The 72,089-nt window shown below is 39.3% G+C and overlaps 6 protein-coding genes across 7 annotated transcripts in view; 3 read left to right on the top strand and 3 right to left on the bottom strand.

The window, feature by feature from the left end:
- The window catches only part of LOC145498226 (uncharacterized), a 12,301-nt gene extending 10,908 nt beyond the window's left edge, over nucleotides 1–1,393 (bottom strand). Inside the window, exon 1 of the mRNA XM_081478122.1 lies at nucleotides 838–1,393. The gene's annotated coding sequence lies outside the window, so the exon portion shown is untranslated. The remainder of the gene's footprint in view (nucleotides 1–837) is intronic.
- Nucleotides 1,394–22,175: 20,782 nt separating this feature from the next.
- LOC145497271 (uncharacterized) lies at nucleotides 22,176–25,303 on the top strand. Its single transcript, XM_081477095.1, has 2 exons — nucleotides 22,176–22,309; nucleotides 24,087–25,303. The coding sequence occupies exons 1-2, from the start codon at nucleotides 22,247–22,249 to the stop codon at nucleotides 25,236–25,238; spliced, it is 1,215 nt and encodes a 404-aa protein (XP_081333221.1). The 5' UTR covers nucleotides 22,176–22,246; the 3' UTR covers nucleotides 25,239–25,303.
- An 8,368-nt stretch (nucleotides 25,304–33,671) lies between these two features.
- LOC145497652 (uncharacterized) lies at nucleotides 33,672–36,205 on the top strand. Its single transcript, XM_081477473.1, has one exon. The coding sequence runs from the start codon at nucleotides 33,677–33,679 to the stop codon at nucleotides 34,775–34,777; it is 1,101 nt and encodes a 366-aa protein (XP_081333599.1). The 5' UTR covers nucleotides 33,672–33,676; the 3' UTR covers nucleotides 34,778–36,205.
- Nucleotides 36,206–38,000: 1,795 nt separating this feature from the next.
- Nucleotides 38,001–40,560, bottom strand: LOC145497457 (uncharacterized). Its single transcript, XM_081477261.1, has one exon. The coding sequence runs from the start codon at nucleotides 40,514–40,516 to the stop codon at nucleotides 39,446–39,448; it is 1,071 nt and encodes a 356-aa protein (XP_081333387.1). The 5' UTR covers nucleotides 40,517–40,560; the 3' UTR covers nucleotides 38,001–39,445.
- LOC145497456 (uncharacterized) lies at nucleotides 40,529–50,373 on the bottom strand. 2 transcript variants are annotated; one of them, XM_081477259.1, is made up of 2 exons: nucleotides 47,142–49,658; nucleotides 40,529–40,572 (listed from the first exon to the last, which is right to left on the bottom strand). In XM_081477259.1, exon 1 carries the CDS (start codon nucleotides 48,370–48,372, stop codon nucleotides 47,155–47,157), a length of 1,218 nt encoding a protein of 405 aa, XP_081333385.1. In that variant the 5' UTR covers nucleotides 48,373–49,658; the 3' UTR covers nucleotides 40,529–40,572; nucleotides 47,142–47,154. The 2 variants fall into 2 exon arrangements, with proteins under 2 accessions (XP_081333385.1, XP_081333384.1); XM_081477258.1 differs by lacking the exon at nucleotides 40,529–40,572 and adding an exon at nucleotides 50,284–50,373 and having other exon boundaries at nucleotides 45,024–48,372.
- Nucleotides 50,374–55,888: 5,515 nt separating this feature from the next.
- LOC145497481 (uncharacterized) lies at nucleotides 55,889–58,736 on the top strand. The gene is made up of 2 exons (XM_081477285.1): nucleotides 55,889–56,005; nucleotides 58,220–58,736. The coding sequence occupies exons 1-2, from the start codon at nucleotides 55,924–55,926 to the stop codon at nucleotides 58,474–58,476; spliced, it is 339 nt and encodes a 112-aa protein (XP_081333411.1). The 5' UTR covers nucleotides 55,889–55,923; the 3' UTR covers nucleotides 58,477–58,736.
- The last annotated feature ends 13,353 nt before the right edge of the window (nucleotides 58,737–72,089 follow it).

Below are 72,089 nucleotides of genomic sequence, written 5' to 3'. Positions count from 1 at the left end.
GTCAGCCTTACAACTCAGGTATGCATCAGTGAAAGACAACTTTGATACACTCTCTGCTGTCTTTGTTAAACTTCCGGTGGCTTGTAATTGCGCAATTTAGGACAAACAAGTTTTAGCACTTAACTCACCAAAAATACACTTTCAGTGTCATTAAATATTGGTAAAGTTTAGTCGTTCTTAATATAGCACCTCTATTTTATTAGCGTATTTTATTTCTGATTAAAACTGATGCTTTGTATCTTGGTCAGTGAAGTCTAACCTGATATGAATTTAAGTTTTCGCTTCGTATTCGTCCATAAGGCATTGAATATGTCAACATGTGAAGTCATTCTTAAGTGACGTAGGTATATAAATTTTTGTCACGTGGTATTGAATCGCTTCAGGTGAACGAAAAATATAAAGTGGAAACGTAGCTTATAGACTGAAACAGTTATGAAGCCCGACAAAGTCCTTTGGTGATTGTTTTTGTTTACATTTTCGGCCTTGACCATGACCGTGCATAAAACACGATTCAGTTGTTATCTAAAGACTGAAGAACTAACCAATAGAAACGTTTTGGCGAGGTAACTCATGCACGGTCGTGGACATTCCAACATAAATTTTGATATTTTGATGTTTGCGGCGGGCGTCATAACCATCCCCCTCTTCAAACTATGGTGGAAAAAATGAAGAATTATGCCAGACTGCGTACCGTAATGTAAAGCTGGTTTTTTTTTTTGTTCAATTTGTATTTTATTTTGTATTTCGCATTTAAGTGCACACACGGCACACGTAACTAATAGCAAGGCAATGGTTAAGCCCTATCTTAACATACAATGGAAATGAGTAAATATATACCTGATTTCTTCTTCCCAGATATTTAAAATCCCTAGTTTTGTTGCACTGCCAAACACCAAGCTTCTATATAGCGTCTCCAATGCTTGCATTAACTCTGAATTGTTTCGATGTAGCGCGCTGACCCGCTATATATATATGTATAGCGCTAGCGATAATATCTTACCATGGAACATTCGGGAAGATGATGGCCACTTCGGCGGTTCCGACCGATTCCGAACAAAGCTCTATTAATTCGGGTTCGAGAATGAACGATACAATTATCATGTAACATGTTATTGTTACATAACTATACCCTGAAAAATTTTAAACACTTGTTTCCGGCGCTGGTGTCGCCTGTATTAAAGAACAAAATACCCGTTCGAGATCTGTTCGAAAGATCTATTCAACATCACAGCCAGTTACTGTAATTGTTAAAGTAATTTTCGTTGTATTTGGTGGTTTTAACATAACGAGATTAAAGGCGTGAGCTTCCAGAGTCAACATTTCGAGCTAATCTGTCTCCGTTTAGATTTAATGCCAATGCAGGGCTCGGGCAGGTCAAGCCGGAAATGGAAATGTGAATAACAATTAGGTAAGGCTGATACAATGAGCGAAAGCCTGTGAATATAATAAGGGCGAACCATAGCATCTATTTACTAAGAAAGTGAAGTATCGCAAATAGTTTACATCCCTTTGGATGTTTCTGTGAAAAGCTTTTTTTGAGAGGTACAAAAACAACATGTACGTTGTAATGTGCGTGGGTTTGATCGGCTACTTGATGATGACGTGCGAAGTCACCAAACTGCACCTTTGTTTTTTCTTCCTGTTTGGCTCCTGACCTTCAGCCGTCACGCAATCAGTAACGAGTTCCTCAAACCCAAGGCCCACTCTGCCCTAAGCGTCATCTTCGGAGGACTCACCTAGAAGATTGACGTGGCTGCTAATCGAAATCGTTCGGATTTGGTACGTCTTAGGCTGTTCCTTTGGGTTTTCAGCAGCTTTCGCGGTACCTTTTAGGGTATTGAGCCGAAAAAAAGTCAGTTTCAGTTAATAAAAAATGAGGCCACGCCCATAAAACGGAGTCTTGGTACCTTTTTTTTTTTAAATTTCCAACGAGCACCCCCGTCCTTTTTATATTGGACCTCCCCCGAGACGGTATCACGATGGCTGCGTGAAGTGTTACACGTTGCTTAACAAAGGATCCCTGAGGCTTTAAGTACTTTGACTGAACGCATCCTGAGATTTCGAAGGGATTGTTCCAGATGCTTTAATTCATTTCCTGCCGTCATAATTGTTTCGCTCCTCAAGGGTCAAGTAAAGAGCTCTCTATTTATAACCTGACGTAACTGTTCGAACTGTTTTCGCATTCGATAATCGGACAAACTTAATCGACTTAAACGAACGAGTGATTGAATTCGGTAATCGAACAAAATCGAACCAAAAATTTGTGTGAGAGTTCGATAGAATTCCCGAATCGAACCCAATGGAACTTCATCGAGCGCTCTGAGCTATCACTCGAAATTGACAAGATTGTTGAAAAGTCTCTCTTGGGCATGGACTTCACGGTTGAGTGAAAATAACAATAGAAGCAATTGAACAAAGCAAACAGAGGCCGAGTGACACTCCATGAATACTCATTTTCTCTTGACACTTCACACTGTTTTGCATTTATTTTTAAAATTGTGGTCACTATTTAGAGAATGCATGTGAAGACTCTAATATAATGTTATTTTTCAGTATAAAGACGTTAAACACGGTGCGGTAGTTAACATGAAGAGCCTTTATTTCATAGTCAATAAAATGTACAAAAAATGTCGAGTGTTCACAGTTTGAGCACGGTCCTCACTGTAACATCCCAGCAAGGAATCTGCCACAGGTCTGTTAACGGCCTCTTTTGGCGATAACCGAGTTGCAATACATTGTTTCTTTTTAAGGTTACTCGAAACCTTCGCGGGCTACTTTTGCCAAATTTTCTTTTTGAGAGTTCATTACTTAAGGAAACATTTTCTTTTCCAAAAATTGAAAATAAAATATTAAAACGCGCGCCAGTTATTGGGAAAAAGAGATTTTGTTAATAAAAGTTAATAAACCGTCAAGGTGTCATAACCCCAAAAGGCATGGACTCCTCAGCGATCTTTTCGTGGCAAACGGCTTAAAGGAGCTCAGTCACGGTATTTTGAGTTAGTTTGGCCACATACAAAATTAACTTTAAATGGTAGGGAACCTGAAAATAATAGTTTAATACGATAGAAAAACACCAAACAGATAATGATAAACCATAAATGATAAAGCTACAAGAGCAACCTTCATTGACTTGTCTAAAGCGTTTTGATACCATCAGCCATTCCGTTTTGTCAGAAAAACTGTTTCGCTATGGCATACAGGATAATGAACTGAACTGGTTTACGGACTATTTATTCCTCCGAAAGCAGATCGTTCAATTTAAGGGAGTATTGTCAGAACCTAACCCTGTTTTCACAGGTGTTCCCCAAGGAAGTATTCTCGGGCCGTTATTGTTCTTAATTCATTTTAATGATGTCCACAAAGCTCTCCGTTATTCTAAGATTATCACGTACGCAGATGACTCAGTAATTTTCACATCCTCGAAAGATTTGGATGCTATCCAACACAACCTCAGCGAAGACATCAATAGCCTCGCCTTGTGGTTTCGAGATAACGAACTTATCATTAATCTCAAAAAGGGAAAAACTGAAGAAATGCTATTTGGAACAGCAAAAAGATTAAGCAGTTTCGATGGCAAAGAACTAATCCTCTCAGTAAATGGATCTCGTATCGACATGACTACAAATTACAAGTATCTAGGTGTCCATCTGGACCCTACATTGAATCTTGATATGCACTTTTACAAATCATACAAGAAAGCTGCAGGAAGAGTGAATTTATTACGACGAATCCGTTCTAACACTGACACCTTAAGTGCTGAACGAATCTATAGAGTAATGATAATACCCATCTTCACTTACTGCGGCCAAATTACGGCGCTTGGTTGGTCAGAGACACGTAGGTGCCAAATAAGAAACTTGGAACAACGAAGTCACAGGATTATTCTGCAAAACTCCAAATGTCTAAACTGTGAACTACGCCTATCCACAATGAAAGAAAAAGGCTTGTTTATTTGTTTTTGATTGCCTAAAAGGCAATGTTTGTAGTCCTTTTAAAAATTATTTTAATTTTTTAACCCACGATTTTAATACGAGGAACAGCGGGACCACCATTGCTCTGCCGAAGGTGAAACTTGACTTTGCTCGAAAAAGTTTTTACTTTTTAAACGCTTCAGCTTTTAATTCTTTACTTTTAAAAATCAAGCAAATTAGCAGTAGGGTACTATTCAGGGAGTCTTTAGATCAATTTTATGTATAGTGTAGTTAATAATTTAAGAAGTCATTCTTAACTTATTTTAGTTTTTATCCTTATATTATGTTATTTCGACAGGACCCGTTTGATAATAGTACTCTTGCATTGAAGGGCTATCCTGTATAAATATTCGTTATTATTATTATTATTTATTATTCATAAAGGAACAAGGATGGCTAAGGATGGAGAAGATTAACACGGATTACAAACGACGAATTTGAAAAATTGAGGCTTAACTTTTCAATGTGCGCAAACCGTCACGTACTTCTTTAAGGTGATTCCCCAGAATTGCATTGCGCATCCCTACTGCGCAATGCAACTGTATTTTATTAGATTCCGTGCGAGAGTTTAACTCTTCGCAGATTTTCCTCCATGCTGCATGTTCTTGACTCTCCGTTCTACAGCAAAGATAATTGCACGAGCAGATTTTGCTCGGCTCGCGTTTGTGTTGTTGCTTACGCCACTTGCGATCGAATAAGATTGTCTCGCTGAAACCATCTCTTCAAATTGCTGCCAGTAACCGGATCCAGGGTACAAGTCATAAGAATTGGAATAAAAACGCCGCTCATATTCCTCGTTTGCATTGAAATAACTGTAGAAAGCGTTAGATGGCCTGCCATCGCACGCGACAAAAACTGGACCAGCCGTACGCCGTCAAAATTATTTTCTCGGCGTAATTTTATCCAGACATGTTTTAAAAAATATGACAGTTAAATGGTTAAAAAACAAAATTGTTTGCTTTCCCAAAATTTGGAAACCTCCGAGGCAGCACTTCGGCTTCTTTGAAGAATGGCGAAATTTTGGCTATCCGCAAAATTTGGCAAGGCCGGGTCGCACTAGAGCGAATTCAAGCCAATTCTGTTTTTATAAGTAATAAATCTGTCAACATGTACAAGTAGCGTAGTAGCGCCACTTATTTTACGCTACCTGTTGACAGATTTATTACTCATACAAACAAAATTGGCGCCGTCAAATTCCTGTTATTACAAACACCAAATAGTTTACTTTATAATTGAGCACCTCAAATCTTTTACTACCCAAGAAAATAAGGCTGGGACTGTTATCGTAACAGAAAGTCTAGTTTGTGTTGAGCTGTTACTCTTCTCCAGTTGTCAATCGCGTGCAGGTATGCGCAAGAAGAGCATCAGTTGGCCAAGCTGGGGTTTCAATTTTCAGCTGAATGTGAACGCGAACACTAACATAAACAATGAGCGTTTAAAGTTTCGGTTCTTAAGGAAAGTTTGGTGGTGCTTTATACTATCTAAAAGTGAGTCGGTCGCAAGTCACTAGGCTTTGCCACAACAAACGGATCTGAGTTGAACTGTGAAACTCTTCATAGCATATGGACGAGAGATCGAGTGAAAACTACTAGATTTTTTTTCTCTGGAATCTCCTGCCGCGTCCTGATTGATAGCCTCACAACAAAAGATACCGCATTTTCAATGTCTGCGGAAAAATTTACATGTCAATTTGGCCATTGTCAAACTTCCCATGCATTCAAACTAAATGAGTCACTCTGCAGATATAGCTGAAACAATCGTCCTCTGTATTACCAACTCAGAGATTCAACTCATTTGATTAGTTTTCGGAAAAGTTATTAGTATAACTTGTGGTATAAATATTATCGGGAGAGATGGAATTGTAGCTAACGAAACTGTCAACCGAAGAACACGCTCGTTTTCTGTGTGAAAATACGTTTTAGAAACCACTCAAGCACTCAAGACCGCAAGAGGTCAGCCATCGAGGCATGGACAGAGCAAACATACACGGCAAGATTTTGTAACTAAGGTAGCTATGTATAAGGCGTATTACTACTGGGTTTGACCTGGTTTCTGTGTTTCTGTTTCTACTGATATGTACGTTAAAAACTAAGGTATATTAAACACTGACTAAACTCGCCGGAAGGCGCATAAATTTTGCATTTCACTTACATGTTACATCAACGTGGTTGTGGACGTGTGGTTTAGGTCAGTTTATATTTTGACCGTAGAGACTGAGGCTAGAATTCATTCAAGTTTGAAAAGAAAAAGTTTTGTAAAGTGGCGGACGTATATACATGTTTTTCGTTGTAAGGTTCTTTGAATTATCTACTTTCTCGCCTAAAAATAGGTCCGCACTGCGTACTTGTTTGTGCGTAGCGTCCTTTTTAACCGCGCGGCCATGGGCCGAGCGCGGTTCTAGGTTTACCCGTGGTTTATTTTTTTATTTATTTTTTTTTTTGTGGGTGACCAGACGCAGACCTCCGCTCGGCCAAACTTTGAGTCACGCAACGTGTGATGTTTTTCCGCCAGAAGCTGTTAAAACATAAACACACGAACAATTTTACGGATATTGTTTTCTTTTTTGTGGGTAAAATATATTTTCTTTTCGCTTTATCAAAGCGTTGGATTTAAAGGGAATAATAAATACGCTGAAAAAAGGTATTACGTCAGCCATGGAATGCGCTGACGTTGCAGTTTTCACTTTCGCTACGTGACAAATAAGATCGTGTTTACTTTGCAAGTTTATTTCGGCAGAAGCGACGGTCATTAATTTATTTGTAATTTTGCGAGTATTTCTTGCGGTTTTAGGCAAATGAAGTAAATCCTTTGACTGTTTCATCGTAGCGAGTTCATAGATCGGAAAGAAAATTAAATATTTGCAAGCCAAGCAAAGAACGTGTCAGAACGTGCAAAGATTACGTCATTGATAGGGAAATAACCACCGTACTAAAGATAGCCGTAGATAACGCAATTCTTGAATTATGTGACTCGTGTGACTTCTTTGCTAACCCTTAACTCAAGGGAAAAAACAATTAAATTTAATCGTGACTTTAAAGAAAGAAAGCGGTTTGTAATAGTGTTCGTATCTTCATGCCCATACATATCCCGAAGAAACTTCCAGATTAAGACTATTACGTCATCGGAGATGTCACAACGGCTACGACTGATGGTGCGATAATAGAGTTTATGTTGATCAAGTGCTGTGATGTCTACAGTAATCAATGAATCATCAAAGATTGCTTTGGAATATGCACTGCGTTGCGACTGTAGTACTAAGAAAACAGTTAAATTTTAAAAGCGCGGTTATAAGATCTAACAGATCTTCTTGTTTACTTCTTTGAATTTTACAGGTTGAAGAAATTAAACTGGGCTGTTTATTGGAAAGGGGCTGCTTTATCGGGATAGGGTGCTGTTCCTTCCCTTTCTTCCTCGCGTTTTTTGCCACCCGCTCCTTACCCCTTCCCCGTTTACGCATGCAACACAGGCTATATTTGTTAGTGTGTTTAGACTATAGGTGGTCTGCTTACGCAGTCCGTTAACACCGCTATTACACTCTGTTACGTGGTCGCAGTGTTGCGTCGTTTTTTGACGAGAAATATGTTCAGTTGTGAAAGACCGTTTGAGGAAGGGAGCTTCTTTTACATCAATGAAGGTCTTCGGTTTATTATATAAAATGAAAATTACGTGCTACATAAAATCCCTGGGTACCGATTTTATCCGAGTAGTTCTATAAAGAACATGAATATTAATGTGCTATAAATTAGGAGACGTTTTGAAGGAAAGTGTGAACCCACGATGCTTATTTATTACCTGTTTTACCCAAGCGAGCGTGAGATAAGAGAGAGGGGATATTCATTGATTAAATTTGCAGGAGAAGGGGTTGGCAGGATCTAGGAGAAAGGCTGAATCTTACAAAGAATAATACGCATTTGACCTGGAAATTATCAGATGATATTGTAAAAATTTTGCGTTTTGATTGTCACGGTAGGGTTTTGAGTGAGATGCTGTCAGCTGTTTCTGTTTTCCTCTTTGTGTTGCTCTGAAGTTGATGAGATCTTGTAAAGAAAACCAGATGCTGAAAGCACAAACCTGAGAGGCATGAACTGACCCTTGTCGACCTTATTATAGCACTTATCCTTGTCAACTCTATTAAACACTTTTCAAAGGCAAGTTCATTTTAAAACACAATCACAATTGGAGTAATTTGAGAGATTTTTTAAATTAGAAGACAGTATTTTAGTTATTTTGGGTAGTATTCTAATCTTAAACTTTAATAATCCTCTACAAGTATTTGTTTTGATATCCAATGTGTTGTGGCAAGTGTTTTACTTCGAAGTTTGTTGAAACAAACAAGCAAGTTATTCTGGAAGCCACTCGCAAGTAATTTTAGATAGTGTTTACAGTCTTTACGTTTAGAGCGTTTACGTTTAGTTAGGGTGCGTATCCATTTCATGCATGCTCTAATTCGCAGAAAATGACTGTTAGATTTTCCTCCACATCATTCGTTTGCCTTATAAGTAATGGAATATACACAGCACATCATTTGTGTCAACCAAAGCATCGCTTCATTCCACGTTTTGTATTCTTGAACAACTTGCTTCAATTTTGGCATGATAATTTCAATTAACGTCTCGGCTCCGAGAATTGTAGCAAATTTTCCACAATACGATATCGTTGTCCGTAATTGGCGCCACGCGATAAGGCATCCTTTGCATTCACGAAATGGTTCTGAAAGCCGACCCTTGACCGGTTTCGTTCAACCGAAATTCACATACTACCTTTTGATCTTGAAAAAGCAGCAACAGGGTGACGGCAAACACTGTTCAAGTGTATTTCTAACAATTCAAGTACAGGTGTACAATGCAAGTGCGAGGCAGTCTTTTTCAGTTTCTGAGAGTTTCTGACAATCTCTGACAATATGTCTCACTTAGAAGTACTGCCTACATCGATCTAAATGTTGGCCAGTGAGATATTGGCTTGCAAAGTACAATGACTCCTTTCGCTGTATAGGGCAACCCGCGCCGAACATTCAGGCCGATAAGTTTTAGCTTGCGAAAGCGTACTAGCCCCTGCGCAACCTGCACTAACCCTTGTTTGAGCAAAGTAACTCCCGATATGGACACCTGAACGAATGGTGAAAGAAAGCCATCAATAAACAATACAACGGCAAGTAACATTTTCAAAGCCCACACGAAATTAGCAAGCTGGATTTTCAATGAAAAGAGACACGCAATTAAGCATAAGCTAAAATACAAAATTACAAAAGATACCTACCTAGGCAACTGAAAGTTGGGAAAATAAAAATGAAATATGTTAAAAACGATAAATGGTACACATAAGTGAAGAGGCCAACACGAAGGAGGCAGAAAATCTACTCGCACAAGCCAACTAGCACCCAATCTTCTCATCTGTAGGATCTAAACTAGTGCCCAATCATCTTAGTAGAGTTCCTTTCGATCACGTGACTCTCGTAAACAGACAAACTTCTGGCTGCCAATTTAGTGTGACCTTCGCACACACAAAAACGGTTCTTGTAATGTAGCCAGGCATCTCCAAGCATGACTTTGTAACTTCGTCAAAACGTCTCGGCGTCTAGCATTAACTTTTTGTTTTCTTTTCTAAATATATATCGTTAATCTATGTTTTAATATACAATTTGTTTATTGCTTACCCCATTTCGCTTACACGGGTAAGATAACACATTTTACGTACATTACAATTTTTGCTAGTAATAGAAAAGGACAATATTTTGGGGAACGGTACCTTTGGAACAAGTGTGAAGGGTGATATCAAGGCAAAAATGTTTGTTTCAAATTCTTTCATGAGAAAAGTCTAAGATCAATAGTGAAAGTATTGTTTGTTCCTACTTTTCACTCTAGTTTACTTTTTGGAGTTTGCATAGATCCAGATCCAATTATGATCGAACCAATTTATTGAATGTGATAAAGCTAACATCTACGAAATGGCTCACAATGTTTGAACAATGTGATTGGCTAATGTTAGGTTTTGCCCTTTAACTGCTGAAGTAGTGAAATGATATTAGAGACTAGATCCGTTGTTTCCTTTTTTTTTTAAGTTTTTATCATTAGGCATGCACTAATTCTAGATGTTGCCTCATGGGTAAAATGAAATCACTGTAACGTACATGTAGGGATTGCGACTAACCTCGGTGTTCTCACTGACTTGGTTCAGAAGTCATTACCATTGCAACATAAAAACACTTGTATATAGCTATGCTTCAATCCTGTCAGAGTTTAAGATTGTTTTGTTTTATACATGCCTTGATGATATGGTTGCGTTACAGTTGAATATTTTATCTAGTCATGTATAGCTAATTTCATTTAGTATTTCATTGCAACAGTACTTTGATTAATGACAATATCTACACATGTAAGTTTTTGTTTGAACATTGTAAAAGCAAAATCAGAAATAGCATTAAATAAGAAATGCAAAGCCTCTATATTATTAGTACCAGAAACTTTAGACAATATACTACAAAATTTTAATTCCAGGAATATTTATTTGAAAATGTTTTGTTTGTTATAGAATAATTCTGAGGTTGATGCCAAAGGATAGGTGGAGGCGACAATAGCACCTTGTCTTTTTTCAACCGGGGTTGGGGGAGGGGGGGGGGGCGGCAGATTATTGTGATGACATCCAGTCATTAGTGCTGGCGGCGGAAGGACTGGTCGTTTGCAACGTCAAAGAAATTGATATTGCTAAGGTCATTTAACCTTAATAAGCTGCTAACACAATTGGTGTTCAAACAGTAGTCTTGCAGCTAAGGCATTCGAGATGCATTATACATTATCTTAATGCTGCATTACAAGCATTAATTTTCTGAGGATAAGCATTTATCCAATTATATTCTTCTAGTTAAGAACACTGTATTATTTTTAAAACATAGTTATTAAAGAAAGATGCAACGAAAACTAGATGTGAATATGATTTATTTTAAGTTGTTATTTCAACTAATTAAAAACAGTAATTATAACTGATACATTTGGGGTTAAAATAACAAATTTGTTTAACTCATTCTTTTTAGTAAATAAATTTTGACAAGAAGTAACTAAAAAATGGGTTCTCTCAGATGCATTTGGCAACAATTTTAGTTGATTATTTTAACTAGTCAGTTTTTACGATGCATATACAAAATGGCTTTCTCTAAACGCCTTGGCTTGAGAGAGACAAATCATTGTTTTTTTCCTGGGAAACAAGTACCGGGACCTAACGATTTTTTATTTAGTTTGAATGCAGAGATCACCTTCTTTCTATACAGTGAATATGACCAATTTCTACTGCAGGGTAAAAAATTATCAAGGAAAATGAGAGCATATAGCTGGCACTCGTAAAGAATAGTATGTAGCCCCAGAACACTACGCGCTTGGAACATATTGAGTCCCTGTCAACTAAATATGAGTGCCTTTATCATGAAACGTACATCAAATTGCTCCTTAACATTGATGCAATACATCCATTGTTGTATTTCTCGCTTAACGTTCTCCCTATTATTCTGCTCTCTTAAAGCGTAAGGTGAATGATTCAAATATGATCAATCATGTCTTCAAAGTCTAAGGAGTTAAGAATAAAAGAAATTAATCAAATTAGATTTAAGAAGTATTTGCCTTACGTTATGTATTGACATCCATAATGTATATTGCCATCCAATCAAAGCTAACCTGGAAGTGTGCACAATTATGTCTACTATTAATTTAGGAGTTTGTCTGGAAGACTTCGAACTTGTATTAATCAGTAGCATCGGTAGAATCAGTAGTTTGAGCCAGTATCAGTGATCAGGTCAGAAGAATCTGCAGTACCAGTATGTTGTACAAGAAGGAGTTGTTGCAAAAGGCAGTGCCTCCAAAGAACTAGACGCTCTAAGAGCGTCTGCTCGGGCCTCGTACCCCAATATCAAATTTAAAAAACGTATTGAACACAATAAACAGAGTAATGAAAATAGGTACACAATGAGTACATGTGTATTAGCTTACTCGAATTCAAGATAAGATTGGGAAAGAAATCTTTCCTTGCAGGCTGACAAACTCATCAGTTCCCTCTACGGCCCCTTCCCTGCGCTGGAAATGCTGCCAGATCTTTACAACCCCGACGGTTACTGTTGTTTACAGTTGAGCATTTATTGAAGAAAACATTTGCTGAGGTCAAGTTAAGAAACTTTGGTACATTGATGCGGTGATTATATTATAATAACCCAAGTTAATCTATCAACACTCGCGCTGCCTGACAAACAAATTCTTGTATGTCCGTTATGGTTTTTGGTGATCTCTACCGTTTTATTAATCTTAAGTGTAAAATGTTCATATTTCGGGATACTTAGCGTTGTAAATAGATCATATTTCGTTTCCCATACAATTCCTTATAAAGCGTTCAAATTCTCACCCCGTCAGTTTAGACTCACTAGGGCTCTTTCTCCCCTGGACTCACACAACACATGACGCTTTCATGTGTGAATACGTATGTGTCCGAGAATTAATTTTTCGCTTTTCTCAAGACGCGAGCTTGGGACGCCTGTGGTTGAAATGCAAAGTGATTAATCAGACTTAGAGGTCGGCCAATTGCAAACTTCAACATGGCTCCTCAGGCAAACTCTGAGGTATGAGACATCTTGAATGAATCATGTTGACTGCAAGGTTAACCTGTTCCAGGCTCTCAGTTGGTGGAGGTGAATGGAAGGGGAGGAAGGCGAACCTATTACACGTGGCTCTCTACTAACTGAATTTCTGGCACAGTGAGGCCAAAATTGGTGTTGAAACGTTCCACCTTAGGGTTATATTAGGCTATCAAATGCACTTTATTTCTTTTCATCCTACTGAACCAGATTGTATTTTCCCTGCAATTATTGCGTTGAAAAGATAGCTTACGCCGGAGAGTTATTAAATGACAGTTGTGCTGTTTAAAAACAAAGTTCATTAAAGAGATCGTTAAAATGCAACAAACGCCTCGATTGATGGTTAAGCAGTTGTATAACGTCACATACTGAACAGAAACATCTAGAGCCCATTCTTGAATGCGACTACCGTTTTTGGAATGTCCAAAGGTGGTCCTTCGACTGTATATGAAACAATTTTTGTTCTGGAGTTCTCGAAAGTTTGCTGGATGCGACAAATTTGCACTGTCAAAATCATTGAGACACAATGTCCTTCGTAGACATATATATTACATGGTGATGGAAATCTTTGCATTGCAATCATTCCAGTTGGAAATATATATCGCGCTCGCGGGTACTCCGCGCGCGTTTGTGCTCCATCGTGAGCCTGTTCGCAGGCTAGCCTGGGCAGGGTGCGTGGAAAAAATGTCGCGAAGGGAAGGCGTTGGGAAGGGTTATGAGACCCAACTCTGCAGATTTCGTGGCGTCATATAAAATTTATACTTTCTTTCAGAGGTCTAGTTGTTTCAAGTCTCAATAAAGTAAATTTGTTTACCTTCAATTAGATGGCTTTTAAAATCGATATTAATTTGGAATGGTTTTTTACAATGTCAAAACCGAAGAAACTATGATAAATCTGATCAATGCTGACAACAGAATGAGACCATGTTATTGCATTAAATTTATTCTTCTTATAAAATGAGTCCATAAAAATTGCCCACCAATCTGCTTTTACCGTTACCTACTATTTCAGACTACATATCGTTTAGCTGTCTTGCTGGGAACAGCTCCATTGAATTTCTTATGAATAAAACTACCGATCGAATTGTCAAAATCAATTCTTGGTAAAATTAGGCTTGATATCACCGCTTCTTAGGGTGAGAAATCCTTTCTTTCTTTTTTTGCTGTATATCGTAACCAAACAGACTTTTTGGACTGACTTAATCACGACTGTTAAGAATCCGTTGAATGCTGCTTTTTCCAGAGGCAAAAAAATAACTCATGCACGCCTTGCGTGCCTATGTTTCAAAACTGTTGGAATGAAGTTAATCAACGCTTATAACGGGAGAACATCAAGCATTCCCGGAAAAAAATGTTAACCAAGCATTGTTTGATCAGTTCACGCTGTGATGGGAATAAAGATGCTCCGATTTCCCTACCCTTTCAATTTGTGAAATCCCCTCCTTTTTATGTGCCTAAAACTTGAGAAAGGTACGCTTTACAGGAGAGCCTCACATTAAAGGTCACTATGGGAAGTAATCTCCCCCCCCCCCCCCTGGGGGTTAAAGCTCGGAAAAATTGTCAACTAAAGCAAAATGATTTGAGGTTTGAATAACTCTTTTGGTGAAACATGTGTGAAAACATTTACACTGCAGGCTGTTGAGGTTACTGTAATTTTCTGGTGAGAAAGAGTAACGTTTCACAAAGGGAAAGTGCGTGCAGTCGCTTCTCCTAGTTTTACCAGTAAATAGAGTTTGTTTACCTGCTATTTGGTTAGTGCTGCTTCATAGAACTGATTTCTATCGATTCGAGGTTATTTACTTTTAAATGTCCCTGCGTTTTAAACTACCTTATAAGCCAATTGTTTACAGTATTCAACAATTTCGGGACCTTGATAACTGGCCACTTAATAAGGGATTGTAGAGGTTCGACGGCATTGTTCATATATCTGACCTTATTCCCTTAGAACTCGAGACAGGCTTAGGGCCCCAAGTGCCTTGACCACACCCCTGACTAGGAGATTGACCCGTCAAGGAGTCTCTCCAGCAGGCTCCCCTCTAAACACAGACCCCTAGAGCATTGCTCAAAAATTGAGAAAAGTGCTCAGCTACACAGTCAAAATTCACGTTATTTTAGCGCTGAACCTCAAGTCTAGCTAAGTGAAGGTCTCACTAAAAGACACCCGTCCGGCCCTGCTTTTGACGGCTGGCCGCCAGCAAATTAAACCACCAATAAATAGGTGCCGAGCCTGGCCTTGATGGAGCTCCCCCCTTACCACTTATAAGTTTGGAGGAGCCGGCTAGACTTCGACCAGGCGAGTACCTAGCGGGCATGTCAGGTAGCGAAATCGCTATGAAAAAGGTGTCAAAACTTGTGGGAAACGTTTTCTTCTGACCGTGGGCGATAGCTTACAGTCAGGACTCTTTGGCGCTTTAAAAACCGGGGAAGGGGTAACTTCAAGATGGGATGTGTCAGAGTTACCAGGGTCCTGGCTGCCGGCTGCTACCAAGCTGTGCCCAAGCCAGACCCAAAAAGCCTCTGTATTTCCTGGAAAAGTTGCAGGCTCCGCGTTGGCGTGGTTTACATACATTCAGACACTTTCATTTATTTATTTATTACATTATTTAGTATTATATTTAAATGTAATTATGTTATTGTTATTTTATTTATGAGCTTTCCCAATATTTACCAGGAACAACACAGACATTTTCCAGTCTGACTGAAGATGTAAGTAGGTGTTAGTAAGTTATGGCTCAACTTTAGTGGTGTATTATTCATTTCTACATGTACAAATCGTCCCGTTCTGTTTGCAAAGTTTTCTTTAAGGAAATAAGTTAAACCAAGGGGAAAGATAACAAATAACAAATAAATGGTCCTCTAGAAACAGCCCAATTTAAATGACGATTTTTTTTTCTCAAAGATTACCGACGAAAGCCGACTTCGGATCTGTTTCAAATCCTCAACTGATGATATAGACCGTCCGCTTTCGTGTTTTCATGCATAGGCGAACCCGAAAACGACCGAACTTTTCCGAGAAATTTCAAACACTGCGCTGATCAACTATGACGACCAAATTGTTTTGTTATTCCTTACGTAAGAGAAAATATTACAAACCGAACAAGTACCGAGCTTTTCCGAACAATTGCGAGCACTTGCTGACTAGCTGTGACGGAATTGTTTTGATATTCATTACGTAAGCGAATCTATTACAGATAGCTGACAATTAGCAAGTATTTCCGAATAATTCCGAACACTTCGCCGATCATCTGTGACAGAGTGAAGTGTTTTGCTAAGGGTTCTTTGCGTGAGCGAATACATCACAGAAACCGGACAATGACCAAACTTTTCCGAACAATTCCGAGTACTTGCTGACCAGCTGTGGCAGAATTGTTTTGCTATTCCTTACGCAAGCGACTGTATTACAGAAACAGGGCAATGACCGAACTTTTCCGAACAATTCCGAGCACTTGCCGGACCAGATGTGCAGAATTGTTTTGTTATCCCTTACGTGAGAGAATATATTACAAACCGTCAGGTACCGAGTTTTTCCGAACAATTGCGAGCGCTTGCTGACTAGCTGTGACGGAATTGTCTTGCTATTTCTTACGTAAGCGAATCTGTTACAGATAGCTGACAATTAGCGAGTATTTCCGAATAATTCCGAACACTTCACCGATCATCTGTGACATAGTGAATTGTTCTGCTAAGTGTTCTTTGCGTAAACAAATACATCGCGGAAACCGGACAATGACTGAACTTTTCCGAACAATTCCGAGCACTTGCTGACCAGCTGTGGCAAAATTGTTTTGTTATTCCTAACGTAAGCGAATGTATTCCAGCAACCAGACAATGACCGAGCTTTTCAGAACAATTCTGAGCACTTGCCTGACAAGCTGTAGCAGAATTGTTTCGTTGTTCCTTACGTAAACGAATATCTTACAGATAACGAGCGCTTATTTCCGAACAACACCGAACCGGCCCGACCGGTCAGCTGTGACAGCATTGGATTCGTTATTGACGTCACGGAAGTCATTACGGATAACGGACAATGACTGCGCACTTTCCAACAATTCAAAACACTTAACTGACCAGCTGGAACAGAATAGCCTTGCTTTTCCTTACGCAGGTAAACCTTTTAGAGTACCGAAAATGGCCGAGCACGTCCGAATATTCCCGAACAGTACCGATAGACTCCCTCATGCATGGTCAGCTGTTTTGAACCCCATTAGTAGTCAAATCTCGAACAAGTAAACGACTGGATTTAATACTTGTTAACACCTGCTTTGCAGCCGGGGGTACAGTTTTTTGCAGTTCTTAGCAACTTTATGTTTAACGAATATTTCTCCACAAACTATTTCTAAAACCACGTCCCAGAAATGGAAACCAACAGACTTGAAACTTGTTCTCGAAGAGACGGCAGCCGACAACTTCCGATCTGATCCGAGCCCTTAACTGATCAGTGAGCTGTGAAGGAGTTTAGCGTTCTTACACCCACTCCAGCATTTTGCTTCTACTCACGCCAGATACAGGAACAAGTTTTTCACTAAAATGAAATCAGCCACTGAGGCATCTGACTTTTCAGGATTGGACTCAGTTTTTTTTTTCACTTGATTCAACGATTAAGAGAGTTAAACGTTTGGCAAAAGTAATGCGTGCTGGTAAGTGATATTGTGAAGCCAACATTCAAACTCGTTAAAGTACCGGACATAAAATATGATTAGCATGAAGACTCGGGGGTTTTGGATGAACAGATAGACAGCAGAGGCGGTCTTGTAGTTTTTCAAAGTGGGTCCGATTCAATATTATTGGACAAGAGAGCCAAGAGAGCAGGTAGAAAGAAAAAGCAGGAGAAATTTGTCTTGATGTGTCTTCAAATTCTCGGAATTTCTGATACCACGTAATAAAAGTTATTGCAGTCGATATGAGTATTAAAAATTGAGCTTCACATTAAGTGCGTAGCTCACAGTGTCTACTGTAACATTCCTGTCTATGGTTTGGTTAAAGCAAGAGAGCTGGCGCGCCTGCGTTATCACGTTGTAGGAAAGCGCTACTGAAGCAATTGAAACCCACCAATAGAACAACTGAACATTTTTAAACAAAAATAGATCTGTGCGCGACCTTTAACTTCGGACCGTCAATTGGCCACTTGGAAATTTGAATAAGAAACCTCTGCTCAGAGTTAGGCGTAAAGTAGACACGCACTGAAATAAAAACATTTTGATTAATTATGACTGACTTAAGCGGGCTCGTGGCCGATTGAACTGACAGTGGGCGAAAGAACAAAACTCCCTCCAGGAATATCGATTTGTTTGTCTTTTTCATTCACAAGCCGACACATCCAAATCAGGGATCTTTAGTTCTTGTTTTGATGAGTTAGTCAGTGAATCGTGAAGTTCACGTACATTAATTCCGAGTTATTAAGTGGCTTGGATACCGCAAAGTAGTGGTACAATGGCACGTAACAACCGATATGAGTGGGCGTCGTATGACATGGCAACTAACAATCAGTGTAGGCCAAGCACAGGTGTTGTGATGACTGTGCATATGAACGGCTGAATTTTTAAATTGTAAACTGACTTTGTTTTTCCAGTTTCTAAACATCACCTTCAACTGGCTAGCAATTTATCCACCTAAGTAAGACACTTAATTTTTATCGCTCGTGGGTGTTTCCTGTTGACAATATTGTGTATGACTCCTATTGATCGTCAGCTAGATCTTTGTAGATTGAAAGCTTAATCGATTGCTCTACCAAAGAGAAAGACAGCGGAAATCCAGATTGTTTTGCACCTGTTCGACTCATACTGCCTTGCACCCTTAAAACACGTCAGTAAACACTTGTTGCTTTCTGTCCCCATCAAGCCAGTAAATAACTGAAGTGCTAACCAGTAACAAAGCTCTCCAGCCGCACGCATTCAGCGTCTTTGCTCTCACGTTGAAACAATTATTTTTTCAATGATATATTTCTTTTATTCAAACAAGTCATTTCGAGATAAAAATTACTACCAAAGTACCTAAAAGCGTCATAACGTCGCATACAATGGAAGGGAAATCGTCTAGGCGCGACGTTTCTACAAACATGCCCCAGAACTCCTTTGGAAAGGAAAAAGCTCCGCTCCTGTCGATTCTCGCTCTTCCGGTAGCCGAGAATTAACTTGAAAACTGTCCTCCTATGTGTTCCCTGATATTCTTATGTTGCATATCAAACATCCATCAAGAACGAAAGAAAGAAAGAAGGTGTCTCCCAGTTTCCTGAGAAAGCACTGATAAAGGGTATTAGGGGCCACTTTAGGCTCTATTCCCCTTAAATGCGGCGAGCGTAAAGGTCCAGCACTGACCACCGAATGAAAGCACTAATCGCAGAGTGAGGACCATCCAGTACGTTTCACATCGGTTGAATTGGTAGAAAACATTGAGGTGCATGAGTATTGGAAGTTGCAGTTCATTGTTAAAGAAATGTGGGAGGTCAACAAGTGTCATATCAAGTAAAGTAGATTCACTTCCTTAGACAGCAAATATAATTTGCCATTAGGATATTTTTGTCTCAACTCGGAAATAACGGACAAAACACTCGAGCTCAGGTTTACAAGCTCTAGGATGTGCGTCATTTAAATTTCACGCGCCATTGTTTTAGATTGAAACAGTGCCTTAAGCGCGGAAACACTTAACAGTAAACTCGGAAACAGTTATAACCATGCAACAAATATGATGGCACAATGTTTCAAATTAAACCAAGCGAGGTTTCTGGGTGCGGTCAAGGCCCTTATAGAGATGGTAACACCGTCATGGGCCTCGAACATTCGCTATTGATAACTAATAACAAGCAGTTTATATATATAAAGATTGTCAAAAAGCTGATCAAACGAAGATATAGCCGGGTGTTCGGAGCCACGGTTGGAGAGATCTACATCATATTTTAGCCTGAACTTACGCACGTGACCTCAGGTTGGTCAGAAGTTTCACTTTTCTATATAAATAATATCGATTTTAGTTAGTGTACTATCTTCGCTATAAATTGTAATTGTGTAGGCAAGCTGTTTTTAGAAATTTGTTCCTAAAACTAAACCGAGAGTCGTTTATTCTCTCATCCTACTTGCGGCGAATTCTTTGTACCTTTAGATGGAAAATAAGAGAGCAAAAACTTTAATCTAGAATTTTGGAGGACAACTATACAAGTAATAAAATAATGGCCGGTAAACAGTACAGTTTAAGAAAATGAAATCTGCAGTATACCAGTTTACTCTTAAGTGTGGTTTTGGAGGATGAGGATAAATTTAGAATAAGACACTTTTTTGAAAATAACATCACCAAAAGCCGGCAATAAAATGCTTAAGTTTCCATTCAACATTTCTATAAAGTTAACATTAATTTGCCCGCACAATCTACTCATCCGCGTGACAAACTGACGCTTGAAATTATTACCTGTTCACTTTGGAGGAAACAGTTCGTCATTTCACCAGATAACACTGAATCTAGTGCTGATGATTTTCGATTTAAAATAGTGATGTTTACATGGTGATGTTCTGTAAGGTTTCCGAAGACACGATTTCAGTGAAAATGTAACAACAACTTAGCCATCTCAGCAAGCTCAGAATATAAGCTTAAATTGAAGGATTTGTAATGCAGGAAGACTACCAAACTGAACTGTATTTGCTACACATGTGGCAGATTTATACACTGTAATCTCTAAATGATCTGAAATACTGTGATACTAGCCTTGGTGCATAGCTAACTGATGATAATGCTAAATGCATCTTCCAGAAAACATGTTATCTAATATGAAAGAGAGGTTTTATAAGGTTAATTAAGCAGCTGAACTTTGTCATAATCACGATTTTATTTGTGAGGGGAAGCCAGTGAAAGCCACTGAAGTGCGAAAGCGGTTTCCGTTGGGAATTCTATGCTGATCATGCTTGTTTCAGTGCAAGCAAAAATCAAGTATTTTGGACTGCTTTTTAGCGCTGCCATCTTCAACGTTTTAAAACCATTTAGGCGAGAAACGGTATGGGCAAAATTGCGATGACTTTCACCGAAAGAGCATAACTTTCGAAACTGGAATCGAGCAGCCACAATTGAAGAATGCCCAACTTGGCATATGCCGTGTACATAAGAATAATAAGAGGTTACTAAGAGGTTACAATAATATTGTAAGTGAGTAGATAGTGAGCATTACTGCATCATAACGTATGGCATTCACACATTTCAATTCTGCCGAATGGACCCTGGAGTTATTTGCGATTGCACGTCATTAACAATAACAAATTAAAAACAATAAATCTACTTTATAATAGTGGCTAGAAATGTGATTTTTTCGCAATTTGCACCTCAGAATAACAATACAAATACCATCAAACAGTAAATCTACTGAATGGATCGGAATACAAGTTATTCGCAAGGACTGCACCTCTAAACGAAGTAGACTGCTCCCTCGGCCGCAAGAATCTGACTTTCGGCGGAAGCGGTCCAGTGTTCGATCGACAAACTCAAGCTCTGAGCACATAACAACGGCTGGAGAAAAACTAATAAAGGAACATTGTCTTCACTGTAAAAGCCACTAAATCGTTCGTGACCCACCGACAAATAAAGCAGAATTTGGCATGACTACAGTTTGTGTCTACGAGCACTCAGTTATGATGACACCAACGGACACGCGCGTGCTCAAAATCATCATGAAGAACAAATCAGGCTCATCAGGCAACACAGGTTTCCAATACTAATGTACTGCTCGGTTGCTCGCATTAACTATTTAATACAACGTTCTGAAATACCAGAATATGTTGAAAGTTTATCTTTGATAGAACCTCACTGATAGAGGTTCGAACATTGTCAAAATCAAAGCCTAATCGTGTTTAAATAAATGCTATTATTTATTATGATTATTATTATTATTATTATTATTATTATTATTATCATTATTATTATTACCAAGATCTACCAAACTTGATATAGAAAAATTATTTTACCTAAAATGGCTCGCTGAAATACCACTTGGTTTATTTCCCTAGGTATAGGATATGCTGAAGATATATATTTAGTACAACAATAATTGTAGAGGTTGGAAAAATCGATGGCAGCCCTCTGAAATATCGGCTTTGTTTACCGCCCAAATTAAAGTACTGATACGTGTGATTGACTCAAGCACGACATAAAAAACATATTTTCATTACTGGAAACCAAGAGAAAATGATCTTGTGGAAACCTAAAGGGTGCACTGAAGCCTTAAAAGGGGTTTTAAGATGAGTTACGCCTAATCTCCACAAGGGGTAAGGTCAAGTTTAATAAGTCTGGAAGATTTGTTTTGATTTTGTTTTACTCTGTGGTCATGTCTCACAACAAAAAAACCGCAAATACTAATTAAGTAGTTCAGTAGGTACTCAGCTTAGGCCAAATAACTTCAAGAGGATTGTAAGTCTAGTGAAAATGAAAATCTAAATAACAATCATTGCCATCGCATAGCCTGAGAATAAACTTCATTTTAAGGGATAAAAGAAATCATAGCTGTGCGAGTTTCGGATGTTTTCTAACATCACTATTGTCAAAGGGCAAACGTGACTGTAAGAAGTAATATAAGTTGTAAGTGAGTGAACACAAACCACAACTGTCTCTGCATGATAAGTGAGGGTGGAATGAATAAAATTCAGACAACCAATTTTATTTATTCCACCCTTACCCAAGAACCCAAGAACTGATCATGACTGATCTAGATTGCAGGACTGAAGAAAGGATTCCGGAATGCTTCGATCGACAATTACTGGTATTTACATCGTACTTCTTTAGTTTCATTTCTTTTGGTGACAAATCAGAGGCAAACACTGTTCAAAACCTGGCTCAGGCTTTGCTGATACATCTTTATGCTAATCTGTTTGCAGTTCTACACGAACTTATTGGTCATGAAATTCCTTAATTGAATATAATCCTTAAAATGGCCACTTACAAAAACATGAAACGGAAACCCTAGCTCAGGAACCGACACGTGTTAAATGAGATTCCATCGGTGAGGTCTTGATGTACCTCACGCCAGACGAACCGTACTAGCATAGAATATGGACTGTCCCCTGTACTGTCTTATGATATGATTATCATCTGTGCTAAACTGGCATGTCCGCCTTAAATTTCTGGTGCGTTTTTAAAGAACTTTCTCAAATTTTAGCCTTGGGTCCCTTAATCCAAAAACCGAAAGAATTCCTGTAAATGCGGTTTTCAGGAACAAAGAAAAGGTTTTAGGATGGTCGTTTTTAATGAACGTATCGTGTAAACTTTGTTGAGTTTTCTAGAAAGGAAGTCGAGGACACTTAATTTGCAAATGCTATTTTGCCAAGCTGCAATGACCAATTTGGCTTTATACTCGTAAACAGGTGGAAAATTAGAAAAGTACAAAGCACATGTAGATACAGATAGAGATACAGCTATAATGTTAGAATTTACGATAAGATTCTCCTCTATTAAGCTGGAGAGCGGTGCACATCCTGTGGGAAAAATGCAGAAAGCAACTTCGACATGTTTAGTTAATTCATAGTTATGGTTAATTACGCCTGTAGGAGAATTCTTTGTTTCCAATATTTGCCTCATTAGCATATGCAATTCAATTTCTGATCAAGGGACAAAAATATCAGTTCTGAATGTTGAAATGGCATAGCACGGTTAACTTTGAGTCCAATGTATTGAATACTTTTTTGTGCGACACGGGTTTAAAAACTCAAACTTTTACAAAGAATACGTGAGCTCATTGGCGCTTTTGCCACCCAAAACTTTTGCAGTTTTTTAAAATTCATTTCTCCATGAATATTACACCCAAAGAGCCAAAGATTTCACCATTTTCTAAGTTTCACAAGTTCTTCAAATGTTTCGAGTCAATTTTTATTATCATGAGGCCGTCGTGTGCTAGTGAGGAAAAATGTAAACAAAGACGTCAACGAAGATTGCTCAGTCTATGCCCCCTTTTCTATTATTTCAGTCTATTGTAGTGCTCATTAGCTTTTACTAGTTATTTATATTCAAATTTGCTCCTCCTTTAACATTTGCATTAAAGAAGGCAGAAGTTTCCGTCGGAGAATGTCCATCATCGTTTTCTTCAGGCACGTTATTTGAAATTGGACTCACACACTCAAACAAGCACATTTTGAACCACATGCAAAATTGAATAGGCTAATCTATTATAGACACTTTCTGTGTAATGATTTGTAATCATGGTAACTAATGCAAAGAAAACTCAAGAGAAATATCAAGAAGATAAGTCGAGCCAGCGAGTACAACGTATTTAATTGTTAGAATTGTGTCTGAAATTAAGACAGATTTTAAAAGATAATTTGGACGACTGGAAATCAAGCTACCTGGGTTGCATGAATCCTCGATTTCGTAATTGGCACCCCTATGCAAATATGCTAAACATAGTCTGACTTTGCACTTACAAATTACCTAGCAAAGAGTTAACCAATGGTGTGGAAATACCATTGAACGGCTATTGTACCTATATCTGAAGGTATTACTGAATGAGAGAGTTAAATTAAAACTTGTTTTTGTTTTTGTATTAGAAAAAGGAGATTGAGATGAAGGCAAAACCGCAACAATCGCAACAAAGCCAGACCAACATATTCCGCAATCCTGTTTGGAATAGTGCACTCGGAACTTGTGCCAATCAAGTTGATCAAGGGGGCTCCCGACGGGATATCGAGAGGGCAACGAATTCTTTAGGGACCTGCAGCCCTTCCAGACTGCAACACCGTTGTGTTGAAGGTTACACTAACGATGTCAAAAGCATTATACCTCCAAGGCCGATACGTGTGTGTTCTGCAGTGGACAATGGAATGTCATCAGATTTTAATTCAATGGAAATGTGTTTTGATGGCTCTTGGCGATCGCCGGCTTCCTCTGGTTTGTCAAGCGTGTCAGGCGTAATTGAAAGAAAGCTATCTTCCGAAAGCATTGACTCAGAGATTCTACCCTCGAGCTTGGATGCTGCACCAAGTCTTGATGATGTCTTTGATGTCCTTGATGAAATGGATCCCTTTGAGCCAGATCTTACCATAAATGCACATGCTCCCTTGCCAGCGCCATCAACTCCATTCATGCCCCAGCTTTACTGGTCTAATAGCCTATATCAGCCACCTAGTGGCTTAAATGCGTGCAATTCATTCCAGCCCTTTCACTTTGGCCTCGTAAAAAGTCTTCAAAACCCCTCACGAGGTTTGATCACAGCTATGAGAAGGCTTTGTGAGTTACTTTCAAAACCAAGATCGGATCATTTGGAATCCGTCTTTGTTCGTCTTCTTAACAACACCTTAAACGATATGGAAGATGCCGCACAACCTCAATCCAAACGTCCGAGGCAGAACTACGAGAGGCTGCCTGTCTCTAAGAGGAAACGACCAAACAAGTCTACAGGCGATGCTGAAAGCAGATACGAATCAGCTAGCATCAGGCAGAGTCGTGCCCGCACTTCAAAGTCTCACTCTCTGCCAGTTATTTCCTCTAGGGTAGAGAGGCGTACAGAAACTGTGGATTTAACTGGCTCTGAAGAGTGTGAAGAACAGAAGCAACATGATAGTAAAGCAACTCAAAAGGAACCATTTGTTGCTCTAGAGGATACCATGTCAGCCTTCATAGAAAGTTTCTTTTCTAAGTCCTTGTCCAAAACTGTAAACTATCAAGAGACATCGGATAAATTGGAAGACTTTGTAAACTGAATTAATTAATAAGATTTTCTATTTGAACATTCATTGACATTTATTGAGTCAGCAGAAACTATACACAGTTATCACGTTAACTTTGACATAAGAAATATAAAGTAGTGCTCTCTTGTTCCTCGAGTTTTTTCTATTCATGCGCTCTACAGCTTCAATAATTGTCAATATTTGTTACTATGTTACCGATTGATAGTTCTTTGAATTGGCGGCACACCGCTACATCGCCTGTCACTCATTTCATGCATTAGAGATGTAAAAATCGAAAGGTTATTTTGCCTGCCAGATGAGCTGTTTATAACAAATCCAAGTCAAGGTCTCGTACTTTGTTATTCATAAAAGAAGATAAAGGGTAACTTAGTTAATCCTCTTCATAGGCCTTATTACCGAAGTAATCCCGGTGCCCAGGTACCCAAGGAACTCAGCACTCCAGTGGATAATGTTACCACGAGCGTTGCGTGGGTGTATTTTTGGAGGATGACAATCTAGGGTAGTCTGCGTGTGAAAAATCCTCGTCACAGGATCGTGAGCGCGGGCTAAACCCACCTGGGATTTTCAAAACCGAGAGGGATTTCCCTAGGGTAAATGGGAAATAGACGGATTCGGCTAACGTGTTTACAGCCTTGTCACCACACAATTCATACCACTCGATGATTCATTTGAGAGGTTACAGTTGTGCAATTTGCTAAACTCACTTGATTGCATGGGAGTATGTACAAACAGATTAATTGTAACCTCCCAAATGAATCATCACATGATCTGAATTGAGTGACAACAAGGATGTAAACACACTAGCCGAATCCGTTAATAGGCCCTTTACAGGATCTGGTCACATGGTACAAAAACACACGTGCTGAGACGCAAGTCGCACAGTGGGACTTCCAAAACAAAGCAACTCGTACCAGTCCACCTTGAGCTGCCTTTGTTTAGGAAGTCCCACTGTGCAGCTTGCGTCCCATCATGTGTTATTTTGTACCATGTGACCGGATCCTGCGAAGGGTCTATTCTCTTGCCCTTACTCCTCTCTTGTTATTCAGCATTCTCATACATACTCGAGGATGGTATATCATGAGCTGGTAAAATACCCTGACAAGTAGTACACCAAGGAAAAAGTTCACACAACTGAACAATAAATAAAAGATTACTATATAAATAACAACCCAATATAGCGCTCTGATCAATTCTATGACTCTAGTACACTGGAGCTACTGCAAATTTGCATCTTACATATGCACCACGTTGTGCATGGAATTTTGTAAATGAAAAAACGCAATAAAATTGTGTTATGAGAAAAACAATCTTTTCTTGAAGAAGTCAGAAAAGGACACCATAAAGTGATGAGAAAAACGGTGAGAAAAAATTAGTCGATAGTGTGTTAAGTGATGTAATTAAGTCTGTGAACAAACAAGCATTAAATGTTTTAACACTAGATCAATCAACAATAGCAACAGATGATCCTATGGTGACCCTCTTACCACTCCCCCTTTCTTACAACTGCTCCCTCCATTCCCCCCTCTGCCACCTCTGCTTACGCTGCCATGTTTATCCAGATGCCAAGAAGACACATTCGACTTGCTAAAGCGGGCGTGTTAACCCAGGTGCGTTGGCAACGATGTATCAGCTGTTTCGCCTCTCTCTAAAAGAATTGGAGATAAATACTGGAACTTTCATAATATTCCAGTGATATATTTCTGTCAACCCTTCCCTCCCCTCTTTCATGCAGACATGTCTCCCACATTGGGTCTGAAAAAGAGGAGCTGCTATTGTGAGTTGTCAGTTAAAAGTTTGTCTATTTGTCTATTTATCTGTGGTTCTTGTTTTGATGAGTTGGTCAGGAATCGTGAAGTTCGCGTGGATTAAATCCAAGTCAAGTGGATACCGCAAAGCCGGGGTATATTGCATGTACTACTAACCGATTTAAGAGGGCGTCGTATGGCATCGAAATTAACAATCAGGGCAGGCCAAACGTGTGTTGTGATGACTGTAAACCGGAACGGCTGAATTTGTTTTGGTGTTGACAACTTTAAATTGTTAACTGACTTTGCTTTTCCAATTTCTAAACATCACCTTCTGCTAGCTAACAATTTATCGATATCCACCAAAGCGAGACACTTAATTTTAATGGCTCGTAGGTGTTTCCTGTTGACAATATTGTGCATGAATCTTATCGTTCGTTAGCCAGGCCTTTGTACATTGAGGAATATTAACTGATTGTTCTACCAAGGAGAAAAACAGTGGAAATCTAGATTGTTTGGCATGTTTGCACCTGTTCCACTCCTGCCGCCTTACTCCCTTAAAACACGTTAGTAAACGCTTAGTGAATGCTTGCAGAGGTCGCCTACTTGTTGCTTTCTGTTCCCATCAAGCTAGTAAATATACAAAGTGCTAGCCTGTAACAAAGCTCTCCAGCCCGGCACCCATGGAGCGTCTTCGCTCTCACCAATTATTTTTTACATGATTTATTTCTTTTATTCAAACAGTTCATTTAATTTTGAGATAGGAATTGCCATCAATCATAACGTCGCATACAATGCGGGCACTACGTGTTTACAAACACGCCCCAGAACTCCTTTATTTTTTATCTATTTTTATTATTATTATTATTATTATTATTATAACTCCATTCATTATTATGTTCCAAATATATTTTTCATATTACAAAGTCATTATTATGTCACAAGATATCTTTCTTTAAAGGTATTTAAAGATATTAGATAAAGCAAGAAATAGAGAAGGACAAACTATAGTGAGACCAATTAAGGCCCTTAAAATACTGTATATTACCATTTTTTTAAACACAAACACACTCGCAAGCATGTGTTGACACACCATGACTGCAATCAACTAAATTTAATACTGAGCAAAAAAATATTCATAAAGCGCCTTTTTAACGAGAGGTTTAGATGAAATACTAAGAACAGAAAGACGGAGGTCATTCCAATAGTATTTACCAATAACGGTGGGGCAAAACTTCCTTGTATTTATTCTAAAGTAAGGAACAAGAGTGAGAAATCCTTTAGAAAGGAAACAGCTCCTTTCTTATCAATTCTCACTCTTGCAGTAACCGACAATCAACTTGAGAACTGTGCAAGACATCAACCTGAACGCACAAGTCAACCACCACCGAAAGAAATCAGGAACCGTTTCTTCACGTCGGGTGACTTGGTAGAAAACACTGAGGTGCATGAAACGCTGAGGTGAAACACAGAGGTGTTTCATTGCATGAAATGCCGGTGAGCTGCGGTGTTTCACTGCATTAAAACACCGAGGTGTACGAAAACACAGAGGTGCATTGGAGCTTGAAGTTCATTGTCAAAGAAATGTGGGAGGTCAACAAGTATCATTTGAAGAAAAGTAGATTCACTTTCTTTAGACAGTTAATGTAATTTGTCATTGGGATATTTTTGTAAATAACCGACAAAACTCTCAAGCTTAGGTTTACAAGCAGAGTGGTTAACTTTCACGGGATATGCGTCATTGAATATCACGCATATCACTGCAAAAGCAACAATCTATTATTGTCATAATTTTAACTTCTGCTCTCTTGCCTTGACCATTGTTTTAAATCAGAACAGTGCCTTAGGCCCGGGAACCCTTAACAGTAAACACAAAAACAATTACAATCATGCTGCAAACATCACAATGTTTGAAATAAACCAATGCGAGGTTTGTGGGTGTGGTCAAGGCCCTTTATAGAGATGGTAACACCGTCAGGGATCTCAAGCATTCGCTATTGATAATGAATAACGAGCGGTTGATATATAAAGATTGTCAAAACATTTTTCATATGAAGATTTAGTCGGGCCGTTCAAAGCTCAGTCGGGGAGATCTGCATCATTTGTTGGCCTTACCTATAACACGCGCCTCAGGTTGGTCAGAAATTTTACTGTTCTATATAAATAATATCGAATTCAGTGTACTATCTACGCTATAAATTATAGTTGTTTATGTGGGTTGTTTTTAGGAATATGTTCCTAAAATTAACTGAGTGTTCTTTATTCGCTCATCCTATTTGGGACGAATACTTTGTACCTTGAAATGAAAATAAGAGAGCAAAAATTTTAATCCGAAATTTTTGGAAGACAACAATTTGCCCGCACAATCGTGACAAATTGCCGCTTGACATTATTATCTGTTCACTTTGAAAGAAAACGGTTCGTCATTTCACCCGAAAACACTGAATTTAGAGCTGATAAATTTCGATTTAAAATAGTAATGTTTACATGGTGATGTTCTGTTAGGCTTTCCAAGACAGGATTTCCGTGAAAATGTGACAACGACTTATTAATTAGCCATCTTGCATTAAGTTCATCCCCCTCATCCCCCTATTAACTCAGAGAAACTCAACACCTGGCTTCAAAGGGCTTATAAGCATAGACTGAAGGATTTGTAATTCTGGATGACTATTTGAACAGTGACAGATTGACTATTTGCTACAGTGGTAGATTTCAACGAATCGATTTATACACCAGTCAATCTCTAAATGATCTAAAATACTGTTATACTAGCGTCGGTGCATGGGTAACTTATGGTAGTGTCAAATGCATCTTCCAGAAAACATGTTATCTAATTGGAAAGAGTGGTTTTACAAAGTTAGCGAAGCAGCTGATGATTGTCACAATCACGATTCATATTTGTGAAAGGAAACCACTGAAGTGCGAAGGCGGTTTCTGCTGGGGATTGTTGGGAATTCTATGCCGGTGTAGGTTTCAGTTGAGTGCACAGCGCTTTTAGCGGCGCTAACTTGAACTGTTTAAAACCATTTCGGCGAGAAACAGTACGCGCAAAATTGCGATGACTTTTAAGCAAAACAGCATAACTTTTGAAACTGTAGAAGAGATGCCAGGCGCCTTTTTCTGGGAACCATTTACATAAAGAGGAGAGCCATTTACATAAAGTCGGCAGCTAAACACGATGACGTCACAAAGCATGATAAGTTGGCGCGCGCGGTAATAAAATTAATTAATTATTGGCTCTCGTCAATCTATTGTATTTCGGGAAAAAAGGCCGATATTCAACTGTGGCTAATGAATCTAATGCGCGGGAAACTTCTTAATTTATGCCGAACATGTCTCAGCAAGTAAGTAGACTTCGATACCAACTAGATAAAGACTGTTCGAAACGCTAAAATTTATCGATATTTTCAACCAGAAAAGACAGCCAAAAAACGCCATAAACGCCACTTTTTAGTTCTGTGTTTTCTTCGAGAGCTCTCGTGTTGATCGCGGGCTACGTGACAGATTAGGAAGCTATTGTGTTTTCAACATAAAAGCGCGCTTCCATAATAATTTAATAATAATTTATTCATTTAGCCAAGTGTAGCCAAGTCATTCATTGCAATTCACTTGCTAGGAAAAAAATTGTTTTGGTTTATGCGAAACGTTATTAATCGTGAAAATGGCTTTAATGAATGTGAACGATCTAAAAACTTCTTTGAACGCTTGTCGAGCTTTTCGAGAATGTTGATCGAAATGAAACCATACACCGTGTCGAAAAATGAGCGCGTATTTTATAATCTTAACTTTCTATTTGTATTTTTTCTACAAAATTAGAAGTATTTAAACTGTTTTTAATGAGCTCTGTAGTTTACATCATAGCTCTCATCTAAGGTTCTTACCAGTTCTGCTATCTTCCCCCTACCGAGCCATTTTGCAATAGCCTTTGGTCAGTGTCCAATGCAACGAAATCGTTTTACCATATGGGAAATCATTCGACAAAGCTCCCAGTGACTTCCACCATGCGCTCACGTGATTTCAGCGTGCTATACCCCTCCCAATTCCTTCAATCCCCAGTTAGTAAAATCCCATTGTTTTCTGACCCTGTCTAAGTTGTGAGCTAGTATTCAAGCTAGGCCGTTCCCTGTTTTCATGTTTTCTGTTTTAAAAATAATTTGTCATTATAATTTAATCTTCAATCTCTTTTTTGCAGTGCTAAGCGTACGCGTTTACCACCAACAGTTAGTTTTTTCGCCCTTAGACCCGTACTATCGAGGCCCACGGGCCGGGGATACTGAAATTTTTGAAATTTTTCCGGCAAAGCGCTGATGATTCAGGCAAAAGTACACTGGAGAAAACATTCTAAAGGTAGTCAAGGCCAGGCTTGTAGGCTACTTTCTCTAATGTTTGCCTTGTCTAAACGGAGTTAAGGTCGAATGATCTAAAGATCCAGGAATTCTGTTCAGCGAAAAAGCCATATATCGTTCAAATGTATATCGTGGAAATCCACGAGACGGATGTAATTAATTCCATCAACGAAACAATGACGAGAGAATCAAAGCAAACGAAGACCAAAACTTTTGTTTTTGTCGTGGCTCTGAAAAGAGCCATTTGGAATGGCTCCACAAAGAGCCGTTTTAAAATTTTCTTGAACTTCTCGCACGAGGAAGAATTAACTGTTTCTTTTATAAGTTTCTGATTTTACTAAGCTGTCGATCGAGGTCAAAGAGTATGCGATGTTACAAAATAACTACAGTGGAATCCCGATTCCTCTAGCCCTCATATGTTTTCGAACCTCCCGATAACTCGAACCAAAAGTCGTTTCTCTCTCCTCAGTCGAACACTGTAGTTATTATATCAATATATTAATATAATAATTAATTATATTATATTAATATTCAATTAGCAAAATTTATTTCATTTTGCTTTGATCTAAGCAATATTCTACTTTCAAATCAAACCAATGTAACTTGATTGCTATATCATAACATTATTATATGATCACGATAATTGTTACTGTTTTGGTTTTAGTTTACAAAAGCTTTTACAACACTGTATGTATTTATGGTCATGCAAATGAAGCTAGTTGTTGTTGTTGTAACTTTACCTCAGACTTCGCGAACTATCCGATTTTTCGAACCAATTTTCGTTTCCCTTGAAGGTTCCAAAAAACGGATTCCACTGTAATTTTGGAATAATAATAGCTTCATTAGACGTGAGAATTGTGAACGTTTTTGTTTTTACTGCGATTTGAGTGCGTTTGCACAACACATGCTTTCGGGTATTGTATAATTTATTTCGAGCAATAAGGTCACCGCCCCCCATCCCCAGGTCCGAAAATGCCCGTTCGCCTATATCCACTATACGAAACAAAAGTACCCGTAGCGAACTATATTTTATCATTCATAATAATAATAGAGCTTCTTCGAAGGAGAAAAGGAATAGAGTTTTAAAACGAATTTAGGCAAGTTTCGAGGGCGACAAAGCTCTTTAAATATGCCCGATCCAAATGAGATTGTTTCACAACGCTTGCCACTTCGCTCGCGGAGTTGTTTTCCCCGGTCGACAATATTTTGGCCCATCTCAATTTTCTTTGCCTTACTTTTGGTTCTGGAAACAAAACAGTGTTGATGCGGAACAAACACGATCGAATTCGGGAAATGTTATTTTCTCCAGTGCCAACCGCACAACGAAAACGTCCGCCATCGCTGCCCTGTTCCCGAAGACTGAATCAAGTGTCCAGGCATTTCCTGAAGAAACGAAAGCCATCGACAGAAGCTAGGGAAGAGTTGCTTTGTAGGTTTTGAACACAATGACTTGCTATCTAAAGTTGTAGAGTCACGACAATAATCTCATCAGCCCACCATTGTTTACATATTGCCGTGAAAAATTTAGCGAAAAGAGTTCATGTTATAGCTGTATTGAAAAAATGACAAAATACAGTTCTCTGGTTAGCATATTAATAACAATAGGTGACGTCACTGATATCTTTGGTATAGTTCGCTTGAGGTATTTTTGTTTCGTATAGTACTGGTCTAAGAGCGAAATACCGAACTGTTGATGGTTAACGCTTAATACTGCAGAAAGGAGATTGAAGGCTAAATTATAATGACAAAACAGAAAACATAGTTTTGTGCAAAATATACAAATAGAAAATTAAGGTTATAAAATACGCGCTCATCTTTCGTCACGGTGTATGGTTTTATTTCGATCAACATTCTAGACAAGTTCAACAAGCGTTCAAAGCAGTTTGTAGATCGTTCACATTCGTAAAAGCCATTTTCACGATTAATAACTTTTCGAATAAACCAAAACAATTTTTTTTTCTAGCAAGTGAATTGCAATGAATGACTTGGCTAGATGGAACACAATAGAACACAACAGCTTCCTAATCTGTCAAGTAGATCGCGATCAACACGAGAGCTCCCGAAGAAAACACAGAACTAAAAAGTGGCGTTCATGGCATTTTTGGTTGTCTTAAATTAACATGACTCGAAAGTTGATGATTTAGTGTAGGTTTAAAACTTTCTTTGTAATATTTTACATTGTCGAGTTTCCTTTTGTTCTTATAGTCAATTAGCATTTTGCGTACACTATATATTTAACATTGTACTTTGTAATTTAAACTGAAGATAACAGAAGATTCTGTTGAAACATGTTTTTTAAAACCGTTGTGTTGTTCCTAAAAACCTTGTTTTGCTTTTATATTAGAAAAAAGGGACTGAGATGAAGGTAAAACCGCAACAACCACAACAAAACCAGAACAACATAATCCCCAGTCCTGCTTGGAATAGTGCACTCGACTCTGCTACAAATCAACCTGATCATGGGGGAAACCGGCGGGATATCGAGAGGGGAACGAATTCTTCAGAGACCTGCAGCCTTCCCAGGAACCAATACCGTCGTGTTGAAGATTACACTGAGGAGGACCAAAGCTTTGCACCTGCAAGGCCGATATGTGTGCAGATTCCAGAGGACAATGGAATGTCTTCAGATTTTAACTCTATGGAAATGTGTTTTGACGGTCCTTGGCGATCGCCGGCGTCCTCTGATTTGTCAAGCGTGTCAGACGTAAATGAAAGAAAGCTATCTTCCGAAAGCATTGACTCAGAGATTCTACCCTCGAGCTTGGATCCTGCACCAAGTCTTGATGATGTCTTTGATGTCCTTGATGAAATGGATCCCTTTGAGCCAGATCTTACCATGAATGCGCATGCTCCCTTGTCAGCGCCATCAACTCCATTCATGCCCCAGTTTTATTGGTCTGATAGCCTATATCAGCCACCCAGTGGCTTAAATGCGTGCAATTCATTCCAGCCCTTTCACTTTGGCCTCGTAAAAAGTCTTCAAAACTCCTCACGAGGTTTGATCACAGCTATGAGAAGGCTTTGTGAGTTACTTTCAAAACCAAGATCGGATCATTTGGAATCTGTCTTTGTTCGTCTTCTTAACAACACCTTAAACGATATGGAAGACGCCGCACAACCTCAATCCAAACGTCCGAGGCGGAACTACGAGAGGCTGCCTGTCTCTAAGAGGAAACGACCAAACAAGTCTACAGGCGATGTTGAAAGCAGACATGAATCAGCTAACATCAGGCAGAGTCGTGCCCGCACTTCAAAGTCTCACTCTCTGCCAGTTACTTCCTCTAAGGTAGACAGCTGTGCCGAAACTGTGGATTTAACTGATTGTGATGACTGTGAAGAGCAGCAGCAACATGGTAGTAAAGGAACTCAAAAGGAATCATTTATTGCTCTAGAGGATACCATGTCAGCCTTCATAGAAAGTTTCTTTTATAAGTCTTTGTCCAACTCTGTAAACTATTAAGAGACCTCGGATAAATTGGACGGCTTTATAAATTGAATTCGTAAGATCTTCTATTTCGATATTCTCGTGTTCCTCTTTATAAGCCTTATTCCCAAGGTAATCCAGGTACCCAGGTACCCAAAGAATACAGTACTCCGGCACATAATGCTACCACGCGTGTTGCGTGGGTGTTTTCTTGGAGGATAAAAATGCGCTAGCAGCCTCTTCCAGGCGTTCAGTTAGGTGGGGTGCGGCGCAAAAAAAAACAGCGCTTCTCCCCTAGTTCTTTTGCTCGCCGATTTTCGGGCTGCGTCTAACAACAACAATACTTTATTTAACCACGCGACACCTAGGAGCGCAATCGCTCGTTAAAACGTGTGCATGAACTCAAAATTGTATAAAAGAAGAAAAAGAAGAAATAGGATTATGTAATCTATGTAAATATGTAATCCAGCTAACTGAACGTCTGTAAGAGGCTAAGCCGCTATGTTAGTCCACGAGTGAAAAATCTTCGTGATGGGATCTTGAGTGAAAACCCACCTGGGATTTTGAAACCGTCGGCGGGAGTGATTTAAAAATAAAGCGAGAGGGATTACCTTGGGGATAAGCTAGACCTCTATACGATCATATATTAGGTACGCAACGCTTTCGAGTGGTATACCGTGGAATATCCCACTACTCACTTGAATTTTCTCAGAGAAAATAAAAGTGAAAAAAGTAGGATATTCCACGGGTATCTCATGAGAGAGTGTTGCGTAACTATTTTATACCATGCCATAGAAAATACAGTTGCCAACACAATCAATGCGACATCCATGCGGCGCATGATTGACCGTCGAATATACAACAGCTTTTATGCATTCTGATTGGCTGTATTTTCTATGGCATGGCATAAATATAAGTTCGGGAATACCTCTTTTACCCTTTGTCCTCTCTTATTATTCAGCATTCTCATACATACTCGAAGATGATATATCATGTTTTCCTCACTGATTATCGAGTAATAACTACTCAAATTTGTATTTCAGCTGAGCTGATAAGATACACTGGGGTAATGTACCAAGGAACAAGTAAAGACAACTGAACAATATATAAAATATTTCATTATATGGTTCTGTGTCACAAGGACTGGGACCTACCGAATTCACGAATTTGATTGGCTGAAATCGATATTGAAAGCAGTCTAGATTTTCCCATCTAGACCGACATCTAGACCGGTAATGTTTTGCCGTAAAAAAGTTGCAGACTAAAATGCAAAGTCATCGACTGTTTTCATCTAACAATAGTTATTTATGGAAGTGCAAAAAAGCCTGATGAGAAAAAAAAAGGTTAAGAGGACGAGCAAACTTTAGCAGAATTAAATTCAGCTCATCGCTGTTTGGAAGCAAAATGACATTTAGTACAAACCAGTTACATTAAACGAACTAAATTATTCTTGTTTGCGCCATATAATAAACATCTTATTAACCGAGCTTAGTCGGTCTGCGTGAGGTCTGTACACACGACTGTGGTGAAGATTCTCCCATACAGACCTCCTGCTCGGTTAATAAGAGCTAAATATTAAATAACAACCCGATATAACGACCTTAATAGTTCTAATGACTAATGACTATAGTTCACTAGGCATATCCCAAAGCACCTTGCTGTAGATAAAATTTGGGAAATACTAAAATGTATTTTGAGATAAATAATCTACTCTTGAAGAAGGAATAAAAGGACACTATATATATATCCTATTATTGTGTAATCTATGGTAGGTAATAGTTTCAGGACTCCTATTGATAGCAGAATTGCTTTGTAAGCTCCCTGAAGGGATTACCCCTACCTCAAGATTTTCTACTTTTAAATAAAGGTGACTATCTATCTTTAACCTTAGATCAGTCGGTAGTAGCACCAGATGATCCTATGGTGACCCACTTCCCATTTCTCTTTTCTTACAACTGCCACCCCTCCCCCACGCCCCCTTTTGCCACCTCTGCCTGAGTTACCCTGCCACGTTTATCCGGATGCCAGGAAGACATATCAGACATGCTACAACTGTCTGTTATTATTTGGAATAGGCAAATGTGATAATTAACCCAGCTGTGTCAGCAGCGATGTGTCAAAGGTTACGCTTCGGGGGCTAAAAGACCTGAAGATAAATACTGGAACTGTCAAAAATATTCCATAATATACTTCTGTCAACCCTCCCCTCCCTCCCCTCCTTCATGCAGACACCTCACGCACATGACTGAAAAAATTGCTTGACGGAAGCAATCGCAGCATAATAATCGTTGAGTATCGGTATTCCTCAAGCGGAATGCTAGTCCGCTATCGTAGTTTAATTCCAACATATTGTTGGGTTAAGATGATTCCACTAAAAAGGGAGTATTAAAAAAATTCTCAGACTTCACCCAGTTGGTAATCATGTTATGTTTATCAGAAAAATACAATAAAAAATAGGGGTCACCGTGCTCGTTTTTGCACGACGCGTATGGCCTTTGTAGCAACTTTGCGACCGACGAGGTTGTCATCACTTAGTAGTTAGGAGAAAGGGACACTCGAAATTCTAAGATAAGCTCTCATTGGATTAATTTATTAAAGAAGTTAAACAAAATAGACCCGAACTTACATTTTAAAGCATGTTAGTCAAACGGGAGTTACGATTATACTACAAACTTTTGAATTCTCTTCGTGCGCACATACCCAGCACTACCTAAAGACGTGCTCTTTACAGCATTAAAATCAAAATATTTTTAAAGGAATTTTAAACTTTTCTTCAAATTGAGATATATTGCAAATAACCTTGTGTAATTTAAATTCTTACATTTATTTATTTCGCTGTCGAGCATAGCTTGAGAAATCTCTTACGTTTTGTATGCACACGCGCACATGTGCGCGCTAGTTGGTGATGCGAAGAACGAGTCTTACCCAAGAGTGCGGTAGAACCCCCAGTCTCCCTCCACCCCTGATCCCGACCAAAACCATCAGGCCATCGCATCTGTCACTACAAGAAGAGTCAACTTAAGTAAACATTCCTGGTATTATTTGTCAACCTAATCTTGTTTATTAGCACATCATCAACAGCTTGTAGACTTCTTTTCATGTTCTTTTTCAAGTTCATTCTTATATATATAAACAATAGCCTCCATTTGGCGCGAAAACATGCTGGATATTTGTCCGCGGACATTGTCTGTTCCGAAAAGCGAACAGTTTTCCGAGAGCTTGGCTCGAGGAAAATGAGAGCTTCGAGAAACAGATAATGTCCAAGGAAAAATATCCGAGCATATTTTCGCGCCAAGTGGAGGCTATTGTGTTTATTATACTTCAAATATTTTTCGCAACACGCGCGGTTTTGAAATCGGGGAATATCCTCGGATATTCCGCAGTTTTAGCTGGGAAATATTCGGTCACGTGTCGTGTTTAGACCAATCGCGCGCGATCGAAAATATTTGATGGATTATAATGCCCGGTAAAAGAAATCATAAAATTGTACAGCCCAGTATATAACTCGTTCCTTTGAACTAATGCTCGTGGTTTGGGACAAGCTACACCTGAAAGTCAGGAAATTATCGAAACAACTAGAACTTCGGGTTCGCAATAGGCTAAAATTCAGCTTGATAGCGAAGTTTTAGAGGCACAAACAAGAGAAATGAATAAACATGCTCATTCACAGTTCCTTTGTTTGAGTCCTCTAGGTCTCGCTGCCAAGCTGAATATATAAAATATAGTTTCAGTATTTATATGCACTTTTTTGTTTATGGTGGCTTAAAGTTATCATGCGATACTACGATTATCAGTTGGGTAAGGCAGGAGGGAAGTTTGATTACGAAGTTTTGGGCTTAAAATTATGGTGTTGTCACGGGCAACTTACCTCGTTTCCGTTGGTAACAATATCAACAGCCGTTCGTCGCCTGTCGCGTCGCCCGCAATTTCGCGCGCTTTGCTGTCGATAACGTCAAAGGCTGACAAGATACGGGGCCAGTTGCTCGTGACAACAACACGCTTTTTACGTTAAAACTTGGTGACCAAACTTTTGTCCGGCCTTACTCAACTGATAATCGTAGTATGCTACAGAGGATAGTTATTTTTTTTTTCACGTCTCATTGGGGAGAAATATAAAATTCAAACTATGACCGATAGCGTAAAATGTACATAACTACATCTAAATTAATTTTTGTGCGTATCGTGCATTTTTTTTCAACAGCGAGGATTTTGTACAAATTTTCGTACATGATCTACCTAGCAGAGCATGGTGCAAGATTTCCATGTAAATACCGTAATTTCCCCAATAATCGACCCATGTGATGACTAAATAAAAAGAGGGCCGGGTGATCCCTCAAGTTTGGAGGCGATTATATCCAAGTTTCCTTCAGGGTTTGTCTAACATCTGTCAAAAAGCTGGTACAGAAAAAAGTTCCTGGGTATTAACTAACAAGTATAGAGTATTTTGTAGACGAGGAACAGCGCAAAGGCGGAGACATCAATACCTTAATTGTTGCATCTAGACTTGGGCCTCAAAAGCAACAGCAAATTTTGTTCACACATAACGACTTTTGTAAAAAGGATACATAAAGATTCTGACATTTGGGTGAGGGAATGAGCAACTATTTAAAACAATTGACTCAAAAAAGGCAATTATTCGAAAAATACGGTCATAAAATTGTGCAATCCTCTAAATTTAGTCCTGTAAAGTTTTCGATCTTATTCTTACTTTCCTGATTCTGGCAGCATTAGATAATCTGAGAAAGGAAACGGCTCCTCCATGAATTCTGACAGGGTGTCCTCCAGAACAATGAATGGTTCCTTTTCAACAATCTCGTGACTTTCTTGCTGCAGCCGAAAGTTATCTCTCTCCCAGTTCCCTGAGCTGGTTAAATCCACACTTTTGGTACAACTGCCTTTCCTGGTCGAAAAGGCCAAAGACGGTAGAGACGTTAAGGACCGACTCGGTCCAATGTTCGCCGGTTTCAAGCTTCTTTCAGCGTCACTGGCAGACTTGTTTAGCCTATTCCTCCTGGAACGCGTTGATTGACGTTGGACGGCGTTTTCCATCTCTGTTAAGGCGTTGTTAAGGAGACGAACAAAGACAAAATTTAAATGATCAGATCTTGGTTCTGAAAGTAATTCACACAGCCTTCTCACTGCTGTGACCAAACCACGGGTCGGAGTTTGAAGACCGTTTACAATGCCAAAGTTAAAACTCTGAAATGACTTGCAAGGATCGGAGCTCGAGATATGATCAATGGGCAGCTGATTAAGGTCATCAAAGCTGTAAGAATGGGGCGGATCGTCTATTAGATGGGTTGATGGCGTTGTCAAGGGCGCGTTCATTGGCAGACATGACCCGCAAAGTTCCATTTCATTAAGGACTTCAAAGACTTCATCTAAACTTGGTGTATCATCTAAAGATGGGAATGAGATGTTTGAATCGAGGCTTTCTGAAGACATCTTTCTTCCATCTCCGACTAACCCGCATTCCAAGAGTGGAAAAATGATTGGTGACCATGGTTCATCATAAGGCTCGTTCTCTGAATCCATATCTGAAATCACTCCATTGTCCAGTGCAAACTGCTTGATTATGGGGTTTGAGGGAGTGGTACCGTTTTTGCCGGCTTCAAGCCTGTTTTCTAAATGAAACGTTTGCCTTTCCTGAGGGTTGTCATCCGCAAAACTAAAGGGGGCCTCTAAAGTCGACACTTTTTCGGTATCAACCTGACTGCCACAATAAGGGAGATCAGTCTGGGCACCATCATTCCAAGTAGTGTTGGAATTCAGCATCACTCTGTTTTGGTTTTGGTAAGATTGTGGTCCTGATCTCTTTGAGCCCCTTGTTCCTAATTTAAAAAGAAAGAGTATTGTAATAATAATAATAATAATAATAATAAGTGTTAATATTATTGTTAACTGTATCTATCAAAATCTTCAGAAGGATACAGCCATACATTTGGCGAATCTTCGTATAAGGGTGCCTTCCTTTGGGGTGATTCGGATCAGGATCAATGACCCAAGATCTTTCAGATCATGGTGCATCAAAGGAAAAGATGAATCCTTGCATGCCCATCAATGGAATTGTTGCATCCACTCATGCATGAGTGGATGCAACAATTCCATTGATGTACCATGATCTGAAAGATTGATCCATTGATCCTGATTCGAATTGACTCAACTGAATTGACTCAGCCCCTGAGGCGGCTGGGTCAAGCGTTCAGTGTTCTATGTATAGATCTATGCGACAGCTATAGATTCTGCTAACTGCTTTAATTCCAATAAATTCTAAGAGGACGTATTCTTTGAAAGAACAGTTATAATTTCAGTGAATTGTAAGTCACGCCATCAGGCAGAGCATAAATTGATTCTATCCTCCCGTTGGTCAGTAGTCAATTACAAACGTAGTCAATTGCAGACAAATGTGAGACAAATTTAAACTCTGTACCCTGCTTTCCAACACAGCTGTGAACAGTATAAATATTCGGCGAGATGAAGGAGAAATGGACATAATAAATGACTCACGCAAGCGTGTTCTTGACACTTCCTTCCCTCCTTCCTTCCTGGAGAACTCATTAGCTCAAGTTATCTGCACGAACGCCTTTTCGCCGTCCAATATTAAAGGACGTCTAACTTCTTCTTTACAAATTTGAGAGCTTTGTCTACGGAAATACGTTCGTGTCTAAAAAGGATGAATGATTTTTCTAATTTACATGTGTCACTGATGCAATTATACTAGTGAAGGGATAAAATCTAGCTGACTGTTGCGTTTATAAAATCATCGCATAGCTCCATTTTCCACAATAAATTAAACTCTGTGCCTATACACATTTACATGTTTTATTTGCTAATTTGCGTTTCCACACGACTGTGTATAATTCTGCTCGTTGAATATTCCGCAATCCTGGGCCTGTGAGCATACCTGTGGACACTCAAGCTGCCTAGATCGAGGTGCTTGTGAGGAGAAGTGGAAGATCTAGACTATATCTAGTCACGAGATCACTCCATATTTTTCCACTGCGGGCAGCAGTCTACCGAGCAGCCAGTTATTTTTAGAAGGATTATATCCGTTTAAAGAGCTTGTAGAACTCGGAAGGAAATTGGAAATGATAAGCTGATCTCTGATTCATCGACGGACGGTTGCATGAATTCTCTTAGTACTTGCTTCCATGAGCAGCTTACGGCCTACTCGGTTCATGATCTTCGACGGATCGATCAGTCTTTGGTCGAACAAGCGGCATGACAGCAAATGTTCTTCTTCATTTAAACAGAGAGATTGTGGTGAGTTCAATGATTTTGTCTTAAAGCCTAAGGCCTATCGTTTATGTCTCAGAGAAGCAATTGATAGTTAAAGATTAGGGTTTTAGAATTGATTTGTCTGTGTCCAAAAGTACACTTCTCTCTAACTGTATTTCTACTTGTGATTAATGCTTGTTGTTCCACGGTTGTCACCGATCAAAAGAATTGCTTTTCAAATAGTTCCTAAATTCGCTTACCCCGTCATTCAGAACAACTCCGAGTAAGTATTGCATGAAAAACAGCGACGGGTGAAATAACGAACCACACTCCTGTCAGTGATTAGAAACGTGATTTCCTTTGGAAAAGTTTCAATGGAGCAAAACCTTTAGTAAGAATTTATGAATAATACACTTTCTACTCAGCATTATTTAGCATTACAGTCAGTTGCCTTCGAAGCTCAATTTGCTTTCTGGCATGAGTCGTATTCGATTCATCTGTATTTAGGTGATACTCCTAGCTGAGTTTATTTTACTTTGGTTCTTTGATCAGCTATCAAGTAAGCGTTGTGATGTAGCTTGAATTTGACTCATTGACATTGGCATTGAAGTGTTATTCATCTGACTTTCTTCCCGTTGTTGATAATTTGCCCAAGATTTCACAAAGTATGTCTATAACAGTGCGACGCAACGTTTCCTAGGTAAGGTTCACTCCCATTTCAAACAGATTTCCGATTACATAGAAGGGACTGCAGCAGCTGTATTTTCGAATGACGAGTAAGTTTCTTCCCCTTTGCGACAATCTTAATCAACCCAACCCAATTCAGTGTTAGTCAGTTTCCGATATAAAAGATTAATTTCTCAAGCTTTTTGATAGTCTAGGTCTTGCACTATAAAATTATATTCCTGTATATTCGAGATCCTACAAGGGTTCCTTGAATCTCTCGACGTTTGTCATTGAATCGCGTATTACCTGATTTGTCATAGTTACAATCTGCCAGAAAGATAACTACGTATGGATGTTAGCGTAAAAATCTAAATTCTGAGTTCAGGCCAGTCCTTTGAACCCTTGCAATGATCTAATACAAAACTGTTATGCGAGTTAAACTGCAGTTAAACGCAAATTTTGTTATTCAAGGCTGTTTTATTCTCGGAAATCCTGTTTATGAATACCAAACAAATCCTTTAACAACTTGAAGATAAATATGCGATAAATATGTTCTCGCCAATAAAATTCATTTCTGCTGATAAGAATTATACTGTTTCAAAGATATTGTACTCTACCGGGGTTCTGAAAGGCTCTTTAGTTCTGATCTATTTTCTGCCAGACGATATGGCGAGTTCTCCTTGGCAAGTCGACAAGCATCACTTGATTTAACTGCACAAAATCTGACTCAACTGACACTTTTAATGATACTTTCAAAGATTCACGAGGGATTTACACCGAATATAAATCATTACTGTAACAATTATCTAACGGACTGAAAAAGAGACTATCTAGACTCGAAACCGCATAACTCAAACAACGCAAAGGTACAGTCATTTTGAAATGCATGTAAGTGAAAAATGTTATTTACTCGGTTGGCCAAATTTCTGTTGTGTTAAGTAACTTTGATTAGGCGGTGTTCAGAAATTCCTGTTACCCTCAGTCAATGAAGTTTCAGCTTTACTCAAACTGAAATATTTCATTTTCTTTCTAGTGCGTTATAGCTTCATGTGTCTGGTTAATACTACGGAAATGAAAGAACTTTGTAAAATGACGAATTGTGGAATTAAGCATTGGAAGCAGGTTTGGCCTCAAGATGAGAAAGATGAGAGCACTCGCCTTCCTCTAATCTGGCCTGGGTTGAAACCTTAGACCCAACGTCAAATATGGCCGGATTGATTTATCGTTGATACTCGTCCTTACTCCGAGGTTTTTTCTCCGGGCGGTCCTGTTTTCTCCTCTCTCTTAACAAAAGCCTACACTTCCAGATCCAATCAGTCGATTTTAATTGCCTCCGTTTAGTAAGCCTTATGGGCATCATGCTAGACGCTTGCACATTTTCAAATGTAGCTGCTTTACAGCATGTTCTAAGCTCTAATTTTGTTTCAAACCCTGATCTTCAAGCTTCTTTGTTCAGGTAATAATGATTAATACTGTGACTGGAACAAATTAACTTGTACCATGCACACTTGTAAACAATTTTGCAACAGCGAAGATGGTACAAGGCTGCATCCGACTGAATTTATGTAAACTGAAAACAGATAATATTCCTACCAACCTGATGTCAGGTGATCAAGCCTTCAAAAATGATGACAGTGAGAAGTACTGAAACTGTTTACTAGATCTCTCCGATTTGGGGTTTAAGTACCTGGCTTATCAGTAGAAAGTAATTCACTAGAATATCAATAGCTAGGGACTGTGACTCTATTAAGTACTCAAGATGTCCATACTTAATGTGGACCAATGGGCAGTCCACAAACCTCGTGTAATTTCACTTTATTTTAAACATAATGTTTTTGTCATATTTGCAGCAAGTTGTAATTTCCGCGTTTACTGTTAACCATTTCCGGCCTGAAACATTGGAATGACGCACATCCGTAAGTTAAATGTTCACCGTGTAAACCTCAGCGCGAGTGTATTGTTTCTTATTTCCGAGTTTTAAAACACAAAAATATCATGCTTTAGCTGTCTCAGAATAGAATGATTTATTTTCTTGAGATGATACTTAATGACATCTTGCAAAGTAAAACCAAAGAGCTACACGCTCAATGGTCATTCGGCACGAAGATAACGGTTTTGCCTCGCGCACCAACTGTTTTCAATAAAATTCTAAATTCTGAGGTGCTATTCTCTTTTTCACTCGTTTGAAAAGAGAAATACGCAACATCTGTTTTGCATATATGAAACAACAAAGCGCATTAAAAGCGATGATATTTTTATTAAAGCAGAAAAAATTCAAAAGCATGACATCTCGTTGTCAATCTTAAGTGAAAATATATTGTGTGAGAAAAAAGAAAATAATATATATGAAACATAAGAGGCTTTGACAGTAAACTCTCGTTAAATCGACACTTCGGGAACAACTTTCAATTTGGTTTTCCTCATCTGTTCGAGTTCGTAAACGCAGGGTACAGATTTATCAGCTACTTTCGCCGAGACCGCAGTAAACTTTCATTTATTCCGGGTGATAACGGAATGCGAGTGATAGAGAGATATCCGTAATGTGTCGAGAGTTAACATTTCTGGAAGAATTAAGCCGGATCTAGTCAGCCGAACAGGTGTAAGTACGAATAGAAGTTTCTAGAGGTGTTTCTTTTTAAGAGCACAACTCGTTCGTCACTGCATACTATTATACATGTCAGTCAATCTAAAAAGGCCCTAAGGGTTTGCTAGCAGTTACGGCTGGTCGAGGGTGAACGCATGGCTCGCCGCGAAGGTAACTGCGGTTAAGCGTTATGTCAACAGCAAACGTTCCCGCTGATGTCAAGCTTAACGCAAGTAAAACTCTATTTTACGCGCACATAAGAAGCATCCCGCTTTGGACCCCTCGCTTTGGTAGCTAAGTTTACTTGTCAAAGGGTATCATCGCTGCTATAAGAAAATGCGGACGCAAAGTTAATTTACATTATCTTAATATTTTCAACACTGCACAACTGCCGACTCACGCTGTCGCTTTTTTTTCCTCAGAGTGTTTATGCGCCCACTCACATCCGTCCATCGTCAATCAAAGCCTGTCAAATAGGACCACTGACTCAATTTCTTATTTTCTATCAAGCCCACTTGACTTGACAATCGGAAGTATTATGAGTGCACTTCAAGTGTCTGTCTAGTTTAAGTGGCCAATCAGTGGGACAAAATCAAACTTCGAACAATGATCAGTGTTTCATCGGTGTTTGTTTGTTTTCTTTTTTGTTTTTATTGGAGATTTGTTCAGTAAAATCAACAAACAAACGGAATGGAATCAAGATGAACATGAACTCGTAGCTGGCTTAAAATAATGTACAGGAGTACACAAACGCCTCATTACTGATTTAAAGCGTACAGTCGAAGCTCTCCTTGCGACCACTCTCGTAAGCGACCAGCCCTAGTTACGACCACCGTTGTGAAAGCCCGTTTGAACTGTGACTTAAACTTAGTAATGAAACGCTCTCGTAAACGACCGCCCCGGTAATAGATCGCGACCACTTTTGGAATTACCCAACTGAACTTTTCCTGAGCTCTTGTAAGCGATCACTCAGAGTCTTTTACTGATCTAAATCAACACTTTAATGAAACCTCACACTGCGCTAATGGTTCTTGACCAGTTAAAAAATTGAGCGTAAAGTTTAGCCGTGTCTATATGAGATATAAAGACATCATTAAACGTTGATTTCTTTTTTATGAATCATTAATAATGAGTTTCTGTGCCTCTCGTTAGCGACCACCCTTTATTGTTTTACCATTCGGTCGCTGACGAGAGTCACATTCTTGTAAGCGACTAGCTCTTGTTACGACCACTTGTTCGAATTTCCGAGGTGGTCGCTTACGAGAGCTTCGACTGTACTTGCAAATCTTGAAATGTTGGGTTCCTCCTCCCCTTCCCTGTCTTCGTATGACAGTTGCGCGCGTTTGTGACGCCACATACATTCCTTGCATACGGTGGCTGCGTCCGCAGTACGAGCGGCAATCAAAAGTTAGGTGTCCTAACGAAACGACACGATAATAGTTCTTCGCAGCTAACAAGAATATAGAGAGCGTTGCTTTGGCCTCTTCGAATACTTATCTCGAGAATTCTGCGTTTAATTAAGAAACGTGTTTAGTTCAAAATAACACGACCATAATCGTACCTGGCGACATTCGTCGGCGACGAGCGGTAGCGAGTTTCCAGACGCGAGCGACTCATTTTTGGTACCAATTTAAAGCTTGGAGACACAAAATGTTTCATATTTTCACTTTACAATCTGATATGGGTTTTGGAGTTATAAATCCCTATTCTTGAATTTTCCATGCCTTCTAAGGTGAGAAAAGTTACCTGACTTCAATGCCTTTCCTGTTAACATGCATTCCACGTCAGGAAAGTACAGGTTTTCCCGCCTGCATGCTGAATCCTGATTGGTCAATTCAAATTTCAGCCGAACCGACCGCATGCAAGGTTAGGTGTTCCTTTTATTACGAGTATTGCGCTAAGTTATTGCCCCCTTACACCTTAAGAGCTCACCTAATTGCAGGCTTCATCCAAGCAATTCTTCAACAAAATCTAACAAGATGAAATCCTGGTCTAATTGGGATTCACTTCTTAGGTCTCCTCCGTAAACTTCTACAACAGGATTGGTGTTAAAAATTCCTTTATAAGGAGGCTGTAATGGGATGTGTTCTGCCCACTGATTGACCACGCCGGGAACATATTCAGAACTGCGTTCTTGAGAAAATGAAAATGGGTTGATTGATGTTGCTGATAGAGGCGGCGGCAGTGGTGGTGGCGACCACGGTGGCGATGACGTCGACGACGACGGCCATAATGATGATGATGATGACGATGACAACGGTGGTGGTGGTGGTGCTGATGGTCGTACTGATGGTGGTGCTGATGATGGTGTGGCTGATGCCTGCAGTAATGTTTTCCATTGGTCGTCAGGTTTGGTTGCGTCCTCTTCTAAGTTATCCAACACCATCGGGCTGCTGTTCAGCATTAAGGACCTTGATCCAATGCTTCCTTCCAAGCGCTTTATTACTGCTGTCTCCATGCCTGCTAGAGCCTGCCTTAAAATCGGAATTAAGTGTACCTCTAACTCAGATGCGGTTACTAACTGAACAACCGTGTTGAGAGCTTGTAAAGCGTTACAGAGTACTTCCAAAGGCGGCTGGACGACTTTATTTCTTCCTTGCATTGCTATACTATCATTACCCACCTTGTTACTTAGCTGCAAGATGCCCAAATGCTTCTGTTCTTCAGGACGAAAATTAACCACTGTCTCGCCATGGGGTAGCACGGCACTGCATGAGCTGTATTCTCGAGTTGGTGGTTTTTCCCCCACGGCACGGTAAGTCGTTATTTGCTTACTGGACTGGGCCCCTTGCAAGCTCTTTTCCTGCCTATCGCTAGCTTTTACAACTTTAACAATGTTGACGTCTTCATTTTGGGAAAAAGCTCTGGTCAAGGTATGTTTAGGTTTCATCCCCGAATTCTTCACAAATTGATCGGATGGAGGGCCAACCAACGTATCTGTGAGGTTGCTTCTCAGCAGTCTGCAAATGTCGCAGCGCCCTGTTTTTTTTCTGCAAGTCTGTAAGTGATTCTTCCGTAATTTAATGTTGATGCATTCTGGAAGAAGACAGTTGGGATCGGAGCATCCAGGTGGATGAATGAGTCCAACCAAATCTCTTCCTTGCTGGCTGCTTATCATTGTTTCTTGGCTGTCTTGTTGTTCAGGCGTGTCGGACGTAAACATCTATAAATACCCAAAAAAAAAAGCGTACAAGAAAAATCAACGGTGTTCCGGACTTTTGCTAAAACTAGTGGTGGATCAGGGTCCAAACCCCGTTCCTTCACCTCCCGGTGACCGATGACTTGTAAAGAAAGGCAAAAGTTGCCGAAGAAAGCAGGAAGTTTACGTGCCCTATTTACAAGAAGACAAGGCTGAGCTTCGTCTGTAGAGTGCCTGAAGAGGATGTTACAGGGAAAGTAGAGTGGCCCGGACGTAACAATGGGTGAGTTAAAGTGAATGTCGTGACGAAAACGCCTCCCCTATGGAGAGGTGGACGTCGTTGGGAGGACGTATGTAATAGTATTTAAACATATAGATCGGTGGTCGCTACTAAATTAAATAAAAATCTCCTCCATAAATGGTAGAGGGACCCTTAAAAGGAAGAATTGAATAAGAGTTGGTGTACGCATGTTGCAGTCGAGACGGAAATAGAGAGGTGACCTAAACTATAATTAGCACGGGCACTGTCGTACGTTATCCATCCGATCCATTGGTTTAGGCGATCACAAAACAAAATAAATCAAACCCAAAGCATAATTCCAGCTACCTTTCATACTCGATTAAAAATTGCTGGAAACCATTAGCATAGTAATTCACACTCGACACGCTCAGCATTTTACAATCGACTTTGCACCATGCATGATTGCGTATCCAGTTGCAATGTTTACACTTTCCGGATGACTAACTAGCATAATCGTTTGATTCATAAACCTTACAAAAAAAATATACATACATATATCGCTACTCCGATGAGACAATTGATTTCCACAAGAGAGTCGTTCCGGGTCCGAAATCGTCTAATGAATTGTCACTGCCCCGGGAAGAACGGAACTTGAAATATAATACTGTTTTGGAGCGAATAATACAAAAATTGTACGGGAACTGAACTTCATAGTTGACCGGTATTCGGGATTACGGAGTTACCTCAACAAATGTCTTTAAAAAGCGCTATGAAACGAGAATATCCACGCTAATTCGCAGAATTTACGCGATAATTTTCGCCAAGGCACACTGGCCCAGCACTGAACACCGCTTGTTTAGCGGAGAGTTCAGGATTCTGTACTGCGGCAGAAAAGTTCTTAATACGAGAGATTGTAGAGTCATTCAGTTAAATAAATCGATGTATAAAAATTTTAAACTGAAAATCGTTCAGGAAGGCCTTATTCTTTTCATCTGAGTTATTTCCTTTACTGATTCAATGGCTGGTATGTTTCATAACAACACAGGTATAAGCCAAGGTCAAAAAGTTAAGGATTGATCATCAGAAAACTATAGCATGAAATAGCTTGCCACAAAATACTGTCGCAGAGGTAATAGCGTACGTTTGGATCAAAGTTGATCGATCCTAATCAAACACGAAGGGTTAATTGTTTAGTTTCTGTCCTTTCTTCCTACGTTTCGTTCCGTCGAGCCAGCGGACGCACGTTGATTCGCTTCATGTGTTTTCTTTATAGCCTGCTTTGCAAACGAAGATTTCCCCGTAAATAAACGTCTGCGAATTAGCACACAAATCCTGGCTTGTACAGTATATTAGCGTCTGCGACGCAGGATACCAGCCCGTTCAAAGATCTTGCACTACGTGACAATGCGAAGAACGGCTGAGAATGAGACTGTACGAGACTTCCTTCTCTCTATGTTTTTACAGCAATTTCCGAGTGGTTTAATAGGTCACGATACAAGAAAGAAGGACCTTGAGCTGATCAACTAGTGAAATCTAAGCGGTCCTGATTGCCAACCAAATTGTCCCAAAGGCAATTCTACAAAAATAATGTATGGTAATACTAAAAAGAACTATTGGCAGATTCAAAACGAGGTAAAGTGTCGTAGTGGCAGTACAACCGAGAATTACGTACAAACACGAGTTGTTTACATTACCTTCGAAAACGGCAAACGAGTTTTTCCACAGTCACTATCCAGAACTAAACAGTTAAGTGAATTTTGAAACCGTCACAAGTTACTCGGTCATATTTATATTCTAGCGGATTAGTTGCTAAAAATAGATTGTTATGTATCATGATAAAGCAACAGTCAAAGTCATAAAGTCAGACTATTAGCGGTAACAATAACCATTGGCAACAATTAAAACAAAAAACAACAAAGTAAACCCGATATTTAAGACTTAAGCGCCAAATACGTGTTAACACCGACGCAAGTCAAGCGCCTAAGAACTTTTTGCTCCCCATTGGCTGAGCAGATGGTGCCAGCATTTTAACCAATCGCAGAGTAGAGTAAAGTAAAACAAAATAACGCCGAATTCAGCCTATCATCCAATCAAAATTATTTTCAGTTTCTACTTTTGTTCAATTACAAGACAGGAAGTTGGGACGATGTATTATGATAAATTACGACTTCTTTTCCGCTCTACGTAAGGGGCTTGGAATGCAAAGAAAGTTCTACACTAGGTCAACTTAAACACCGGAACGGCCGATAACACTGATATACCATTATTGCCTTTTTGGCATTTTTCTTTCACGCAGCTAGAATAATAAAAAAAGTGCTGCAAATTTGAAATGGGTGACAAACCTAAACTTAAGTTACAATATCGGCGTGCCATGCCACAAGGACAGGACAGTTTCGCTACAGATATGCTAATGACGAAATGATAATCAAATATTGCGTCATTCTTAAGTGAGGTACTGTTGAAAAGCTAATTAATCCCAATGTGCAATAGGTTATCCTCGGTATCTTCCGTGTTTTCGGATTTTTTCGATCACGTGAGCAGTTCACTACGGTGCGACGATCGTATGACGAATATATAAGCCAAAGTGAAGCCTTGTCTCCTGTGATATATACCAAGCAATTGATCTAATACTGACTGGGGGTTTAGCCAGATTCGGGTACATTGCTAAAGTCTGCATACGAGCCAAGTGGCCCACCAGGCCGGAGCTTATCCCGGTTTCTGTAGCGTCAAGCGACTAGGAGTATTTCTACTTCCCCCTGGATGGGACGCTAGTCCATCGCAGGGTCACTCCCAGCATTAAATTCGCCGGTACCCATTTATACACCTGGGTGGAGAGAGACACTGTGAGAGTAGTTGTCTTGCCCAAGAGCACAACATAATGTCCCCGGGCAGGGCTCGAACCCAGACCGCTTGATCCGGAAACGAGCGCACTAACCATGAGGCCATCACGCCTCCCAAACTCGGGTACATAACCGAATCGTAACTCTTTTGGTATGCTTCGGAGGCATTGCTGGTCGCGTCATGAGTTTATGTTGACGCAATTCGATTGAACTCGCCTGACACGCGGCGAGGGGTGCCACAGAGGAAAAAGGGGCACGATCGCGAGATTTGCAGCATTATTGAAGTTTAACTTAATCGTGTATTTGTACCTATTGTGCCTCTTTAGTACCCCTCGGCGCATATCAGGTCAGTTCGATTGAACTGAGAAATATATATAGTTATGACCAGACCAAACGAGACTGAAATGCTACCGAAGCACAACAAACAGTGACAGTTGGAATTAGAGTACGAATTTTTTCGCAATGAATAACTTATACACACGCAGAACGAATACAACCCAAAGAGGTTTCTCTCAATGAAGCCGATTTGTTTTCTTTACAGAGATTAACTCAACTTCTCATGATCATTGCGGCAGTCAGACTTCTTAGACTGCATGACCGCGCGCAATTTACCAGCACGCAAGTTGTTTGGAATGCCTTTCTTGATCTTGTAGTTCGTCGAGAGTCCTCTCACACTGACGAGCTTGAGGAGATGTACTGCGTGAACTGCAGAAGGTGTATAACGAAATTCAAACACTCCTAGAGCTTATCGTCTCCTGTTGCAATCTAGAGAACGTTTTAAGAGCCTCTTTCGGGCGTTCAGTTAGTTGCGGAACAGCGCGAAAACAACGAGCATAACAGGAGGAGAAGGGCCGCGCGGAAAAGCGAGAGAACCCTCTGTAGGATTCCACGTGCGAATTTTTATTTTAGCTTGCCATTTACGTATGCAAATTAGGACTATTTAAAACGCTACGGTTTCCTAGCGCGCCAATCTTTTCAACGTTTTCTCTAGCTTCAAGTTAATATTGTTGCGGAATCTATTCTACCTAGCTTCACAGCCATCGCTACAGTCAGGAAACATTTCTAAGTCTTTATATTCTCTCCTGTATTTCTCATATCGCTCGGCTCTTCTTCACATGTATTTTTATTTATTTTTCTAGTCGAACCTCGCTCGCTCTATCTTTCAATTCTCAACGGGTTCCTCGAGTCTCTTCAACAGAGCGTGAGTTTGAAATCTCTAGACGTAGCGTCGACAAGAACTGTAAGCTACACCCTCCTCGCCTTTTGTCTTTTTGTTTTCCCGCAGTACCCCAGCTGACCGAACCGGCCCGGGAAGAGGCTAATCTGAACGAGATGAATTATGAATCGGGCCTTTTTGTGGTACCCGGTCAATCTTTCAAAATGTGGTAGTATGGAAGAAGTGAAACCGGAAAGAGAGTCATGAAAAATATATGTTGGCCTATTTTGAAACCGTTGCCGGATATTTCAGTGTGAGATTTCTTGGCAATTTGAATGTTGTTTGATGGGATGCAAATTTTTATACAGGGAGGCTCCGCACAGAGGTCCAAACCCGTACCCTTTTGTATACCATTTTAACAGAAAAAATACCCCTTTCGTATAACCTTTTTTTTTAAGAAAAGTACCCCTTTAGCTGACCTACTTAAGAGCAGCTTCGCCTAAATATCAACTAGACCTGGGAAAATCGACACAGTGGAATTTCTTTAAACTCGCCCAGAATGAGGCCCTATAGGCACTAGTTACAAAAATATTGTTTTAACTTCGATAAATCAATTATTACTTCACTTACGCAACTTTTCTTTGTGTGTTGCAGTGGAGTCAACTGCCCGCCTAACCATTCGGGTGGTGTCGCGCTTATAAAGAGAAAGAATAAAGGCTTGCCCGAGAGCCAATGAGAAAGCACTGACGTCATGGTCAAACCGGCCAAACGAGTTTCTGGGATCAGTTGAATTTCATCTTACAAAATGGTGGAAACGAGCATCCTGTTAGAGTAACCAGTTTAACTTTTTCAACATATTCAAACTGATGCCCAAGACATTTTCCAAATTATTAAAGTACTCTGAATCTGATTGAGACCTACTCAATTTGAAATCGTTCGGAGAATTTAAAAGTTACTCCAGCAATATATTCGAATACTGCTCGTTAAAATACCGTTAGCAATTGAGTCAATTGAAAATTTACTCAATTTGAAATCGCTCTGAGAGAAGTTACTGTGGTGACACTCGAATACTGCTCTTAAAATACTCTGAATAATTGAGAGCTACTCAAATTGTGCTCGTTCAGATTTACGAAGTAACCAAGAATTACTCATTGTATTCAAATTGTATCATATTTCATATTTGCTTAGTCGAATTCCATGAAGGTCGACAAAGATCGATTTAATTTCTGGGCTAACATTTGCTATTGTGACGGTTGGTACGAACAACCTGTTTGATTAATCTTTTCTGGACTAAGCTGCCATGACATAGTCCCAAATCAGAGCCCAAATGAAGCAATAAAATTCATGCATGCCGCTAATTTCGTTAAAACAACAAATGCCTTAAAAATAACTATTCCGACGTAACATAAAACGTTTAGGGAGAAAGGAACAAAAATAGGCTCAGTAAATTTTATCTTACTAACCTCAACTGACGCCAAATTACCACAGTGAACCACAGTGAACTGGAGTAAATCGTTCATAGTAGTAAAACCAAGTAAACATGAAAAACTTTAAGCTTGCTGACAATTACGAGAGGCAGCTACCGTAGAATTCCGAAAGTAACGGCCCCCCCGAAAGTAACGGCTCCCCGAAAGTAACGTTAATTTTTTATCTTTCTATTAAATCCCGAAAGTAACGGCCCCCCCGAAAGTAGCGGCCCTTTCAAAAATGACAACTCAAAAACAGTAAAATCTGTTGTATTTAATGTAACGCCTGTTTCAAACAGTACGGTAAATGCTTAGAAATACAACTTGGCAGTGAATTGAATAATTTCCTATTTTATTTATAGCAAATACCAATCAGTGGTCTCTTGTGTGTATTTTCAAAATCGATTCAAAAGCATTGCATAAAATAACTACCGGTGATACGGTACCGTACTAGGGCCGTACAGATTTAAAGAAGACATTGAAAGAAAAACTCTCTGCTCTCAAGCGAAATGCGGATGGAACAGCGTGAGTGCGGGACTGATCAAAGGACTGAAACATTTGAACAGTAAATGTTTGTGATTTAATTTCATACTTACATATAAGGGCTGTATGTGCCAGATATGGTATGATCCGAGTCAAATAATACAGTATTTAGTTCCCGTATAATATGAACGCTACTTTTCATTGTATTGTACACATGTTTGGCCCCTTTTTTTGTTACAGTATGCTTTGGTAATAAATACGTAACGCCTGATCGCAGGTTAATACGTAACCTGAATGACCTTTTCATACGTATCATGTAACGTGTCTTCTTTGTGTAAAATGACTGCCCAATTACAAACGTTTTTTAACCATCCGAAAGTAACGGCTACCCGAAAGTAGCGGCTCCTTGGGCCTGCTAAATCCGAAAGTAACGGGGGCCGTTACTTTCGGAATTCTACGGTATTGTTGTAAAGACAATACCTGACAAAAAGTAACCTAACGTTTTGTGCGTGAAACAAAAGAACCACTTGTCAAATTTTGTTCAAAATAGGAGCATTTTGATTGAGACCCTGTAATTTAAATAAACATCACTGATCAGCAGACGAGAAATTCAATGGTAAATTCTTTGCCATCCGTAATTCAATTTTCTAATGTGTAAGTGAATTACCTAAAAGAAATACTTTGTGCTCGAGTTACCACTCATTTCATAAAGAAAATTGCTCGGGCTAGGCTTGTTTTTCCTTTTATCAACGTTCTCTCCTCAGTGGTCTCTAGGGTCATCCTACCTTCAATGGCTTTCAAACCGAGTGACCCTTCATCCAAAACCAACCTGCTCCCCATGCCAACTTTGTGATAATTTCAGATTCAAAACTGGTGAAAGTTTTATCACCGGCGGGGCTCGACTGGGACAATATATCCTGAAAATAGGCCGTGCGGAATACACGTTGAAATACCCATTGTACCATTTTTTCTTGAATCGAAACGGCAACCTCTTGTGATTCGCTTTTCATTGGGTTACCCAACAATTGAAAACCGCAGAGATAATGACTTTGAATGAACGGTTTTAGGCGCCAAACTCATGTTTTTGTTGTGATAATATTTTAGTTGCTCAGCTTGGAAAAATTATGAAAAGAAAAAAATGCTGTTGTTTCCACCACCCAATGGTTGAGAAAGGTATCCTGTTTTTGGTTTTGTTTTTTGTTTTTTCTGGCTTGACTGGACGTCTTATAGTAGACCTGTGAAAAGACTAGAAATTGTAAACGCACTTGACCATGAACTCCTAAAGCAATGGAGCGTGAAACTTGATTTATTCAAACGTCAACTGCATTGATTACTATTGAAACAAATTGTTTCAGCATCGGTAGGGAATACAGCTAAGAAGAACAAAGTATGAAGACTCTGTCTGCATTGATCGTCCTAGGAGCATTTTCCTTCTCGTTAGCCTATAAAGGCAGTTACATGCCTGATGATGGTGGGTATAATTTAACATGTCTTAAATTTTGCGTCTCAAGAATCCTTGCATGTCGAAGCCAGGCAAACTGTACTATTCAGGACTCTAAAAGGTTGAATGTTTCTAATAAAAGCTTAATACGAATCTGCCTTTTCCGTATATGCAAAAAAATTAAACGTTTTGAGAACATGATCGTTTTCATATCAGTTCTGCGCAGACTGTACAGTCACTGGCGTGTCCTGTCGCGGTTCAATACAAACAAACTTTGAAAGCAAAACAGCAAGTCAGAACTTTGTAGCGTATACAGATACACCGAACATCAGATTTCTTACATACTGATCAAACGAACCAAATCTTTGGAACGAAGTGGGATAGTTTTAACGGTGCAATTTATCGCTAAACCACTAAGAGCTGCTTCTACAACTGGAAACAGTTGAAATTTGTTTTTGGCGCCTCAATCTTTAACGGATTCCTATAATATGCAAATGCTTTTGGCGGCAATGGATAATGTATAATTTGGAGTGTTGTACACGATTGTTTAAAATGAACGTAACCCTGTTTATGAAAACAAACGATTACTTAAGGGAGTCCGCATTTCTACTTCAAGTCAACGCATAACCTAATTGTTTTAGTATAAATCTACTATGGTCGTACAAAACCTTATCTAAATCCTCTTCATAGACACTTCGAAAACGCCAAGAAGCGGCCGTCATTTTATGAACAAGGGCATACCGCTACGCTACTCACTATCTGTCACAGAATAGATAGTGAGTAGCGCAGCCAATCAGAGAACGGCATTAGTGATAGAACGCTAGTAAACTTATACTAAAACTCGATAGGAACACGGAGAACATGTTTCCTATTTCTTTTAGAAAATACAGCTATTAGAAAAAGAAAACAACTTATTTACTTTTATCATCAAAAATGTAAATTATCTCTGCTCGCGCCATCATTTCGTCAACAGCTCGTGCTAGCTCTGTGTTTCTATCGAGTTTTTGTATAAATCTACCAGTGTTCTATAATGAATGCCGTTCTCTGATTGGCTACGCTACTCGCGTTCCATTCTGTTGTAGATAGTAAGCAGCGTAGCAGCGTGCGCTGGGGACTGCTTCTTTGAGTTTTCGAGGTGTCTTTAAGGAGGATTTAGATTAAAGTTTTGAACGACCACTAGATTTATATTACAACAATTAAATTATTCGCTCTTGATTTCTATGCGTAATAGTTGACTCGGGCTGCGCGCTCGCCAATGATCACGCGATAGAAATCTCGAGCTCATGATCTAATTGTTTAGTAGTACCATGATTTTCAACCAACCAGCGCGCATATTTTGGGGGAGGGTATTTTCTAAAATTTTATAAGCCAGGTACCAACAGTACCGGCCAATCATTGTGTCAAAACTCTAGCACGTAGATTCCCTCTTCATTTGGTGTTTCAAGCACTGAGTTCTGAAGAGCATAAAACACAGCACTGATGACTCTATTTCACAAACGTAGATAATAAAAGGCTGCGAGATGACTATCGCGCCAGATAACTTGTAGTTTTCAAATTGGTATGGTAGGTTTAACTTGTACAGCAGAGGGACAGACAAATCTTCGTTAAAACACGTGTAAAGTGTCCGACTTTTACTATCCAGTTAACGAATAGGGCAGGACTTAGAACGCCCTGAAATTCGTCAGGTGCATTAGCAACTGCGGGAAGACAACCTGCGAACTAAGACCAGTCTAGGAGGTGGCATCACTATCAACTAGCTTCAACTGGTATCCCGACCACCCTTTGGACTTTGTCCTGTCATCGGTGCTTCCCTCGGTTACCAAATACGAGGGTTCGGATGGGATTGTTTGAATCACGGTTAATTTATCAATTAAATTTTTCGGTAATTTTAGTAGCCATCGATAAAATTTCAGCACATTGAATTTTGCAGATCTCATTTATCATCATAAAAATACGTCATTTTTTAGTTGTCAGTTAAAATATTAATAAATCGTTCGCTAAAACTTAAACACTAGCCTGGGTAACAGGCGTACAGCAGGTGTAGATGTAGGGAAGAGATGCAGAGAGAGGGAGAGCGGGAATAGAAGGAGAGCGCTTTTTTACCTTCCTACTATACCCCTTCTCCATTTACGCCTGCAACGCAGGATAGTTAAACCCCATTCAGATCTTTCGATCCCAAAAGGGAAATTAAAATGTGGTTAATTAAAATTCTTCAACAAACTGCATATGGTCCTTTCATTTCAGGCTTATGGGAAGATGACGAGACAGACTGGGACGACCCAAACTCTATTGTGTTCAACAAGAAAGTTTACAATTGCACTGATCACATGGGATGTGGATGTCCCATGCTGCTTTGTACTGGAAACAAAATCTGTGAACGCGATGATAACAACCCGATCAAGTGCCGGCTCACCAAGCCGTACAAAAAAATCAACTTACAAAACGCAAAAGTAGAATTTTTTTTCAAGGGTTCCGGTGATTGCAAATGCAACCCTTTGTAGGTATAACGAGGACAGAAGAAAAACAAAGACAAAAGAAGAAGTGAAGTGATTTTGTAATCTAAAGGGAACAATCTAATTCTTCTGTAAGCTGTACTTTTAGCAACTTCGAAAGAACACACAAACGCTTTACTACGGTTTCTGTACTGACCTGTTTGTTAGTTTACCATTATACTGAGTTGTGTTGTTTGATCTCAGTTCATCTGTGTAAAATATGTGGTCAAATCATATTGTACATGAGAACGTTAAATAAAAAAAATCAAATGAAAGGATTAAGTTGAATTAAAATGAAGAAGCACACAACAACCCTCATTTGGAAACTCAACTCACTCAGTATGACTGCATCTAACATGTTTAACAACTAGGAGTGTCCACATAGGACGGGGATCTTCGTCGTCACGTTTAGGAATGTACAGTGTTGTAGCTCGAAATAGCCGATGTTTGAAATATATAATAGTGTACGTTTTACGTGATAGAATATCAAACTTAATTGGCCAATACCAGATTGAGTAATGTTAGAAGGAATCTAGATTTGGATTAGCCGAGCAATTTCGTTAGTCAAGTAAACAGACTTTTAGTTTTTTTAAGCGCAAGAGGGGTTCATTGCTATTGTTTCACAAAAACGACCAACAAGCGCAGGGACGTGGTTTTTTGGACATGATCAGTGCTCCGCAGCCGCACTCTTTTTGGGGGATACCGTCGAGTACCCCAACATTTGCCTCTATATGCTGTAAGAATCTGGGGGAGGGGGGAGGGGGGCACGTAAAAAGGTCGGAGACGCTCGTCAGAAAATTTGAATTAAACCTCCAAAGGACACCTGCGCGTGGCTCGAACTTAAGATGACCCCTAAAATATACCACTTCAAAGGTAAAGTCTGCATACGAGCTAAGTAGCCCATCAGGCCTGCGCTTATCTCCGGTTTCTGTAGCATGAAGCGACAAATATATTCTAAAACTCAAGTTATTTCTTTGAGTATAACCCTAAAAGATACCTTGACGGCTGGAAACAGTGGCGTTTCGTCCTGAACTGTATCTAAGTTTGACCACAGTACATGATTTACACCCAAAGGAGAAAGTGAGCAATGCTACGTAGTTCATTACATATGCAAAGTTTTGCTATAGAAGGAATGACACCCAAAATGGGGAATCTGAAAAAGCCCAAACGTAATTATAATCAAAAAGATGGTCATCTGAAAGCCGATTCATCTTGTCTCTTATTGACCTTATTCTACAAGCCTGTCAAAGAGGCATCCGGCATTTCCGAACCAAACCCTAATTGCCTGCGTACTGTTTCACGCATTTTTAAATTTGCTGGGTGGCTAGCCTGTGAACAGGCTCTCCATTAGAGAATGGGGCGAAGAGGAAGCCAGAAAAAAAGGGGAGAGAGGAGAGAGGAGGGAGAAGCCTCCCCCCATTCCAACTCCCCTCGGCCACTTCACTCCCAACCAGTTCCTTCTCGGCACATCCAGCCGAGGTCAGAGCCTTCCGGCTGGAGCCTGTTCACAGGCTACCGTGTGGCACGAAACTTTGGGGAATTCTAATTTTTGCGGTTTTTCCACCACCCGCAAAAAAAATAGTTCTCGCAAAATTTTTCTTCGCAAAAGTTTACACCACTGAGGAAATTATACATATAAACATCACATGTAGAATCACGTTGGTGCCATTTACTTAAATGATTTCTGTCGTTCGATTCAGAAACAAAACACTGACATTAGAAATAAAAAGTTTCAAACTAAAACGAGGAAATTGTCATCGATACACTACAGGTGTTATTTTGCGTCAAATGGTACCCGTAGTTATTACTGATCCATCGTAAGGGCAATCAATTACAATAGGGCAAGATGTACTTGTAACAGTAGATTTATTCTGTAAAAGAATGGGCATTACCAGTAATCAGACACATACTCCATTCGCGCGTCAATCATGTGCGCTTTTATGGCGTCTTTCTTAATTTTTACTTCTGTTTGTGAAACAGAAGGGAACTTTTCGCTCAAAAGAAGTTTTAAAGACTTTTCGATCGCCAAATTTGTTATTGACTCGATTAATTACATGAAGCACCGGTCTCGTAGGCCCTTTACTCCACTACGAGCCTAAAGGATTAATTCAGTTAGTCGCACAATGGCCAATTACGTCTATGAGACGTGTCTGCAGGGAATCACGGCAGTTGTATTCATCAAAATAAACATCTAGCATAAGATGGTGAATATAACTACCATCATTCCCTGCAGGCGTATATCATAGAGGGAACTTGCCATTTAGAGCTAGAGAGTAATAAAATAAATTAACTAAATCTCTAATTTTCTTTCTCCTCTATCGGACCTGACAATGCACATTGCTAAATCGATTACCCAGTGTCCCCAGTTGTTTTTGTCTGTTTCATTATTTACTCATTCTTTATTATGTTACAAAGATATTTTTTTATATTACAAGGTCATTATTATGTTATAAGATATCTTTCTTTAAAGATATTTAAAGAAAATTAGTTCAGTTAGCTCTGTAGTGGTAAATACCAGCACCAGCTTTTAATACGATGATTTAGAAGACATAGTTTTAGATAGTCCACCGACTCATATTAAGTAGTTAAAATTAGGGGTCAAAAACGAATGCCACCGGAAGTTCAACTGAACTCCATTTCCAAACTGTTTCCCCTGTTCTGACGTCACACTTCTGCACCAGACCTCTGTGGTTATAGAGCACTGCGCGACAGTAATGCACGCAACCAGGACACACGGCCTTGGTCAGGAATCGGGGGACACGATCTGGGTTGTCGTCTTGCGCCCAGGTCCAAGGGCACTTTGTGGTTCCTGGTATTTTCACGGTGACGTCTCGACTAACGCGCCTTGTAATTACCAGGGATGACTGTAGCATGGCCGACGGTTTCTCGACAAACATGAAATGGTGGCGAAGATGTTTGAGCGTCTTCTGAGGTTTTAGCTGCACGGTTGGACAAGGATGAATTTGAAGGGAATATGAAAGCGCGCTTATCAGAACCAGACTGACAAAAAGCTGTTGTAAATAAAAATATATATTAAATGTTAAAAGGCCACAGCTTTAGCATTCCGAGTTGTCATAAAAATGCGTCTCAAGATAGTCACAAAAACGTTCTACAGTACAATTTATTTGGCTTAAATAAGAGTACAGTCGAGCCTCCGGAAACCAAAAGGGCAGACCCGGGTGTCCTTGCTATGGAGGTGGCCGCATTATAGAGGAAGAGATTATATGAATTCTGGTTTCGCTGGGGCGACGTTAACTGTAGAGATATCCGAAAGGAGAGGTTTATCTGTATCTAAATGATTTTCTTTACCAGCTACAGCACGGCATGTTATTTGCGTTTCTTTAACAAGACAAGGAACCTGAGCACTCAGGATTAGACGCTCTGTAATGTGTTTGTTTCCTCTCTGGCTGTTTTTTTTTTCCTTTCGCTAAAAGATTCACGAAAGAGAAATTGTCCGACATACAATCCAGCAAGTTGCATATTAGCAAATATTTAATGAGGTGTTTAAATCGACAACTGAACACTTTTAAAACAAGGCAGTTACGTAGTAAATATCTATATTTTCCTTATTGCGTAAAATTAATATCGGCTTTCAATAATGTTAACTTACCCTTTCACAAGAGAAACCCATGTTTTGCGTTGCTTTCTCCTAACGTCTTCCCAAACTGCTCACAACACGCATGCATGTGGCAGTGAATGCTGACTTTCTTCCCCAAACAGGAGTTACCTTCTTTTATACCATGAATTTTTCCCTTTTGCTATTTAAACTTTGCAACAGATTTAGTCCAGACAACAGGACGGTAAGAGTTATTTTCAATTTATTGTTCCTTTACTTTAAATTTCGTCAACAGTTCCTTTATCTCTTTCACTCCCACTCCAATTTGAGGTTTTCTAGCTAATGACTCTCTCGTCTCCTCTTCCCTACATTTTAAATTGATATTGTCACGGGAAGCCATACATATTATAGCTTAGCTACTAATAGCAACTTCGAAAGCTGGCGTTGGTTAATCTAACAGATGAACGCTTTGCTTTCAACTCTGGACATTTTGGAGAGTATATAATTTTACCTTCTGAGCAAATCGCAACGCTCTCCGTCATACAGCAATGTTTGAATTTATCCATGGCACTTCATATTTAATTAACAAGTTCACGAAAGTGGTCGATATTGACCTCTGAGGAGAATGATTAAGTCAGAGACAACGCCCGACGGGACACAAGATCGCACGACCGCATTTTATTTGCATGAGTCAGGCATAGCTCTTTTTAATTTCAAGCTTAGCGGAATTAAAGTTACGAACAACATGGAGTGCGAAGACTTGGCTGTTTTCAAAAGGGAGGTTGCAAACAATAGACGGTGCACTTTCCAAATGTAAAATGGAAGGTGAGATTATAAAATACCCTCGTCTAAATACCAAAATCTTTAAAGTGCAGTGTTATTACTACAGTCTTCACTCGTTTAACGGCAATAAGCTACATGTAGACGCTCTAGCGATCCCATTATTTTTTTGCCACCAGCCTTAGTTTAAGTGTCACGATTCGGCTTTTTCCCGAACCATACCTAGCATTTTCAATCCGCTTGTCGAATTCTTGACTACGGTTAGATCGAATTTTTTGAAATGCTCCATGGTCTATGAGACTCAGACTTTGCAAAATCTGCCGAGAGGGCGTATTTGTCGGGCATTCCACAACATTCCCGATTATGTCTCCTGGCGAAATTGAACATTTTTCCTACCCTCTTAAAAATGAGATGACTCAGAGCCCACTCATCCCTCCCCCAACCCCCAACTCCACCCCCGAGAGGGGATATTTGTCGGGCACTCCACAACTTTTTCTATCTTTAGCTAGGGCATTTGTTATAACAGGTCAGCCAAGGAGTGGATATCGTCAAAGGCAATGTCATCCTTTTTTTTAGTTTTTGAAAAAATTACATCTCTCATTGTTTAGTTAGCTGGTTGCCTCGTTAAGTCTTGCAAAAATTGGCAATGTTGCTTCCTCGTGCAAACCAAGGCTATGTAAGAAAAAAAAGCCTTGACATTGTAGCTTTGCGTCCAGCTCGAAAGCGCTTTACTGCTGTCTTGTCACTGAGGTCGGTCAAACACAGTATAAATATTGACATAAAGTCCCCAGCTGAATCCGCCGTAGAAAAAAAAAGATGGCGATTGGTACATTTACCCATAACCTTAGTGCACGGAAACTTAAACAACGCTCATAAAAACGTACAGGAATGTTCTAAAACCTTCAAACCCAGCGTACACAATGTCGATAGCACATGGAAAAATACTGCAAAAACATGGTTTTCCTTGTACTTTACGGGCTGTATTAGGCGCGCATGGTATTGTTGTAAAATTTATAGCCGCCATCCTTTTTCCTACGGAGGATTGACTATCAGTTGTTGCATTCTTTGTTAAAAATAATTACTTTCTAAAGGTGCATTACCTTCGAAAACCATGCAATGGTTGCATGTATTAATTAAGATCCGTTTATTTGTGATCAATTATTGCTTCCGACATCAATCTTCAAAGAAACTTTTAACCTCGTCCCAAGAGTCGGGTATCTGCAGTCTTACCAAGCTCCGCTGCCTAAAGAACCAGCCCGACTCGCGCATTTTCAACATTTAAAAAACAATGACAAATGCCCGACAAATGTCTCCGGGCTTGGAGTTAACGGAACCAGGTCTATCTATAAAACCCACATACTGCAAACATTCTCTCGTTTGCTTGACTGCGCGGAGGAAAACGCAAAAAACTGAGCTAAAGAGGACGATATTCGTGGGGCTAGGCCGTGATTCGCCAGTAAGCCGGCTTTGGAATATAGACTCCGCTTCTTCGCCGCGGATTTTTGAGCAAAGGAAACCAAAGAAGAGACTGCTTGCTGCTTCTTGCCTCAACACCTTTTCGATCGAATCCTTGACCCAGGACCCTGTCGATCGCGTGCACGTGCAACATTACACAGGAAGGAATATTTTTCTAGGAATAAAAACTATTCTTTACGAATATTTTCCAGATTATTGTAAAAAAAAAAACAACAACAACACACTTCCCCGGTTTCACTTCCTTCGTCACCCGTATATTGCTAGCCACGTATATTGAGCTTGTTTGCAACAATCTCTTCGAATTCTATATGGTCTTTGATTCAATTCAAATTTTTCACTGTCAAAAACGTTTCAATCGATATGATATAATTTGTGAGAAACCGCCCTCTCCGATTTTTGTGGGGGAGAGTTGGCGACTGTTCTAAACTTTGAAGTTATGATGTATCCTATTAATGAACAAAACACGAAGAAAAGTTTATTTTCCTGTCAGAATACAACGGCGTTATGTATTTTTACACAAATGATATTGATACATTGTATATACGTTGCTAACATAAATAGAGAACTAGGAGACAAATATTGGACAGCCACGGAACTCAGTTACGTGACACGGATGATTTACTTGGAGGAATCACGCATGGCTTCTTTCAAGCATGACAGAATAAGTCGAATAACAATTACGAAGACATTTGCAATAACTGTAATTCAAGTTTACTGCGGTAGTCGGTAAACATGAAATTTAAAACTTTCAGCATTCTGGTTTGAAAACCGACACCGCGACGCTGCGCATGCTTCACATTTGAACCTGTTTGATGAGAACATGAGAATTCCAATCTATTCTCAAGATCACATCATTCCATTCGGTCAGCTTTGGATAAATCTCATGTACTCTTTTCAGTACTGGTCGGGGTGGTCAATGTGACAGTACAAGTCCTCGTCCAACGTTCATCACTCAAGTGATTTGCCTTATAGACGTCCGAAAAATACCTTTTTGGGGGTCCACTCGTAGAACGGGAGAGAGTAAAGTTGAACATGCAGTTGAACATGTTTTGCAAATGTTCATTGTGCACTTAGGATAAATACAAAACTCTCTGTACATAAGGAGACGATATCTAATCAGTTGAAAGAATAAACTCTCCAACGGAGAGGAGGGGGGTTGTTGTAATTGTGATCAGAGTGTGGCGTGTGGAAACGTGCTTTCCTTTCTTGAAGATAGCCGCTTATTTTAGAACGCTTACTTCATGCATCAGATTGGAAGTCTGGATTTTCCCGACTTAGTTCCGATTGTTCCGCATTCAATAACCACGATGTACAAACTAATAATCATCATCAAACCCACAATTAGGAACACATAAATTACCTTATCTTTATTTTCACGGGGCAAGCATCAACGGCAGTAGTAACTAAAATAGAACTGGCCGTTGGCCGGAGTTACAAGCTTAGAAAAGATGTGCCACCTTGTTTAATTGACAGCATTTTAACTTGAAATTTAGCCTTATCAGCAAAGCCCTCTTAAAGGAGGTGACAACGAGCAAGCGATAAATGGCTTACGAGCGCAAGTGTGTAAATTAGTGATAAATTGTTAACAATAATAAATCTTAAGTCGCTTTTACTTATTGTACACAACATAATTTCATGAAGGACTGAACGGCTCCAGTTGAGCTAGCTGTTGGTAATTTAAACCGGCTATAATTTTAAGATCACAAGAAAAGACGAAAGTAATATTCAAATGGTTGATAATTTTAAAATGCAAAATTGCATAATAATTATATGACGGTCACTTACATATGACTTGTAAATCTTAATTTTCAACTTATATTGGGGGCTTCTTAACAGCTATTACGTATGTCAGTTAACGCTCCAGGCAGTTCCGCAAAGCACCAATCAAAATTCAGTTTAGATCTAAAAACTGACACGTGGGCAGTTAAAAATAGGTCTACATGCAAAGTGTTATAATTTTTTTATACATCGGTCCGTTAACTCGGTTAACTCGACTTGGCGTTATATCGATATTGTGAAATTGGTTCAAGATCAAGTTAACAATAAGTTTATTTTTATAGCTGAACCTATTTCCTTTTTATGGTTTTTGCGGCGGAAGTTTTTTTTGTATGATGGATCGTTTTCACTTTATGGCCATGTTTTGTTATTGCAATATTGCACACTCTCTCTTAGCTTGATAGTATATTCTAAATTTACATTTGAAATTCTGCTAATTGTATGGTGTACGTTACAGCAAAAACGTTAAGAAATTACTGTGTTCATTGTGTTCCGTATATTGATCACTGAAAACGTCAATGAACCGATCAAGTGGGAAGGTCAACGTTGCGGGTATCTGTCAAGATCTAACATTTACAACAAATTTTTAAATTTCAATTTTTCTTGATTTCTGCTATTTGCTATCGCTGTGTTGATAAGTGTGATTTCTTCATCGCTTCAAATCTCTTCCCCAGAAGTCCGTCAAAAACCTTGAATCTTGATTTTCAATTTTTATTGGGGGGCTTCTTAACAGTTGTTACGCACGTCGGTTAACGCTCCAGGAAGTTCCGCAAAGCACCAATCAAAATTCAGTATAGATGTAAAAACTGACACGTAGGAAAATATGTCTCCGTACAAAGTATTATACTTTTTTTTTTTTTTTTTTTAGATCGGTCCGTTAACCCGGAACCCGAAAACACCAGAACAGAATACCGACAGTCAGAAGGTCTCCAACATCCCAGAAATAAGTATGTGTTCATCATTCCAATGACGCCATTTCTACGTCATGAAATGTCGAGGAACACTACTATGAGAGCATACAATAGTAACGGTGTTTCCCCGAAATAAATAGTGATGAAAAAGATGGCTACACTGAGCGGAATGATGCAATACGTCGATTAAACTTTTTAAAGTCATTTTTTGTTCTTTTCTTTGAAAAACCCAATTTCTAGCTAATGCTCCCATAAAAATTGAATTTGGATCTTTCGGTTTTCAAAAACTGACGTGAAAGAAATTGTATTTAAGAGCTGTGGGCCATGCTAGTTATAAGTTGAACTTCTTTTCTGTTCAAGTTTTATCAAAATGACTTAGAGTCAACTGCGTAAATGGAAAATCACTCTTGGCGCAATAGTAAGGTTTGGAACTCGCGGAAAAAAATTTCACCAGTAATATATCATTCGCATAAAAAAGGGAAAAGACCATGACCTCAATGGGTAAATTTCGCTGGAAAAACGTGAAATTACATAGGCGAAAATGAAAGGTATAAAAGCAGGTCAACCTCACTGTGGCGAGATAAGTAAACTCAGTTATTCTTCGAATTCTCATCGGAAATATATACTGGAATATTTTTGAAGCCTAAAAATACTTAGAAATGGGTGCTCCTTGCGAAAAGGTGAGAGTTAACTAGTTATTCCGTTAATATTATTACTTTTGAATTGAAGCGCGCATTTTTGTTTCTTGTTCCACATAACGTTGAATCTAAAACTTTGGTGATTTTCTATTATATCAAGTTCTCATTATCTATTGGCTTGGCATTATATCGATATTGTGAAATTGGTTCGTGATCAAGTTAACAATAAGTTTATTTTTACAGCTGAACTTATTTCCTTTTTATGGTTTTTGCGGCGGAAGGTTTTTTTTGTATGATTGGTCGTTTTCACTTTATGGCCAATATTTTTTATTACATTACTGCACACTCTCTCTTAGCTCGATAGTATATTCTAATTTTATATTTGAAATTCTATTAATGATATGGTGCACGTGAAAGAAAGCAAAAGCGTTGAAAAATTAACGGCCATTGTGTTTTGTATTTGTGATCACTGAAAACGTCAATAAACCGATCGAGTGAGAAGGTGAACGTTGCGGGTATCTGTCAAGATCTCACATTTACAACAAATTTTACATTTAAATTTTTCTTGATTTCAGCTATTTGCTATCGCCGTGTTGATCAGCGTGATTTCTTCGTCGCTTCAAATCTCTTGCCCAGAAGTCCGTCAAAAACCTCACAAGATCCTCAAACGGCTCCGCCGCAATTTCTTGTTTGTGGAGAAGCCTTCTGCTTCACTAAAGTCATCGCTAGAAATTCCACTCCGCGTTAGTCGTGACGTCACTGCTTCGATGCCAGGAACCTCAAAGTGCCCTTGGAGCTGGGCCCAGGATGACAATCCAGATCGTGTCCCTCGATTTCTGTCCCAAGCTGTGTGTCCTGATTGTGGTCATTACTGTCGCGCCGTACTGTATCAGCATAGAGGACTGGTGCAGGGGTGTGATGCCAGAACAGGCCAAACAGTTTGGAAATGGACTATGGTGGAGCTTCCGGTGGCTTATATTTACGATCCCTGATATTTTCGGATATATTTATACTGATATTGTTAATACAGAGTGATACATGACCAAATTTATATTTAGAATGTCTAAGATATTGTTAACATAATAAGTATATTTATCTCAATATTTATGTATTTAAAAACTCTTGTATCCCTTTTTTATTATTATATACGTAAACGTGACAATTAAAGCTCTCCATTGCCGTGGTTGACAACCTGTTCATTTCTTTACTCTCGAGGTCATTGTGTCGTTTTCTTGGGTACGCTACTTTAATCCCACAATACGTGTTTTTCTCCAAGATATATGACTACAAGTGAATTGTTAAAACAACCTGGAAATGCTTGGGAGCTGTCCTTCGATGAATGAGCTTCCCGTCAGTTTAAGGAAAGTAGGCAAGTAGCATTTTCTGAGCCATCCATGATCCTACCGGCCGGAAATGCACGCAAAGCTAGAAAGTTTGAAGACGTGGATTAGTAACTGGACCTCATGTCGTACAATTCAGGGAGTAATCGCGCTAATAATTTCAAGATCGGACGAGCGCAAACCGCGAATCCGATTTGAAATTACGAGCACGATTAATAATGGTAATTGAACTGAGTGGAGTGCAATTTGGTCTGAAATCACAAGTGTGATTTCAGACCAAAACTGCACGACACGAAGTTCAATTGCCACTTTATTAGATCCATTTTGAAATCGCACGATTTTATCGCCTTAAATTTTAGATTTTTGGTCCCAGTAGCCGGTTTGTTAAAAAAAGCGGAACCGGAAACGCCTCTACGTGTCATTTAGTATGCAAAACGATGTCATGTGACGAAATCTCATTCGAGCATGACAAAGAAACAAGCAGTTCTGAAATCAGAACGAAAATAGTCTACTTCAGGTACAAAAGTTCAGTTCTCGTCGCCTGAATCAATGATGGAAGGCCCTCCTTTCTTTTGTGGTTGAGGCTGAGACTTTCATTGTCTTTCGAGAAGGAATTTGAAGATGCATCCTGTGTAATTCTGCGATCGATTTCTTTTGAGTTGTGAAATTCCCTTGAGTGCACGATGCCCAGTGGATAGTACGTTTTTTTTTTTAAACACCGTTTAATGGCATGATTTTAAGGGAGTCCAGCTCGTTATCATCTCCTTTTCTTTTTGTGACCTCGGCGTAGGGCTCAACACTCAGGACCTTGTCAAGTTCTTGCGGCACCATTTATTTCAAGATATTTCAAAGATGGCGGGACTGGCACCGGCTTCGTAAGACGTTCGTTCATTCACTGTTTTGTGCAGTGGGGCATATTTTGACTATGTTTATTCACAGTGACAGAGTTGAGCTCTTTTGTTGCTTCGTTGGAAACTACTGCAAACCTGGAAACATCTACCTTGAGATGGCTCTGAATTTGTTGTTGTGTGGTTTTCGTTTGTTTAGGTTTTACTGGACTCGGTATCATACGGATCTTGAGCAGATGTTGAAGAAAAATCGCCAAAATATTCGTCAAAATGGGCACTGAAAGTTGGAAACTTCCATTAAAGTAGGTCTTCTGTCTGAAGGAGCTCATAATCGTCATTCAGAAACTGTAATTAATTAAATTCGTCAATTTTTTGGAAAAAACGACAATAACAACAAAGTTTTGGCAATAGTAGTTGCAAAATTCTCCACACAATTGCCTTTTGCCTTTCATTTTCCTAAAATTTTATTGATTACTTTAAACTTATCTTGAGATCTGATTGGTTGTTTTGCTTTACTGTCCCATTTTCATTGGCTGAGAAAAAGATGCGATTAAGTGCAAAAAATAGTGCGATCGTGAATAAATCGCATCTCTGAGAGCCAATCAGATTGCAAGGATAACCAGTGATTTCAAAATGGATTTAATAACTCCCTAAATTGTACGACACGAGATCCAGTTACTAATTACTCGTATCTATAATTTCGGAATTAACTTCTTTTGAGCGAAAAACTTTGTAGCGCCTTTCATAAGTTTTAAAAACTGTAAGAAACATTGAGAAGGAAGCCATTTCAAAAAAGCGCGCGTAATTGACGTGCGAATGACCTAGGTATTCAATTACAAGCATCCAATTACAAAAAGTTCAAATTGGATACCTGTAATGAAACACCCACGTGATCACCGCCGATTACGTGACAAATAGTTACGCGGAGAACCAATGACGATCGAGAATTTTGTTATAGATACGATTAGCCAAATAATTAGCACCACAAAAGACCTCGCCCTCATTGCAAAGGCATTAAAACTACTGTGATTACGTATTTCAAAGATTCGTCAGAAACCTCTTGTAATTAAAGTGCCTACGAAGTAAAAAATAATTGCTGCTGATTTGAAAGGCTTTTCAAAGTAAAGAAGAATGGCGTTTTCCTTTTTGGAATATGTTTTTTCGTTTTAGAGATATTCACGTTTTTGTATTATAATTGATGACGTCATGGGTGATTCCAGTAAAACAGTTCAACACTCAATCAAGAATATCTCTAGAAATATTTAAGTAGTGCTCTTTAAAGTTGGCACCAGAAATGTACATCACAAAAGAAAGAAAATGACACCCGTCGTGCCGTCGCCATGACAACATTTATACCGCTGGTCCTGTTTTAATTAAAACTAACATTACCAGATTTTATCTTAAACAAGGATCATCCACTCCCACCAATCTAATGGGGAGAGTTAAGACAATATGGGAATCATGTGTGTTGCGAGCAAGACCCTCTGTCCCTTTTCGAAGGGTTGCAAATTGGCATATTTGGTTTTTCACAGAAAGAGACTGGAGGCAAAAGTGTTGCCATGGCAACAACACAGAAGGTGTCATTCTGTTTCTTTTGTGATGCACATTTGTGGTGCCAAGTTTGAAGAACGCTGCTCCAATGTTTCTAGAGATATTCTTGATTTAGTGTTTTACTGTTCAAGTGGAACCACCTATGACGTCATCACTTTCTCATTTGCATAATCCAAAAACGTAAATATCTCTAGAACGAAAAAAGATATTCCAAAAAGGGAACTGCCATTCTTCTTTACTTTGAAAAGCCTTTCAAATAAGAAGCAATTATTTTTTACTTCATAGGTACTTTAAGCGTATAAAATTTATTCGATATGCGAACTAGAAGGCAAAGACATGCAGCGTTTACCGAAGTCACCGAACAATTCATTGATTTACTCTCGACATGTTGTTCTTTATATATCAGGTAAATATTCCCACATTTATTGTAAAATTAACCTTCATTCAGCGGAAACCTCTGTTAAGCGGACGCGGACACCAATATCAAACCATTTTGTTGCACAAAATCTGCATCAAGCGGACACTTCAAGGGCTTTTTACTTCTAAAAGTTCAGCTCGGATTCGTTTAACATTGAATTGTTCAGCGATGTCGTTTTAAACCTAAATAGATTATTCCAGACTGATGCATTGACTGACTGGACATTGCACAATATATTAGAACCTGTTTAGAGCGGACACCCTGCATTAGGCGGGCGCCAGTGAATTTCCCAAGGGTGTCAGCTTAATACAGGTTTCAATGTATAAGT

Source organism: Orbicella franksi, chromosome 9 (assembly GCF_964199315.1).
Source record: "Orbicella franksi chromosome 9, jaOrbFran1.1, whole genome shotgun sequence".
Taxonomy (NCBI): domain Eukaryota; kingdom Metazoa; phylum Cnidaria; class Anthozoa; order Scleractinia; family Merulinidae; genus Orbicella; species Orbicella franksi.
Note: the sequence above shows the minus strand (reverse complement) of the source record. Positions and strands in the feature narration are given on the sequence as shown.

What these genes read in the sequence shown, in the direction of transcription:
- LOC145497456 (XM_081477258.1), bottom strand. Translation starts at nt 48,372, where the DNA reads ATGTTTACGTCCGACACGCCTGAACAACAAGACAGCCAAGAAACAATG.
- LOC145497457 (XM_081477261.1), bottom strand. Translation starts at nt 40,516, where the DNA reads ATGCTGAATTCCAACACTACTTGGAATGATGGTGCCCAGACTGATCTC.
- LOC145497271 (XM_081477095.1), top strand. Translation starts at nt 22,247, where the DNA reads ATGACTGATCTAGATTGCAGGACTGAAGAAAGGATTCCGGAATGCTTC. An exon ending in GCTTCGATCGACAATTACTG is followed by an intron (nt 22,310 to 24,086) that starts GTATTTACATCG and finishes TTTTTGTATTAG; the next exon opens with AAAAAGGAGATTGAGATGAA.
- LOC145497652 (XM_081477473.1), top strand. Translation starts at nt 33,677, where the DNA reads ATGAAGGTAAAACCGCAACAACCACAACAAAACCAGAACAACATAATC.
- LOC145497481 (XM_081477285.1), top strand. Translation starts at nt 55,924, where the DNA reads ATGAAGACTCTGTCTGCATTGATCGTCCTAGGAGCATTTTCCTTCTCG. An exon ending in CAGTTACATGCCTGATGATG is followed by an intron (nt 56,006 to 58,219) that starts GTGGGTATAATT and finishes CTTTCATTTCAG; the next exon opens with GCTTATGGGAAGATGACGAG.